The sequence below is a fragment of the Harpegnathos saltator genome, unplaced genomic scaffold (assembly GCF_003227715.2).
Source record: "Harpegnathos saltator strain DR-91 unplaced genomic scaffold, Hsal_v8.6 scaffold794, whole genome shotgun sequence".
In the NCBI taxonomy this organism is placed as follows: domain Eukaryota; kingdom Metazoa; phylum Arthropoda; class Insecta; order Hymenoptera; family Formicidae; genus Harpegnathos; species Harpegnathos saltator.
In genome coordinates, this window is record NW_020230642.1 from 341,326 (window position 1) to 413,414 (window position 72,089).

At 42.2% G+C, this 72,089-nt stretch overlaps 2 protein-coding genes across 4 annotated transcripts; both read right to left on the reverse strand.

Moving 5' to 3' along the window:
- Nucleotides 1-28,091: 28,091 nt before the first annotated feature.
- Nucleotides 28,092-33,240, reverse strand: LOC105191383 (esterase E4). Its single transcript, XM_011154741.3, has 8 exons — nt 32,858-33,240; nt 31,647-31,959; nt 31,220-31,405; nt 30,929-31,125; nt 29,888-30,041; nt 29,489-29,806; nt 29,208-29,337; nt 28,092-29,122 (listed from the first exon to the last, which is right to left on the reverse strand). The coding sequence occupies exons 1-8, from the start codon at nt 33,035-33,037 to the stop codon at nt 28,972-28,974; spliced, it is 1,629 nt and encodes a 542-aa protein (XP_011153043.1). The 5' UTR covers nt 33,038-33,240; the 3' UTR covers nt 28,092-28,971.
- A 548-nt stretch (nt 33,241-33,788) lies between these two features.
- On the reverse strand, nt 33,789-37,646 carry LOC105191384 (venom carboxylesterase-6). 3 transcript variants are annotated; one of them, XM_011154743.3, is made up of 9 exons: nt 37,234-37,646; nt 36,989-37,149; nt 36,533-36,833; nt 36,280-36,465; nt 35,984-36,180; nt 35,691-35,856; nt 34,436-34,735; nt 34,172-34,325; nt 33,789-34,093 (listed from the first exon to the last, which is right to left on the reverse strand). In XM_011154743.3, the coding sequence occupies exons 1-9, from the start codon at nt 37,250-37,252 to the stop codon at nt 33,946-33,948; spliced, it is 1,632 nt and encodes a 543-aa protein (XP_011153045.1). In that variant the 5' UTR covers nt 37,253-37,646; the 3' UTR covers nt 33,789-33,945. The 3 variants fall into 3 exon arrangements, with proteins under 3 accessions (XP_011153045.1, XP_011153044.1, XP_011153046.1); XM_011154742.3 differs by having other exon boundaries at nt 36,989-37,152; nt 37,234-37,645; XM_011154744.3 differs by having other exon boundaries at nt 36,989-37,172; nt 37,234-37,282.
- Nucleotides 37,647-72,089: the final 34,443 nt, after the last annotated feature.

The following is a 72,089-nucleotide window of genomic DNA, read 5'->3' on the forward strand; positions in this document are numbered from 1 at the left end:
ATATATTTAGTTGAGACAACTAAATATTTTGTTATATAAAACAAGATACTTGGTTGCTATTAAGAAATGCCTCGACTAAACAGTTTTGTCAGAGATACTAAATTTTTCCCCCAGAGGGACGTTGCTTATCGCGCGCATGTGCGCGCGCGGACCTTCGACGAATTCCCGGTGTATCGTAAAGATGAACACCGGCTCGAAGACGTTGAATAAAAGAGACCAAGCTCGAAGCGGACGCGCGACTTCGCGCGAATTAATTTCACGGGGATGAATCAATCGAAGACGCGCGCGTACGCACAGTGGCGGTTGGACTCGGCGTCGGCTTATCAGCCAAGTTCACGAGTGGCGAGCTCGCGATAAAGCGTGCTTTCGCGCGCGGTAATCAGGACGCTGCTGCTCGCGAGATGTTATTTCAGATGACTACAAAGATTGCCGCCGCGCCCCCCGGGGCCGTAAATCATGCGGCTCTTTCGCGCGATCAACCATGTTATTTGTCACGATGACTACACGGCGGCAGATAATTCGTGAAAAATTTGACGTCAAAAGCGAGGTAGCGCGCGCGCGCGGGGGCTCATTATGTTCGGCTTATCATTTAGTTGCGCCCGTACAATAAAATGTATTTGCCGATACACACGCGCGCGCGCGCGCTCTCTCGCGCAATGGACGTACGAATTTGCAAATAATCGCAAAATATGTCGTGCTTAAACGCCCTGCGATTTATTATGCCAAATCGCAACTTGCGTTTCACAAACAGCGTCATGAAATCCATTTTCGCAAAATATAAATTACTGTTTACAACAAACCCGCGTAATTCTGTCTCGTGAATAATTCAAGCGCGCGCGCGCGCGCGCACACTCTCTCTCTCTCGAGCATGACATCGGCTGTCTATAATTTCGATTACAGCGTGGCCGAGACAAAGGCGTGTTTTTCGCTGTCTTGCCCGCCGTCAAGCGAGCCGCGAGTATCTGCCGCGATTAAGGCTGCGCTCTCGCTATTCGTCCAAGCGCCGTCGCGAGCTGCTTTTATATATTTTCGACATTCGCAGTGTTCGTCTATCGGCACATTTAAAATCCCGAGACGAAGTGACGCCCTCCTGTCTGCCGGCGACCGTTTGTACGAGCCGTGAGAAGCCGGCCTAATTAGCGTAATCGTAGAAGGCACGTCCGTCGAGATGGGCTCTTCTTAGCGGCCGACGAGACGGCCGAATCAACGGCACGCGCGAATCGATCGGCGAGACTTGCAATTTGCGGCCGGACTTATTGAGCAGCGGCATTGTAAAAGTCTGAATAATGGAGTCGGCGAGGCGACGGAATGACGCGTTTATAAGCGTACGAATACGCGGCCGCGAACGTGCCGATGCCCTTCGCTGCGCGAGTGTATGTGTGTGTGCACGAGTATGAGACACACACACACACACACACACATGCACATATGCACACATACACACAGACGCGCGTGTGTCGGGTGCTCAGCGAGAGCGAGCGGCACTTTGTGGGGTCGTAAAACAGCGGCAGCCTTGTAAATCTGTGCCCGAGTGTGGCAGCCCTGACAGATTCTCGCTCCACCTCCCCCCCTCTCCCCCCGCCCATCCCGTCCGCCCGTTCGTCTCCCGTCCCCGGTATCCTCATCTCAACCCTCCTCCCCCCCCGGTCTCTTCGTAGCCGCGCGACACTTACCGCCCCCACCAGAGCAGGCTCCTCCGACGAACAGTCTCCGGTAATGAGGTCGTCGCGAACGCGGCGACCTTCGCGGTAAGATTGCACCAGTTTCGAGGTATCGCGCGACCTCTCGTCTCAGCGTCTCGCAGATTTATCGGCGCTACCGCGCGCCGGAGGGACCGGAGGGCGCGAGAGGAGGCGCGCCGGAAGAACCGCTTCGCTTTTCGGCTCTCGAATTTGTCGCGAAGCCGGCCGCGATGAGTCACACGACGCACGTACGCGGCCGGGTGTCTTCGCCAACTCTTGCCGCGTCGCCAACAAGCGGTGATTTGCATGTCGCTTCATTTGTCATCGCGACGACGCCTTTGTTTAATCCCTGTTCCCATTCCCTCCCTCCCTCCCTCTCTCTCTCTCTCTCTCTATCTCTCTCTCTCTCGCCCTCTCTCTCGCTCTTTCGCGTTTCGCGCCTCCGCGAGCCGTCGATCGCGCCAGCCCCGGATCCTCCGTTTCTCCGGAGATCGTCAGCGCGAGAGTCATCGATCGCGCCTCGCGACGAGAATCGAGACGCATTTATGGCGCGGCGGAGCCGCGCTGCACCGCGACGCGACGACGACGCCGTCTGCGGATCCAGTGCTCGCCCGGCCGGGAGATTTAGCGCGGCGCTTTAATAATTTCAGATCGGGTTTAAGGGGCTTTTCAGTCGCGCACCGTGTGAACCGTGCTTACGGTTCGCGAATACACCGGCCGTGGATTATAGCGCGGCAATTAACACCCGGCGAATTTTCATCGCGTATTTCCCGCCTCGCTCGGGCGACGTCGCTCTCCGCGACACTCGCATCTCGAGAGGTCAATCGGCGGACCGAAGTGACTTCGGAAGGCGGAAATTTGGCGGGAGAGAGAGAGAGAGAGAGAGAGAGGGAGAGAGAGAGAGAGAGAGAGAGAGAGAGAGAGAGAGAGAGAGACTCGCGAATTTCGAGCCTCCGAGAGCGCGCGGCGCAACTTTGTGGTCGACCGAGCGGCGTTTATTTTACCGCGTTTCTTCTCGGATTCGACACGGGGGAGGCGCGTCCGCGGGATGAATTCCGCGCCGCTGCCAACGCAAATGTTTAACGAAAGAGAGAAGTTGCGAGGTCGTCGCCGGGCTATTTATTTACAGCGATCCCGCCGCGATTATTCGATGGCCCGCGCGCAGCTCGCGCGCGCGCGCGCGGAATCGCGCAAAGTGCTCTCCTCCGCCGTGCGTCGTGGCTGTGCTTACGTCGCGGTGTTTTACGATGTTATGCTAACCCGAATATCTGACGAGGCGACGCACCGACAGGCGTAAAGCGCGAAGCGCCGTTAATCACTGCCCACGGAATCTTCCTTTTTCCTCCTTCCCTACCTTTCTCTCCTTTTCGCCGGCGCCGGTCGACGCGATCGTCGAGAAAACGATTTTATCGTTCGCCCCGGACAAAGGACTCCCCTCCGTCGCGGCTCGTGGCTTTTCTTTCCTCGCGCCTCGCTGTGATATCACGCTGTATTTCTCATCGCGACCGATCGTTATTTTTTATCGGTACCTGCCGCGCGCTCGCGCGCGTGTCGCCTCGGACAAATCGGACGCGCGTCCCGCCAAGCGTACACTTGCCGTGTGCGAGAAAGACAGAGGGAGGAAGGACACTCTTCCCGGAGCATTCGGAAATTTCGAAGCAGGATTTCGAGCCAGGATCGATCGTCCTGCCGCGTATGATAAAGAGGCACGCGAAGGGCGCGAGCGAGCGGACGAGCGAGCGCGAGCGTGCGGCTGCTCGCGGCGTAAAATTCGCTAATCTGAAATGCAAATGCCACGCACGATTCCGCGGCGTATGCGTCGTTGCGGAATTTTTATTATTGCCACGTGAACTTAAGCCTGTTGTTCACGGTACGCAGGGCCCGTGTAAAGTGAAGAACAAATGTAACGAGGCAGTCGCGTCTTACTCAGATAGTAGCTTACCTGATCAGGCGCGCCTTACCCTTAAGCGCAACTTCTTTTTGCGGGGGCCCCTCTTAGTATGCACGTGCGACCGTCGTAAAGTAGATGTACAGATCGCGCGTATCTTACGAAACTAAATTGGAACGAGACGAGGAGGCAACGAGAAGCAAAAAAGAGCCGGCGAGAGAGTCAGAACGAGAGAGAAAGAGAGAGAGAGAAGAGAGAGAGAGAGAGAGAGAGAGAGCCGAGAGATAGAAACGGTCGAGGGAAGAAGGACACGGAAGAGAGAGAAGAAAGAGAGAGAGAGAGAGAGAGAGGGAAAGAGATAGAGGAACGGCAGGGCGGAAGAGAGGACAAGGCAGGGGGCAGGCAGAAAGAGCGAGAAGAAGCGGGCAGAAACTTGGTTGCGCGCGCGAAACGCACGACGAGAGTGCGAACACCCACCGGCCGCCAGGCGCGCGGCATATCCAGCTGGCTCTCCCACGCGTTCCCTCGGCCAACTGACATCTTCATCATCCGCCGCCGGAGTCACGTAGTAACAGGATTAAAATCCTCGCGCGCAGCCACCTCGGAGGACGCAGCGCTCTGAAAAAAACACCTGAGTCCGCGCGCGCGCTCCGCGAAACCTCGGACTTCGTATCGCCAGCCGCGGAGGGGGAGAAGGAGAACAGGAGGGGAGAGGAGGCTTCCGACCCGAATTTTGCCGTATTGCCTTTGCGGCAATAAACGTTTGCCCGCGTATCGATATGCAGATGACCCGGCGAGACGGCTTCTGTGAGAAGAGGAGACGCAAATTTCGCCGTCGCGAAACGCGACGTGTTATTTCGTCACGCTGCGCAAGAATCGGGGCAGGGGGGAAGGAGGGAAGAGAGAGTTTCTCTCTCCCTAAAGCCCCCTGTCATGTGGGGTGCATCGCATTGTCTCTCCTTCTCTCTCTCTGTCTCTCTCTCTCTCTCTCTCTCTCTCTCTCTCTCTCTCTCTCTCTCTCTCTCTCTCTCTCTCTGTCTCTCTCTCTCTCTCTCTCTTTCTGACTCGCTCGCCGTATTTTCCTGGAGCGACATGCGCCCATTAACAGCACTCGCAAGGACGAGGTCGGGCCGGGCACCATGGGCCGCGGATGGTCGTCGATCCCCCTCCGACATAACTACGTATTATAGGATGACCACTAGGCGAGGATTAAGCCTCGATGTCATCGACGTGGCCGGGCATGAAGTGGGTATGGAATGAACGGTCCTTCGCACACGGGCAGCGCGCTGGTTATCGGCCGGCCACGACCGCTACAAATCTTGGGCTATCGTCGGATCTCTCTCTCCTGGTTTTTGGTGGCTCTCTAATGCCTCTGCTCTCGCTTTCGAACATCGCGAATGCTTAGGGAGAGAGCCGCTCGGCGGCCGCTGAAGCGAGAAGGAGAGAGAGAGAGAGAGAGAGACTAACGTGTGTGCGACGGTGAAGGAGCAGGGGTTCGGAGGGGGTCGTTGGACTCCGATGGATATCCGGTACCCATATATACCCATCGCTGGCGGAAAGGGACACGGGAATCGGCAAGGACGGTGGGGTACTTGTGAACACGGCGAAAGAGCAAGGGAAAGAGAGAGAAAGAGCGGAGAGTCACAGCGACGGTATAGATAGTAACTAGGGATCCCCATAGCTCTTGGCGTGGTGCACATAAAGAACAGAAACGTCGGGACGTGTTCAAGACGAACTGCGCTTACGCGGCTGCGGATTGCGCTACGAGGGCGGCGAGCGAAGGAGATCGCGGGACGGCTGAGAGGAGAGGAAGGACAAACAGCCAGCCAGCCGAGCCAGCCGAGGAGGAAAGGGCACCCTCTGAGCAGCAGCGCGCGGGTTCATCGGCGGGCCAATCGTCCCGGGGAATCACCGATTTCGATATCGTCAACGATCGCTCGATCCCCGCCAGTGGCTCTCACCGAGCTAATCTCGTCGGGCGTCGCGCGCGCGCGCGCGCGGAACGACAAGCTCGGCCCCGTTGTATTAACGAGCGACCGTTCACGGTGGTCGCTTAATTTATGCCGCGACGAGTATGCTCGCGACTGGAAGCCAGCACCATTCGTCGCAGCGCCGCCGCTGCCGCCGCCGCCGCGCGCGCGACTTGGTCCTTTTCCCTTCCCTTCAACGGGTTATGCACTTGGTTTATTCCCGAGGCGCAAAGAGTGCGCGCTCTAGTTGGGCCAAAGAGGAGAAAACAAGCGGACCTTGCGCATTCGACCACGATATTCCGCCGATACGCGCGCTTCCACTCGAGATTGCGCGCGCGCGCGCGCGCGCAACTCGTAGTCGCGCGGTAGTCGTCGGCGCGAGGATGTGTATCGACGGTAGCGTTTAAATACCGTCGGCGCAAGGATGAGGGGCGAGGGTTAGTTTAAGGGCCGTTCGAGAATCGGTAGCCTCACCGGCGATGTTTTATTTTATCCTCTCCGCTCCATAAGATCGCATTCTTTACGACCCATTAGACGAATTCATTACCGGCCCCGGGCAATAGGTAGGTGAGGTCCGTAAGCCCTCTTTTCTCCCTCCTCATCAGTTATCCTCCCCCCCCTTGCCCAGCCGCCTGTCGCCCCTCCTTACGTCTTCTGTCTTGCACACTTTTACTCCGTTTCCCGTCGCTTTTCGCTCCCCTTTGCTCGGCCGCTCACTTTATGCGCGCGCGCGCGCAGCACTTCTTCATCGTTTCGTCTCGAATCGGTGACTCGTCCTCTCCTCCTCCCCCCGGCGTCCCTTCGGAGTCCAGGTCGAGAAGAGGGAGAGAGGTCGGCGGGGCCGCTTCGTAATTATTATTCGAATGGTCGATCGAGCCGGAGCGCCGATCAGGCGTATATGTACGTTCTATGTTTACGATAACGTCGCCCAATTGATGCGCCGGCTGATGCACCCGGCGATTTAGATAGGGAAATCAGAGGCGATGCACCGCGATTCGAATTGAATGCACTGGCGATTACCAAGAGCGTGTACGCTCGATCGACGGTTTTTGTTACGGTATATATCGCAGGGGCTATCTTCGCGCGCAATTGCGCGCGCGCGACGATAACCGTCGTTCTTTCCGCCGTTGCGCATTATCGGGCGCGCTCCGCGGCGTTTTAGCGCTCGCGCAATCACTCGCCGTCGCCGCCGCCGCCGCTTTCTTTCGGATCGACGATCCGCGGTGATTATGCTTGAGTAATTATGCGCCGTTGACCGTGGTGCGCTAACGGGCGACTTCCGGCGAGATCGAGCGCCCGCGGCCGCTTTAATAGCCCGACTCTCGTGGAATCGAGAGCCTTATCGAGGATTTATTGGTCGCTCGCTAAGATAGAGCAAGATTTAAATTCTTTATCGTTACCGTTACCCATCCGTCTTGGCTCCCGCTCCGCTCCTACGTTCTTCCCCTACCTCCTCCCCCTCCACACCCGCTCTCTCTCTCTCTCTCTCTCTCTCTCATTCGTTCTCTCTCGGATTTCACTGGTCTCATCGCGACTCCCTCTGCGAAACCTTCACAAATCCTCCTTTACGGTTTTCTTCGCTAGCCGAAAAACTGGTAGCTGCGGCGCTCTCGGTCCGAAGGCTTTACCATCGAATTCCGACAAACATGGGGGCTCGCGAGCCCGTTTTTTCTTTCTTTTTCTTTTTTATTCTTTCTCTTTTAATTCAATGTGACTTCGCGAGCATCGGCGAACGTCACGGGAATTTTACTTGGCATTTACGGGCATGATACTTTGCGCGCGTCGAGCAAGAAGGTGAAAACACGAGAGAGACGCTTTTCCGACTCGCGAAATCGGCCGTTTAATCTCGCGAGCGGCAGTTACAGCGGCTGTTCCGTATTTTAAATCCCGCTGATGTAAACACACGAGTCGCGCGATCGTGCGTTCGAAATTTTCGTATTTTTCTGGGCAGCGGCGGAAAAAAGAGGAATCGAAATTACATCTCGGTGTCTCAAATTTCCGCCCTATCTCATGTTCTACCTTCTCCTCTGCGCACATTATGGTTTAATGTTATATCATATTTCGTTATATTAAATTATATAATTTTAAATTTATCTCGCAGCGTATCTGAAAGGCGAAACCAGGTCAGCGCCGGGCGGCGCGCATTCGGGAAATGTTCTCTGGAAATATATACGCGCGCGCGCGCGCGAGCAGATACACACACACACACACACATGCCCATTGTGCGCCGTTAGAAAAATCGCTTTATTCCGCAACTAATCGCTCGTAATTCGAACCGATGTTCCAGAATAGGTCGCTCTCGGAGGGATCGTTCCCGCGACGGCATCACCGCCGGCGAGCCACCCTTGCGGAATAAGCGAGCGGAGTAAAGCGAGGGATCGCGGAGGCGCGCGGGGCGCGAGGCAGCCGCTCGGCGCTGTATCAATTCATTAGCGCATTACGGTTAAAATAAAAGTATCCGCGTATCTGCGGCATGCGGCGTATCTCTTATGAAGAGGACGACTAGTGGCCGACCGGTTTCTCCGCGCGCAGCCCCCTCTCCTTCCCCCCGCCCAACCCCTCTCTGCCCGCCGTCCACACCGTGCTCTTCTTCCCTTGCCCGCCGTCTCCTCGCGATGTTCCCCTCTGTGTCGCCGTTGTCCCTTCGGCTACTTCAGCGGACCGACCTTCACCGTGATTTGCTGGCTGGCGACCACCATCCGGCGACTCCAAGTCGTCATTATGCACGGCAAATGGTGAAAAAGAGCAAAAAGTTCGGAAAAGAAGAGAGAAAAACGACGCGCGCGCGCGCGAATCCAGCTAGCGTGGGTGAGAGGGGGTGGGAAGGAGCGTAGTGGAAGAGGAGGAAGAGGTGATGGAGGTGGTGGAGCGAAGAGGAGAGGAGGCGGTCGGGACGGTCGGGGAATTCGTTGGATTCAACGGAGGGTCCGAAGGCGAGCGACGGCCTTGAGGGAGATGATATCTCGTTGAACCGTCTCCCGGCTGATAAGCGAAATCGTGCGCTCGTAATGTGGCGTACAGAGTCGCCGGTTTATCTAGTTTATCCGCCGGCCGTGTCTATTCTTTGCGGCTAACATACGCGGGGGTGAGTTTGATACCGATGCGGTACATTCGATGCGGTATTGTATGGCACCGAATTAGCGAGCGTATACACGCGTACCACTCTCGGCTACTCGCTATATTAAGGACCCCGTGGCTTTCTCTCTATCTCTCTCTTCCTCTCACTCTCTTTCTCTCTCTCTCTCTCTCTCTCTCTCTCTCCATCTCTCGCTCGTTCGCCCGCTCAGCCGCCGTCTCTCCGTCCGACGGGTTCGCGGGCGTAAATTTCGAGTGGCATCTCCGCGAAGAGGCAGGGAGATAAGGTGCGAAGCAGACGGATACCGGTATTTCTAATTAATGCAGGCATCCGTCGAAAGAAAGCGAAAAGTGCTCTCGCGCGCTCAACGATCGCGCGTCGATAGCGTAGAATTTGCGCTATCTATAGCCGGACGCTCCTAACGAGCGAGCGCGCCGCTCGTCGTCGTTTAAAGACGCATTCGGTGACAAATTGTTCCGAGTCGGTACTTACGTGGCGAGTATGCGCGCCCGGCGAATGCCACGGTGCTTTAGCTCGTTTGCTCGTCGACCGTCGCTCGGATTAATAAGAATTAACCGACGACGATGACTCCGCTCTCTCTCTGTCTCTCTCTCTCTCTCTCTCTCTCTCTCTCTCTCTCTCTCTCTCTCTCTCTCTCTCTCTCTCTCTCTCTCTCTCTCTCTCTCTCTTTCTCTCTCTCTTTCTCTGTCTCCCTCTTCGTTGCTCTCTCTCCTGAAATATGCAAAATGTGATGTCGTTCGCCGCGAGCGCGCCTCGCGTCGGTTGCTCTCCGGAGTAAGTCAGCCAGCAAGCTAAGCGAAGGATCGAAGAGAAGAGAGAGAGAGAGAGATTATCTCTCCTGCGGTCGAATCTCATTTTCGGATAAGGTGGAGAGGAAAAGAGCAAGAGGGCGTAAAAGAAAGAGCACACGCTGTTAGTTTATAACATATATATTTATTTGAGCTTTAATTGCATTTTAAAATACAACCGAAATAATTAAATAATGACAAATCTGGTAAAATGGTTTCAAGAGTTCGCGTATACATGATGCATATCTTTGTGGTTGCGTGTTTGTAAGTAGGTAGGTACGTTTCGAGCGTATCATTCGCACGGCTGGCTGTTCCTTTCCTCGAGTGTCACCGCGACAGTGTGTGCATGTTCCTTATGACGCGTGTATGTTTTGTGTGTGTTTGTTTGTTTGTGTGTGTGTGTGTGTGTGTGTGTATGTGTACGATGCGTGTGCGTGCGCATACGCGTACGTGTGGTACGTGTATGTATGTGTCGTCGTATCCGTCGCAGCCACGTAATCGTCTCGCGTTACGTTCGTCACACTCCCAGCAGTNTCCCGCAAATCTATACTCGTAACAAGGGACACAAATATAAACATATAATCGCGCCCCTAGTATCAGATGCGTCGAGCAATAAAGTGGGAGGAAAAGGTTTATTCGCATCGCAAGCTATGATGACCTTAAATGACAACAATATCGATTACATTGCATTGGGATGATTCCAACGAGCTGGTGAATCATCTGCGATTACTTGACGCTTCGCGCCAAGCTGGCAACTCGCACGAGCACGAAATTTTATCGATTATTGAAGAACTCCGTGAAGCTGGTCTCATTATAAATTAAGCAGCGTGGCATTGACACAAGTCAGTTAGTCGGTACAACTTGTTCCGAAATGTCGATGAATAAGTTTGGAATATCGCGAGAAAACAATGGTGCCAAAAACTGATCGAGCGCATCAATGGAATGAACATGTTGAAAATTACATACATGAAAATGCCCTTTGTCTAACGCTGCCAAAGTTTTTGACGCAAAATCGCGCAAGATAAAACATGTAGCGCAGCTTGAAGCCGACAGTGACGTTGTAACCAAACAATACGTGGAAGAATGTGTTGCAGGTGTGAGAAATCATTTGAACGATATTGCAACTAAACGATACGTACATGAAAATGCCCTTTGTCTAACCGCCGATGACAAAGGTTTTGACGCAACAAGGCACGCGATACATCATGTAACGCGGCCGAGAGCCTTCAATGATGTTGCGCACAAAAATTATGTGGATGAGAGTATGAAGTCTATAAAACTTCTGCTGCATGAGAGTAACGTTGAGAAGAAGCAGTATATAGATGAGAATATAAATTCTGTAAAGCTTCTACTGCATGAGAGTAACGTTGAGACGAAGCAGTATGTAGATGAGAATGTTAAAAAATTGAAGGATTGGCTGGAAGACTACCAGAAGAAAAACATACTGAGCATAAATAGCGTTCATGAGAACACAGAACGAATTTTAGACTGGACAGATTCAGAGATAAAGAAATCGTCGAAAATATAAAAGTAGAATATTGCAGTTGAATCGACATATAGTATCGACATAAGCAAGAGACGGATCATCACGAGCTGCAATGGTGAAGCAATCGTCAAAATTTAACAAAAAGAAGAAAAGTTCAGAGAAGCAACTCATCGGTACTATTTCAGCTGTTTCTGCAGGTGTAAAGCGACAAAGCTTCACGCATGATGGGAAAACGATTCGGCGAGTAACGGGGAAAAATAATGAGAAGAAACATTCCGAAAAAGAACAACTAGTGAAAGAATTACGCGCTCCAGCGAGACGAAATTTTCCTCGCAGACGCGTCATAGTGCGTGGATACGATGATCTTTGGCAGGCTGATGTAGTGGAAATGCGTCCTTACTCGCAATTCAATGGAGGCCATCACTACATACTCACCATTATCGATGTACTGAGCAAGCACGTATGGGCCGTGCCGTTAAAGAGCAAAAGCGGAAAGGAGATAGCTGAGATAGCTGAGACATTCGCAAAGATAATTCGAACGGATGGAAGATGTCCGAAGAACTTGCAAACTGATCAGGGAAAAGAGTTTTACAATACAGAGTTGCAGAGACTTGTGAAGAAACACGGTGTCAATCATTATTCGACTTATTCAGTAATGAAGGCATCTGTTGTGGAGCGATTCAACCGCACGTTAAAGAACAACATGTGGAAAATGTTTACGTTCAACGGAACTTACAAATGGATCGACTCATTACCGCGCTTCGTCGCTGAATACAACACGCGAAAACATCGAACTATCGGCATGCGTCCTATCGATGTGACTCCTACGATTGCTAATAAGCTCTTAAACACAGTTTATAGTAACATAAAGATTGCAGCGCCTGCGAAATTCAAAGTGGGTGATCTGGTACGCGTCAGCAAATTCAAAACTATCTTTGAAAAAGGCTATACACCGAATTGGACAACCGAAGTGTTTAAAATCGTCAAAGTGCAGACAACTAATCCTGCAACTTACCTACTCGCAGACTCGTGCGGAAAACCTATCGCCGGGGATTTCTACGAACACGAACTACATAGTGTCACCAATCCAGATGTATACTTAGTAGAAAAGGTGTTGCGCAGGCAAGGCGACAAAGTGTATATAAAATGGTTGGAATTCGACAATTCGTATAATTCATGGATACAAAAGGATAATGTATTGTAAAAAATGAATACAGTTTTATTAGGACATTTGATGATATATTTAATTGTAAAATAGCTAATAAAACAAATAAACGTTATAATAGTATACTATAATGTCCCCATGGTAATGTATTTATCGAATCAGGCATAATAAATCGCTTATCATTGTATGGACTGAGAGCAGTTTTCGTTTCGAATACCGTGTATACCTCATGCAACTTGGATCTTATGTACGATTGACGCCGACTCGTTTCAATTTCCTCTCTCAAACAATGCGTGTAATCGTCAAAATTGATCGTTAGTGCTATAATATTCCTCTTAACACCCTTCGCCCTTTTAGTATCCTTTTTACTTTCTACTTTCAGCGCATACATTTTTGCTCTGAGCCTGATGAATTCTGTCATTATAGCTTCGTTATTTTCGTCTTTCATAAGCCCTGGAACTTTTTTGTTCTTAAGCGGTATACCGTATATGTTATTTTGAGGATAATCGCTCGTATCAAACCTAGCAATGTCACGTTTCATTAACTCATATACATCGTCGGACATTACATGGTAAATTAAACTATCTGTGTCCGTATACAGTACTTTACATTTCTCGCGATATAGAGGTGACATGTACTCATGGTGAAATTCAAACAAGCAGGTCTTAGATATGTCGAGAATACACATACCCACATATATCGGCTTGTTGAACTTCACTTCGAGTCTTCGCAATTCAACTGCAACCAAATTTTCTGAAAAAATGCTCCTGTTATGAAAATTGGGCATTGCGACCATTATCTCTGTACCCCATCGTCCATCCCATTTTGTCAAAAGTTTTACATCGACATGATTGCGAACATTTTCTATTGTTTTGCCGAATACCGCGTTGTTCATCAATTTGTATACATTTTTCTCAAAATCGTTTGTTGCATGCGTTCGAAACTGCGTATTTAATTCTATGCAGTTGTGTAGCCATGAAGATTGTACGAATTGGAGTATGCGATGAATCTTTTCGATACGAAGACCATGGCGTATGCACTGCTGCAGGTTGCGATAATGAATAACATAACACTGCTTATTATATAAAGTCGCAAGGAGTTTTTCTTGCCGTTTGTTTGGAGGCTTCGTTTGCGTCGGACAGAATGGTAGATCTACTACATGGGCTGAAAAGTCTTTGGCCTGACATATAGATGGCGCCACAAACTAAAAATCCTTATATTTCCTATAGAGTACCAACCTTAACTTAGATGCTGTAAAAACTTCATGATATTTCGTTGACTCGTGTACAAGTTATAGCTTTCGAAGTGACGTTACCTCTGAATTTATTTTTACTGTGGAAAAAAGTGAATTTCGTGTTTTGATTAAACATTGCTTCCTGATAGGAAAAAACACTGTTGAAGCAAAGGCATGGCTTGATAAATGTTACGGCACATCTGCCCCACCAAATTCAACTATCAAATATTGGTTTGCTGAGTTTCGTCGTAACCGTACGAGCACAAATGATGCACCACGTTCAGGAAGGCCAAATGAGGCAGTTACTCCAGAAAACATCCAGAAAATCAGTGAAATCGTGTTGAATGACCGCAAAATGAAATTGAGTGAGCTAGCTAACATCATAGGCATCTCAAAGGAACGCGTTGGCCATATCATTCATGAATATTTACACATGAAAAAGCTTTGCGCACGTTGGGTGCCGCGTTTTTTGACAATTGAGTAAAAAGCGGAACGTGTTCGACTTTCAAAGCAAAATCTGGTTTAACCGCAATAAGAAGGAGTTTTTGCATTTGTCACAATGGATGAAACATGGATCCATCACTACACACCGGAGTCCAATCGGCAGTCAGCGGAGTGGTTATTGCCTGGTGAAAGCCGTCCGAAGCGCCCGAAGACACAACAATCAGCCGGCAAGGTTTTGGCCAGTATTTTTTGGGATGCGCATAACGTAATATTCATTGATTATCTTGAACATGGTAAAACTATCAATAAAGAATATTACTGTACATTACTGGATCGATTGGACGACGAGGTCAAGGTCAAACGGCCACATTTGGCAAAGAAAAAAATTTTGTTTCACCAAGACAATGCTCCAGCTCACTCGGCTCGCGATACGACCGATAAATTAAAGAAATTGCGCTTGAATTGGTCCTGCATCTCCCGTATTCTCCAGACTTGGCCCCCAGCGACTATTTCCTTTTTCCCCGACTGAGGCAGTGGCTCGCTGGTAAAAGATTTTACTCGAATGAAGAAGTCAAGTTGGAAACAAATGCCTATTTTGAGGGATTTGACACCGAGCACTATAAGACCGGCATCGAAATGTTAGCGGACCGTTACACTAAGTGCATTACTCTAAATGGAGATTATGTCGAGGAATAAAACACTTTTTTCATTAAAAAATCGTTTTTTCATTGTTAAGCCAAAGACTTTTCAGCCCATGTAGTACTTGTCAAACTTTTGCACCCACGCGTCGTAAGCCTCTCGCGAATTCAGACGAGTGGATTGCTCCAACAGTTCTCGTTCGGTTTGGGTGAAGTCTTCCATTTCTTTATTAACTACAGAGAATACTCGGCTCTTTGGAATCCTTTACTTTATATTCTCTCCGTTAGAAAACACGTTCGGATATGCGCGAGTCAAATGACGACCGTGAAAGAAGGAGGGCGTACTAGGCGATGGGACCTGCTTCTTATTTCGTCGCGAAGAGAGAAAAAATATCGCGTAAGTACGGTAGTAGCTAGACCGGGAATTGAACTCGGGTCTCTCGCTTGCAGGGCGACTGCTCTGAACCCACTGAGCTACCTGACGTTCCATGGTCAAGACACTCTCCTCTCCCCTGATATCGTTAAAAGATGTCGTTCGGAAGCGACATCTCTAATGCCATCCCGAGTCTAAACCAAAGATATCTACATCTCATTTACTTTCCTGTTTTGAGGAATATATCTGCGCATGCGCTACAACTCTGAAGAGTAAGAGGAGGGGATGCCCTAAAGTAGCTTTAATATTAGGCTTCGGAAAAAAAAACCTCTGTCTCTCAGTCGCTCTATGAACACGAGATTCATCGGTTGTGTGTCTACATAGTAAAGTTTGGGTGTGTCTACATAGTAAAAATGTATGCTGCCGGTGCTGAAGTGAACGCTAAACACGCAAATTATTACATGCCTGCTCAACATGAGGACGAGGCTCCACCGAGCAAGAAAATGTGCGAAAGGTGAGTGTCATAATGCTGTTTCTTTTAGTTTATCCGTAGTAATTTTTCCAAGATTCAGACATGTAAATTTTCTATATCTTTTCAGCGTTCCAGGACCTCCTGCTATGCATATCTTAGGACGCCGATACGCTTTGACTGCAACTGCTTATAAATATTTGAATATCGGAATTAGCGTAGGAGCTGAACCCGTCATAGACATAGTCATTGATGATAATCGTGGCAAACAACTGCTATTGCTGATCAAAACTTGGAATGCGCTAATGGGGCAACGTGCTGACATCCAAAGATTTCTGCAGGCCAATTTTTATAAGTCATCGTCTCCCCCGATGCGTATAGAAACTTTGACCGCGAGTCGCTCATTGATTGTGAATTGTTAGCATGCGCTGTAAAAAATATAATGTATGAAGCCGTGAACAAATAAATGATATTCTGGAAAACATAAAATTATGTATAAATTAATTCTATATGTCTCCCATTTTACTTCCCTTCCCCCTCCTCAACGTAGTGGAAGGCCGAAAGTGTACGAAGACACGGAATTGGAAGCATTATTGGAGGAAGATTTGTGCCAAACGCAAGAAAAACTTGCACTTACATTAGAAGTGACTCAACAAGCAATTTTACATCGTTTAAAATCGTTGGAAATGATTAGAAAACAAGGAAATTGGGTTCCATACACTGAAAAAAAATGCTGTTAAATTAAAAAAAATTACAGTTGCTTCAATTTAACGGTGACGTTACGGGCTGCCATCAACATAAATAGTTCATTTAATTGTATTTATCATTGATTTTAATTTTAAATGTGTATATTAAAAGAACAATATATAAATTTCAATTAATGACATAGGATATTGCATTAAACATATATTGAATTGTAAGAACACTACTAAATTATGAATTGAATTACATTGTAGTTATAAGATAATAATATTTGATTATTAGAATGACATATATTATCCTTTCATTATAAATTTTACTGGAATCAACTTATTTGAAAATAATATTTATTAATTTTAAAGTAATATACATTAAACGTTGTATTGGATCAATTCACAATGGAATAAATGCAATCATATTTTTAGTTAAATCTTATACAAGTTATATTTTATTTGATTGGACATATAATTTGTTGTTTGATATATACGATTGATTTAATCATCGATACTTGTCCTAAGAATAAAAAAGTGATTGTTCTAAAAATATTTTTATTTGGAATCTATCAATTTGTTTTAAAAATAAACACAAAATTATTTTAGAGAATTTTGTATACATTTGAAGGTACATTACGTATAATTATATTAAACTTAAAAATATTTTATTTGATTAAATATTTCATTCAATATATAACTTACACGTTTTGATCAATTATATTAACGATTAAATGAACCTTTGATACTTGCTCTAAAAATAAGAAAATAATTGTTTTAAAAGCATTGTTATTTGATATATATTAATTTGTTTAAAAATTAAATACAAAAATACTTAAATTAATTGCACATGTAAATAAAACTACAATACATATAATCATATTAATCTAATTATATTTTATTGGACTGAATATATTATTCAATAGACAAGTTATATGTTTACCTGGATTATATTTAGGATTGGCTGAACCACAGATACTTGCTCTAAGCTTAAGAAAACGGTTGTTTTAAAAGCAAGTGAATTTATTTAGATTATTTAATATTGTTGTCGAAATTATATATCGTGTTGTTTGTAACACAATTTCTAGTTGCAACTATTATTCATGTTGTCACATTGAAATAATGTGATGTTAAAACTGCTATCATATTCTATTGCTTTAATAATATATGTAATAAGCATTATTATTAATGTCAATTAATGTGATTACCAAATAACATAACAATATGCTTGAACCATATAATCGTTGCTGTTGTTTTAAATGGATGTAGAATTCATAGAAGCTGTTTATGTATTATTCTTTAAAAAAGAGGAAATTAGAATTTTCAATTCAATGTAAATAATTAACCTTTACATTAAACAGGTAAAGAATAATTGTTTATATTGAATCGAAAATTATGTGTAATTTCCTCTTTAAAAAAAAGAAATACATAAATAGCTTTTACAAAATCTATATCCATTAAAAACAACAACGATTTCAAATACTGTTTCAAATACTATCATACTGTCATGTTATTTGATAATCACATTAGTAGACATTAATAATTACGCAAATTACCCATGTAATTTAAGTAATAGAATATGATAGGAGTTTTAATATTACATTACTTTAATATGTTAATAAATAAATTTGACAACAATATTTATATATTTTACGAATTCTATCTATAACAATTACCTAAAATAACAGAAAAAATGGTATTTCAAGCACTTTATGATTAATATTGACAAATATCTTTACGTACTTGTGAAAGGTGAGAAAGTTTAAGAAATTATTAATGTTTTTCTATTACAAAGAAATTTATTATATCATAGAATAATCACAAAACATTTATATATACATGCTTATATAACAATACAGCATTATAAACTATGAACACTTTAAAGTACAAAGGAAAATAGCTTTTATCCTCAATAAAATGCTTACAAGCTTTATACGTAACAAAAATTTTCGTAAAATATAAAAAAATACTTATATACGTACTTCTAAATAAAGTATTTTTGTTCTTTTTATTTTGATTCTGTCATAAGTACATGTTTGGAAATTTGGTGAGCATATTCTTGGATGAAATAAAAATAATTAACACAAAACTCTGATTGAAAGATGTATGGCATCGTCATTTACAAAATGTTTACAAAAGATGCTCAATGTGTCCTCTAATGTCACTGGGTTATATGTTTGTAAACAAACACTGCTACAAAATCAAAACGAAAAGAACACATCTGAACGAATCTGATCAGATACTTATAAAATAAAGTCAGTATTTTAAACTTTTTTGTCCATTTTTCAGCAACACTAAACATTTCCCGTCAAATTTCCCTATAAGGAATTATTCTTGCTTTTTATCCAGAAGCATGCCTCACGCGTTTTCCAAACATACTTATGACTCACCTTGTATAATAAGGGTTTTGAAAATAATTAAACTGTAAACAGTTTTAAAGCATTGGAATATATCTTTTCCCCTCAATAAAATGTTTATTACAAGTTTTATACGTCTCAAGTTCTGATTGAGGCATAAATACCCAAGACTGTGTGTCTTCTATCTTATATGCGTAAAAATGAAAATCAAACTGAACTGTTTTTAGTTCCTTACATATAAAGAAAGTTTCATGTGAATCATTTTTTATAATATATTGAATATTGCCAAATTTGCTATTAGTTTTATCTATTACAATAACCATGTTCTGTTTATAAAGAGTTCCATTAACTTTTATCCAAGATATACATTTATAACTGTCGAAAGAAACAAATGGTAATATACACTTAAAATTATTGAAAAGGTCGATATCCATCAAATTATCATGTAAGATAACACCCCACTTTAAACGATTTTCTAAACCCTTGTTTGAGATAAATCTCCAATTTAATTGCAATTGATGTTTCATAGCTAACGAATATGCAGGATTTTTTCTGGATGTAATAGCATTTGCAGTCTGTTTAAGTTCTTTATGTTTTGCTTCAAATCGTATGGACGACATATATTTGAGAGGACCTATCTGTTTCTTTGCTGTTATCTGTTATCTGTTGCATAACTCTTGGATAATGAAGTAAAAGATGATGCTTCGGTTTTAATACATCATCAAATAAATTTATATATAATTTATGATGTTCACTTGTTAGCTTTTTCAATAAGCTACAATTTTCCTCAGTTACTTCTTCTGCCATTATAATAGACATCATTTTTCTAAGAAGTATGTATAATTTCCAAGTTTTATTTTTTTTGGTATAAGATCGCCAATTATCAAACCTAAATATTGCCAAAGACATGCCATTTCAGCCGCAGAATAAATAATATATTTATTTTTTAAAGCATTTATGTTAATTAAAGGCGGTTTGTTTATAGAATGATTATCGCCGTAATCAAAAGAGTAAATTCTATTATTTAATCTTTCAAGAGAAAATAATTTGTCCTTATTTATTAACCTATTTAACAATTGGCCTAAATCGTAGCGACAAATTCCCTCATATAAATCATGCATGACATCAACACTGAGATTTTTTGTGATGTGAAAATTGGTTATTGAATGAAAAGTACATTCCTCGGTAATACCATGATTTCTATCATTGACATCTATTGCATAATTTTCAACATTTCGAAGTAACTCAACATCTTCAAGAATCTGTTTTTGACGAGTTAATGTATCTACAAAGCATATTCTACAGGAATAATTAGAATTGAAACTTGTATTTAACCCGAAAATAGCATGAAGCCCTAAATTATCTCCAAGAATATTCATTAGTGCAAAATTTATCTTTTTTTCCGAGTTTCCGATATTTATTGTTATACCGTTAGTCTGAAGTTTATTAATCTCATTAATGAGAGGTGCAAAAATCTGCTTATTACCAACTTGTACGTAATCAGTAACGTTATGTAGTTGTATCAAAAAAATATTTTCGAGCATACTCGCGTATTGTTTCCCGATACCACCGATAGTGCAATATACTACTCCAACCTTATGTAAACCTCGATGAGTACCTAAAGGATTATTTATTTCCAATTCATCGTAATAAAGAATCAAAGGTAATAAATCGTTGTTATACTGTTGTTTAATAGAATGCCATATTTCATTTTGGAATATACTTGTTGTTATTTTGTTCTGTTCACTTTTTATAATGTTTGACATTATTTTGTTATATACATCTGGCAACTCTAAAAAGGTCTTTAACATTTTTTCAAGAGGTACAATGCATATTTTTCGATTTTTTACGAGCATTTGTTTAGCAGTATTCATAAGTTTAGAATCGATAAATGCGCCGATGCATATTTCTTGTGGTACTATTAAAGAATTTAATGATTTAAATAAAAGCATTGTTTGATATTCTGAGGAATGATCTGCAAATGCATTATTTAAAATATCAAACATAGTACTTAAATCTTCATTAGGATTCTGCTCAGTTGACTTGTATTTTTCCTTTAAAATTGTTACGCAATTAAGACAATTTTTTATTGATTCTATTATATCCTGACAAAGTTTACGCGGTAATGATGTTCGAGAGTATAAATTTGCAATAAATACAGATGAAATTTGTGCGATCTTTTCTGTGAATTCTACAACAGTTATGTCCTTAAAATTGTTATCGCTATTACTAATAGCACAAGAAGTAGAAGGCATTGATTGTGAGGATAAATTATTAAATGTGATCTCTTCCATGAAACTTTTATCAATATCTAAAACATTATTGTCATTGCAAAATGTCTTATTATTGGTTTCAATATTGTCTTTAATATTAGTTTCTAAATGAGTTCTGGATAAATGTTTAAGAAAACTATAAATATCACTAAAAGTGCGAGAACACAACATTTTTGTTGACACTTCTTGTTGACATCGAAAAAAAGAATGTAATTTTGTAGGATGTTTTAATTTACAATATGCTTTCAAACATCTAATAGAGCCGTACGATTCGAAGCAAAATGGGCAAGAATACATTATAAAAATTTTTAGTTATTAATTATTAATAGAATTGTAATTTTAATATAATTCTATTTGAATTAATATTATTAATTAAAATAGAAAGTAAAAAATAAAATTTTAAAATAAACTATATTTTTATTAATTACTTAAAATGTTTTTTTTTATACTTAATATCGCAGAAATGAAATAAACTTTATTAATAATTAAATATAAATTATAAGGAACTATGTGTTTTTAAATATCAAATAAAAGGAACTATATATGAGACCACGGTTATATGAATAATAATATTTGTAACTTTTATAATATTTTAAACTTTATCATAAATTTTAAAGAATATTTTTTAACGTACTCATTATTTGTAAAATATGTGACGGTATTTTATCGTATTTTGTTGTAAAGTTATACAACTCACGTTGGATCAGTACCCATATATGATGAGCTGCTGCCGGATATTCGATATTCAGCACATGAAAGATTTTGAAACAAGTATCGATTGTTCTAAACGCAGATGTTACGTTGTATAAGATCTTATCAACAGATATAAAAAACGATGATATTTCTGCCAAAGTAGGTCCTACGACAATAATATATGGTTGAAGTGTCAAATTTATTTGATACATTGCATCAATTCGTTTTTGTCGAATATCACTTATATCTCCAGCAGTCTGAAAAAATCATGATTATAAAGTACATGTATTATTTTTTGAAAAAATTAAATAAAACTTTTAATCATACCTTGACGTGTACAACAAGATTTTCTTCAGATTCAATCATTGAAGGTTTCCAATGACCCTTCTTTGTTGTTTTAACTCGTCCTCTTGGAGGAATCATGTATGACAGTGCACACAATTGCGCAATAGCTTTAGTTTCTATTTCCGAAAACATTATACAAATTATATTTTCAAGTTTATAACTGCATAAAAATTATTGTACAATAATATACAAATAACATACCATCGCTTTGATCATTTCCTATTATTTGTAATAATTCATTTACTCGAGCAATTTTCTTCTTCTCAAGAGGATAAGCTTTTAAAACGTTTTGGAAGAATTGAGGCCACTGACTAATAGCGTCTTCTGACGAACTTAATTCGAAATTTTCAAAATCCTGGACTATTAATAACCAGCCCATTGGATGAGTTAAAATCGGCCATTTTTCTAATATTTCGGATAGCGAGGTATTCCGATTGTTTCGATTATCTTGCAAACGAATAGTAGCAGTAGCCTTCCAGTGGCTTTCAACCACTTCCCACGGTTCTCGATTAGTTTCCAACAATTTGATGCTTATCTCCAACGCTTCACTTGTAACTAAAAGTAGAATTATAGATCATATTATAATTAAGAAAATATCATTTAAAATCTATGGAAATACTTACCGTCATTAGATGCTTCACTTTCTTGATCAGTAGAACTTGTAATATCAGAAATATCTGCTAGTATACGTTTGTTTTGTCGCAATTTATTTCGATATTTGTCTACAAGTTTACCGCGTACAGAAATCGATTTTTTATTTTGAGAGTCCTTTTTAGATATTGGTGCAACATAATATAAATTTATGTCCTCCGATGGGAATATTTCTATTATTCCACGAGCAAGATGCAAAAAATCATGTTTATTGACCGGGCTATTATAAAAAAAATTATTTAACGAAATTATATTTTATGTATTAATACTAAAAAATAAAACATTTAACTTACCCTTTAACAGTATTTAATAAATGTAAGGTTAATAATTCAATAAGAATATGTCTGGAATGTTTCGACAGTATCTTGGTTTGTAAATAACTTCGTAATATCAAGCGACCTTGTTCATTTTCTTTTAATATTTCACGGACAGTAGGCCGTTGAAGTCTTCTATACATCTGTGTTCCAACAAAACATTTTTGTTTTTTCAAAGGTGACGGCTCAATGTTTTCTTTTGATTCGCAAGAACTATTGCTCACTGTATCGGTATCTGTATGGTCTTGTTCCTATATTATTTATACAATTATTTACAAAATTAAAAAATCTTGTAATAATACGAAAAAAATATAATTACATCATTTGAAATCAGAAAATGTTCCTTCCATTTCGTTATGAAGCACATCCTTAAACCAATCGTTGGAATCAATTCTTTTATTAAATCGTGTGTTAGATTTTGTAATAGAGTGAAATCAATTGCATGTGCTGCAGATACCAAAAAGTAATTAATTGTCAAAAACATTTGTTTAATTAAAATAAATATAAAATAAATATATAATAATAACAATATATAAAAATAATTCATATAATACATAGGGTGATGGAAAAAAAGCTTCAAGGAAAAAGGCTTATTAGGTTAATAATATTTATAATACTAACAATCAATACATAAATAATGTATAAGAATTACATCAGAGAATCCAAGATGCAGTTGAAGTAATTCGAAAACCAATAATTTTTGAAAGTTTGCAATTCTGTAGTACAAAGAAATTTGGCATGTGCATAGAAATGAATGTAGAACATAAAACACTTTTTACAAATATCAAATTAATAACTAAATAATAATATAATAAATTATTCATTTATTCACCGTGCATGATCAAATATCTACCAATAAGTTTTGAGTAATCTTTTTTTAACACTCTGCATAATCAGGGTTGAGTAGTATACAGTTAAAAAGTTATAAGTTAAATAATAAAGTGAAAAAGTTAATAACTTTTGACTTAACTCAGTTAATTTTAAATGAAATCATTTTTAATTTTAATTAATTATTTTTAAAATATGCTCACCTAATAATAGTTAAAAATAACATTTTGATAATAATAATATTTACCTTTGAAATGTTGAATAAGGCTATCTTCGAAGCCCCAATCTTTCAGGAGATTGACTGTCTCTTTATCAGCCATTATAATGTTCTTACATATATAATCTTTTTATAATACGACAATATGACGGTATTTTTACTTTGACTCAAACACTAAAAACAAATTTGTGACACTTGATAGACCATAAGCACTGTAAAAGGGCCGAGCAAAGGCGACTGTTATAAAACGTGTTAAGACTGGTCACTGAAATAACAAAAGAAGAGCTCAGCAGAGACTCGTGCTTCTGACGATAACGCCGATTGCAGTGCTCTCAGCTCACCGTTTTTGAGGGACATTCGAATGCCCAAAATTATTTGTTTAGAGGATAAAGAAATGTATGTGTCTACTGGTCGCACGGATGGCGACATAAGAGTGCACATAGACTGTACGTACAATGTCCGCCGGTCGCGCAGAAGACGATGAGAGGCATATATGGTACAATGCACGTACAATGTCGACCAGAAGGCGCAGGCACAAACACAAATGTTCAATATATGCCGGTCGCAAGAATAGCGACGGCAAGAAAGCAGAGCGCACAACGACACAATTACACAATGTCCGCCGCTCGCATGGAAACGATGGCAAGAGAACAGACACGCATTAACTCGCGCGTGAACTATGCCCGCCGATCGCACGGATGATGAAAAAGAAGTTGGCACGCACTAACACGCGCGGACAGGAATGACCGATACCGCAATGGTCGTTCAGTGAGCTCAGGTCCCTTTCGTAAGAATGTTCGCGAAACTCGCGATCACGCGATCATGCGATTGGGTGATGCGTTAACTAATCGAGGAGCTTGGACGAATCGTGATTCGTCATCGACCCGCGATCGTATAATACGGGATGTCCCGATCAAACAATATCCAAATACTCATAAATCAATAATATTTCAGTGTAACATCTGACTAATAATTCATTTGTACCAACATACAAAATATATGTGAATGATATAAATTGTGTTTTAATCAACAAGAGAATGCATATGTATTGATCATAATGATATTAATTGTGTCGTTGATTTGCTTTAAGTATTTTATGTAGTTAAATTAACAGTATTGTGTGTGTTAGGTGTTATAGTTAAATATTATTGAATCGTACGCATTTTTTGTTTAAAAGAAACAAAAATAGTTTCATATTGATTATATGTCCGCTTGATACAATTAAAACACAAAAATATCAATGATTATATGTGTTGATTGCATCAAGCTGATGTATAATCAATGTACAAACATTTCTATTTTCTCTAAAAAGAACTATGTATGAATCAATAATATTTAAGTGTAACATCTAACAAATAATTCATTTGTACTAATATATATAAAATATATAGATAAAATTAATTGTATTTCAAACAACAAAATAATGTAAATCTATTAAGCACATTAACGTCAACTCTACCGTTAATTTACTTTAATTATTTCACAAGTTGAGCCGACAGCAGATATAGTTACATGGATTACATTATATTGAATTATATATCTAGCAAGTTATTTAATTTAAATGTAATTATAATAAAGAAAGATGTGTATAGAATGAGTAAATAGGTGATTGATACAACAAAATTTTTCAAATACAGTAATATTAGATCAAATATTGAATTATTAAAACAAGTATTAGATGTTTTTCGTTCATTAATATTGTTATCGCGTCAACCAAATTTATTTCAATTACACTGATGCTGTTGATACAACATCATTTTTTTTCCGTGTATAACCTATTAGGAACTGTAGAACTATTGTGGGTGCCAATAGAACTATCGTTAAAACTTGCGGTGCTAAAAAATGAGGTGCCAACTTCACACTGGCCTTCGCATTCGCGTTGGGCGGATTATTCGTCCGTTTCGCGTAGCGCTGCGTTGCGATTTTTGTCGACGATGAATTTTGAAATTCAAATGATGAAGCTATGCATAATAAAAAAAAAGTAATCTCAGAACAAGCGGAATTATCCAAATTTTATAAGATTTTATTCTTATATATCGCCTCAAGAGGATTCCCTTAAGATTAAGAGAAAAATATTATAAACATATTATTCTTAAAGTTAGAGGAATTATATGTTATTAAATTGCCTCCTATACACAGATGATTTAATCTTTTTTTAAAAGGATTATTATTTATTCTTACTGATTATACTGGTTAATTTGAAAAAATTATTATAATTTATAGCGAAAAGTAATATATATATATATATATATATATATATATATATATATATATATATATATATATATACTTCTCTGCTTCTAATTCTATAAGTAGGCATGAGTGAAATAAGATCATCATAACAAATAAATTTCCAATCGGTTTCGTTATGGACTTCATAGCTACAAAAATATTCATCATAACCAATTGTATGAAACATAGTTAAAAGAAAGAATATATTACTCAACTTCTTGCAATAGATTATAAACTGTACTTGACCAAATATGACTAAATTATCTTCATTATATGTTACAGCAACACGCATACCGTTTTTTTTTTAAAGCGTTCCAAATATTCTGACTCATGAGCACATGGTTATTTTTTTGTTCATGAAGGTAGAGCATGACTGAACAAGAGAAGCTGACATTCAAATCAACATATTCCTCTTCATATAAGAGGAAAATTAATTGATATAAGAGGAAGTCTTTTTGAAATAAGAGGAAAATAGAATAATATCTAATCAAATTTAGATGAATGATTCGCTTCAATCGTTTTATCGAAATAGGAATCTTTTTTCTGTAAAAGGCTTCGCTTAGAATATGAGACTGTGGGAAAATCACTTTACAAATAGACTACTTTTCTTTGGGTGTATGAACGCGCAATGCAGAGGTTTATCCTCGTATATCAGAAAGAAAGAACGTTGACTATTGCTGAAGAGAGAGAAAATACTTCGAGCAAGAAAATTGACACCGCGATAACGGAAGAGATCATTTTACCGGCGATTCTGTCAGTACTTTTATTGTTATTATTATTGGAACTCAGCAGTTACGCCCCTCGCGCTTATTTCCTGGTAGAAAGATGCGCGTAAAGTTTGCAGCAACTTTACCAGTTGATTCGCGCGGAGCTTGCATCCCTTGCTTTCACGCAGCCCTCTTCTCGTCCCTCGGAGACGGCTCGGTCTCACCTCCTCTTCTTCCGTTCGTGATTGCCACGCCGGCGGAGTAAAGTCACGGTGATTCACGAGAGAGTAAATGCCAGCGATCTCACCGTTTTCGTCATACGCGCGGCGCGACTCCTCCGCGCCGCGCCGCGCCGGGGAGGAGCCGGCTGACAATGCGCGATGTGTGCGCCGGATGTTAGAGTATAAACCTACGGCTTCCGGGCGGGCGAGCCGCGAGCGGGCTCTCGAAAGTATTCATAAATATAAATTGGACTTTGATTCGGCCCCCGTCGGCTCCCGGGAAACACGGAAGGTACGGGGAGCCGCCGGGCAGATCGAATTCTTCCGCCCTCCTAGAAGGAAGGGACTTCCCCTACAGGATGCCTCTGAAATATCCTTCTGAGCCAAGTTTCCCGTACCAAAATGTAAAGAGACAGAGAACAAGGAAGAGAAAGAGAGAGAGAGAAGAGAGAGAGAGAGAGAGAGAGAGAGAGAGAGAGAGAAACGTATATCAATGGACCGAAAAGAATCGCGCGCAGATCTCACAAGTTGCGATTAAGGGATCGCGTGGAATGAAGTTTCCAATGTCGATCGGTCCACTTGGACCGTACGTTAGCTCTCTTTATTCCTGTTTGTTTTCGATCCGGCAACCTCGAGTTTACCCGAGCATCTTGTGAGAAACAGCCTGTACATCGCGCTTTCGTTAACTCGAACGGAAGGGTGGTGGTATCGATTCTCTCGGAAGTTGCCCGTCTTGTACAAATAGCGAGCGAGCGGTATGTGCTTTTTGCTACTTAAGAAGCGAATGAGAAGAGGGGGCGGGGGAGGAGGGGAGCGGCGCGATTGCCCGCCGCCACGGATCGATTAATTCGTCTGGCTGGCTGGCGAGCAAATTTATGCAAATGCGAATGTCGCGTTCCCTTTTGAGAATATCCCGGGGTACTTAAGGTTGCGCTGCGCGAAACGAAAATTGCTGAGCCGATCGCCGACTCGCGAAGTAGCGGCGACAGCAGTCTCGATGAACTCGCGCTCGCTCGTTCGGCCAATCTAATTTCCACATCGTTTTCGCGTCGTCGACTCTTCCGCGGGAGACAACGCAAGCCTCCCGGGAGGCCGAGATAAGACAAATATTTGTCGCGCTTGGAAACGATTGTATCGTGCGGCATTAACGTGGAGCTTTTCCCCGACGAATTTATCCGGTCGAGTGTCTTCGTCGCGCCCAAACATTTTCCCGATGGTTTACGCGATCGTCTTCTCTCTCTCTCTCTCTCTCTCTCGCTCGCTCTCTCTCTCTCTCTCTCTCTCTCTCTCTCTCTCTCTCTCTCTCTCTATCTCTCTATCTCTCTCTCTCTCGACGCTGTTGCCTGCGAAAATACGGTAAATACGCGGGACGCGAGGAAGAGTAGAGCGAGAAGAGGAAGCAGAAGAGAGAGGAGGGGAGACAGAAAGACGCCGAGGCGATACGAGAGACTGCCCTCGGGAATTGAACTCTGGTTACCCGCACGACGAGACAAAAGTGACTCGGCCCCTTCTTTGTCCGAATATAACTGTATTTATCTCGATTCGCCCGACTGAATCATTGAAGAGAGCGAGAGAACGAGGAAACGCGCTTCTCCCGAACCCTCGATCGAGCGCGAGCTCAAACATTTCACTTGCCGCCCGTCCCGGAGAGTTTGCCCAACTTTCCGGCGACTCTGACTCTTTTGTTATCTGTCTTTCTTCCCCTTGTTTCCAGCGCACGCACTCCCTTTCTGTCTCGTCTTCTCTTTTCATTGGATCAAAGAATACGAAACGGGTTGTCACTTTGTCGTATCTTCGCGCTATATGTTCTTCCGGTGAAATTGACTGTCGAGATTTTATATTGTTTCCACGTGTATTTTTATAAAGTGCTCTGAAGGATACTTTTTTTTATATAATTATGAAAGTTGCGCGACGATCTGGGCAGTCGGTCACTCTGCTACCACTATATATGACTTGAAAAAAGGAAGAGGGACGAGGGAAATGTATGCGCGCGCGCGCGTGCGCAAAGATCGCGCATTGAAATATTTGCTCTCATATAATAATATTCATTACATCACGTGATACACAATCGTAAAATACATGCGTTAAATACATGCTGTGCGAGAGTTCGAGTACTTTGTCAAAATTTCTGTAACTTGATACATCCGAGAATTTTTCTTCGGAGAACAAGACGTGTGATCTTCAAGTAAAAATCGGCCGAAACGAATGCGTCAATACCAATCTTCCAGAAACGGGTAAAATTGGAAAGTACCGGTTTTATACTCGGTGGTAGGAAGATGATCAATAACCATAAACTGAAAGCTATCCTCTGTAGCTGGCCGCCAGATGGTCTTCATAAATTTAGTCTCGATATTCGGATTTCTATGAGTAAAGTGTTTGATTATAGTTGTTGTTTGATTATATGAATCTTGTATCTTAATGTGCGCTCTCAAGATTTTCCACTTACCCCGTCCTCGCAAAATTGCTCCACATGGTCGTGAGAGAATGCATCACTTGATAAGAATCAGTCATTTTGGGGCATTTTTTATTTTTGAAATTGTTAAATAAATATTTAACTTCATCGGAATGGGAAGGTCCTGAAACACAGCGATTACATAGAAAAGGAAACAGGAAACAATATTAATAGGTCCGAAAGTCGCAGCTAATTCCATTGGCCTGGGTTGAAATTTTAACCGAAGCCATTTTGCTTGTCGAAAATTTCACGAGCTACCAGTACTGCATAATTACCAGTTATAATGGTTCCAGGCCATTGCTTGAGTTCTGTTACTTTATCGGAGAAAGCAAATATGTAAAAATAAGTCGTCGCATTTCTCCGCATCCTTCGAATCTCCACAAAAGTGTGAATGGGAATATTAAAATAAATACTACTCATGCAGTCTATAACGCTAAGGGGGCTGCATCGCGAAAGTGGCTGCTCGTTGAAGAAAAACGAAGTAATCTTTTTATTCATTTTTTTCACAATTTTCGATTTATTAGAGCCCACAAGGTCGGTCACATGGCGCGAAAAATTTTTTTGTATCGTCCAGAAATTTAATAGTTTCTTATCTATCGACAGACAAATTCTGCATGAGTTATCATTTTCGTTTCCGTCAAACGCGAATCCGCTGATCATCGATCTGCCGATACCTCTTTTCATGAAGTGGAGGAATTCGTGAGAATTATGTCCAATAAGGACCGGTATGTCATTGTCGTAGTCAATCAAATCACGAATGGGGCAGGGAAGGAAAGGATTTTTCGCCGCTCTATCGATTGTAGGTCCAAATACCACCATCTTGAAATCCTGCAAAGTGCCTTTTGATTTTTTAACCACGTCGAACTCCGTATTGATTGACGCTGACATCGTGCAAAAGCTCAACCGATCATTCAATTATCAAAGTTACGATATATAGGATGTCCGGGATTTTTTGGAAAGGAAATATTGTGAAGATTAATCAGATGAAACTGAGAAGAAAGGTCAAGTACCCTTTTGCAAAAATCACAATAGTTATTAAGTTATTAATGATTGAAAATTACTACATCTATAATAGAAGCTCTTTTAATTGAGAACTTGAAAATTTGCGTACTTATTTGCAAAATGGTCAACAGGACCTTTTTGTTCAGAAGGACCTAATCTACAATTATATAACAGCTATTGCGTCTAGCCAAGGGTTCAAGATTCAGAGTTCATATTTCAATATACTCATGTTTATCGCTAGACACGATAGCCGTCATATAATTGTAGATTAGGTCATTCTGAGCAAAAAAGTCCTTTACCATTTGGCAAATAAGTACACAAATTTTCAAGTTATCAATTAAAAGAGTCTCTAAATGTAGTCATTTTCAATCATTAATGACTTAATTTCAATAATTGATAACTGTTGCAATTTTTGCAAAATGATACATGACCTTTCTTCTCAGATTTTCTCTTCGATCTGATTAATCTTCACAATTTTTCTTTTCCAGAAGATCCCGGACATCCTGTATTTTTTTCACTTTGTTTCACTGGCTGTCTGTTAGCTGCGTACATCGATTTTCTCACATACGTTTGATTATACTTTACATGTGATTGAACAAGACACATCTCATCGGTCAGCGGTGACAATCATGACACTGACCGTGTTAACACGAATAAGAAGGGCTAGACGAAGGACAGATTCAAAAGCAAAATAGAGAGAAAGGGAGACTCACTTTTACATTGGTAACCATAGCTGTCTTTATGACTAATTCATCATCGGATAATTCTCGGAAAAATGTAACAATTTTCACGGGATCCTTGAAATTGTAGCCCATTAAAGACGCGAGCTGAAAAGCTTCCGGTTGATTCTCTCGCACCGCCCAATTACACAGAGCGACGCCACTTTGGAGAATAGCCTTATGAAAGAGACCTGGAAACGCGAAAGTAGCGGTACACAGCAATATCGCGCGTCCTCTTGAACGCGATTATTGTCAATTCAGACATTATTACTTTCAAGAACGTGCCTTTCGACATCGGCGATATCATTAACAAATGCGCGCATATCGCGCCTGAGCCATGACCGAAAATGGTTATGTTGTTAGGATCTCCGGTGAAATTGGCGATATTTACATTGATCCATTTCAATGCTGCGACCAGATCCTTTAATCCTTGATTCCCACTGGCCTCCTCGTGGCCGATATTTAAGAAACCTTAAAAATCAGAGACACATAAAGTAACGCTTTCCATTTCAAGTTTACTCGGAAAATCTTAAAACGAATTAAATTTGAGTGACTCTCAACTTTGCGTCGACTTTTCGGCTGAGATTTCACTGGAAGAATCTTAGGGCATAGGACATTTTTTTAATCGTTAGAATAAGAATTTTTAGGGGATAACAAAGAAACTCGCACATTTTGACCTCGTATGTACATGAAATCTGATGAGAATCCTTACCGAGGATACCTAGCCTGTAGGTTATGCAAACTACAATGACGTCCTTATCCATAAAATAATCAGGTTGCAACCGCTGAAACATGCATGACCCCGAAATGAAATCGTCCCCATGGATCCAAACCATAACCGGTCTTCTTTCGATCTTTCGCTTCGAATTGTGCGGTACGTAAATATTAAGGTAAAGGCAATCCTCTCTACCGCATGCAGTCTTACAAAGATTACTGCTGTGCGTTTGTTGCAACTGTATGCATTTATTGTAGCTTTCTTCAGCTGCGTTTAGGATATCGTTCCAGGGTTGGGGAGGCTCAGGATCCTAATTTGACAATCGAAACGACAGTTAGACAATTATTGTTATCGGTAATCACATTGTCAGAATCTTTGCACCCGCATTTTTCGATTTGCTTTCTAATCTAGTTGGACTTATACAGAGTGAGGCACCTAAAACAGGCCACCTGAATAACTCTGAAGCATCACATAGCAACACTAGTATAATCTTGAACAGCGTCATCAAAGTTACTTTGAATTTTTTTAACGGAAACCTCCATTATTTACTACATCATCTTTTTCTAACAATTAATTTGAACAACTTTTGCCTGAAACATTTTCTAATATTTTTGGAGATATTTAAGGGAAACTTGGTAACTTTCAATATTTAGCTTACGATATCTCGCTAACTATTTGTCGAAAGAAAAAGTGATATTAGACTTTTTTATTCTATTTGTTTTGTTTATCTCAAGAATATGCTGATATAATAATGCCCCAACTTTTAACTTGATGATTTTGGAATTCTCCAAGATCATCAAGTTAACAAAAGTTGGACAAGTTAACAAAAATTGCAACAGTATTCTTGAGAGCAAATAAAGTAAAGAAGTCTAGTAGCACTTTTTTCCCGACAAATATTAGGTCTGGCAGTTAGTTCCTTCTTTTCGATGAAATTTACATAGTTCAGAGCAAAATTTGAAATTGAAATATTCTCCTGCTCTTTTGCGGTTTTAAAATATTGACATTTAACTTTTCGAAATAACATATCGTTTGGCATTTGATGCACATAACTTCAAATAAACAGTTGTAGTGTTCATGATGGATACCAACAAAAAGCATGTTCGATACGCGATGCATTTTGCGTTTCGAATATTTTCATATTTTCAAAGTTATTTAGGCTGTTTTAAGTGCCTCATTTTGTATATTTCTCAGCATTGAGATTACATTACCCTAAATCTTAATTCGCCGATTGGTGGTGTCGCGTACGGTATTCCTTGAAAAGCTGTGTAGCCAACATTATCAGAAGTAATTTTGTTAATTCCTAACAGACTACCTTGTTCCACCCTCACTATTAGTTTCTGTACTTCTAAAGTAACTAAAGAAGTGTCTTGACACTGTAAGGATTCCATTCTCTTAGACACAGCTAAATTGAAAACTAATAATTGCTTCTTACTTTTATCGTTCAGAATATCATACGATACGACGCAAACGATAGCGCCAAACTGAACTACATCAAATTTGGCAAGACGCACATAAAACTTCTGAAAAGTAAGACAATAACAAGAATAAGACGTAGAATAGCTCGTGCTTGTTTATTATTATGTTACGTCTAATTTAACAGATAACAGGGAAGCCGTAACTACGAAAGATTTCTCGTAAAATTGCGAATAATTTTGGAATATCCTAAAAGTTTTATCGCAATTTATATATGTGTGTATACATGTATTACTTATGATTTGTTTATAATATTACATAAGTATATGTAGGTAATTGCTCGATTACCGTTTCACAATTTTTATATCAGAATCCTGAGCTGCCTGTTTATTGACAGAGATTACTGAGGACGCGCCCCGGCGCACATTAGTGCGCAGATATCCAGCACAACACGTTTCTTTATTTATATTATTTACAAAGCTAAGCACTCGGCGTGTCCGCTATATGTACGAATCGGAGTCATACTAACGGCCAATCTTGCTAAAATCGATGCAGAGAAGATCAACAACGAAAATTGATAAAATTATATGAAGACAGTCGATAGCAAAATGGGCAGTCGAGGAATAAATATACAAGTTATGGGATAAGAAATTTATTATGATTTATTATGCAAGATTCATGTATGACATTGTAGATATAGTAATTGATGGAAAATTTATTGTCCAATGTTGTTTTTCAAGCGCTGCTATATCGAAGTCTTTAAAAATAATTACACTGCGTGGCGTACATTAGACGCATACATTGCAAATTAACAAAATTCCATTCCAAAGCAAGCTTTTTAATCTTATGTTTGACATATAATACTTATAATAACGTACAATATTTAATACCAGTTGTCCGATAGTACCAAATGTTTCTTCTCGATAAGCCATTTAGTAGAAGACCTGTTAATTTCGAAACACGTTAAGTCATTTTCCGTTTCGATGGGCTGCCATTCAGAATACGCACTCTTGAAATTAAAATTGGGATCGCTGCAAACCAAATGACATTGTTGCTGTACTCTAAAAATTTTCCAGCGCGATTCTAAACTTCCAACAATTCATGCTTACCTATTCTTTGCAAAATTGCTCCAAATGCTCGTAATCATATTTATCATATCGTAATCCGACCACATCGTTTGCAGCGTAATTTTATTATCTTTAGAATGAGGTGTGTAGAATATATATACTAATTCGTCACCGTGGGAAGTTCCTGTTTGTTTGACTGTCGTCACGCGAAAATAAAAAGAAAAAGCACAGAGTTGAAAGACGTGAAACCACCGAATCTCAACTTGAGCCGCTAGTCGTTACGCGTTTCGCAAAATATAAAATTACCAGATGATCTAGAAACCTTCATTGATTTCCCTTCGTCGCCATTGTAAGAAAATACATAATAATAAGTCTTGGCACTTTTCTGTTTCACTCGATTTATCATGACGCTTCTAATAGGGAGATTGTAGTACAGGTCGCTCAAGCAGCGTATTTTAAGATCATAATGCCACGTATGAAAAGGCGCGTCGTACTCGTAAAACTGTTCAATCTGCTTCGTATATTCTGGTACTTTGTCCAAGTTGTGCGGACCCGCGAACTGCTCCACGTAAATGCTGAGTTTCTTGTATTGCAGTATTTCGTCGTCTATCAGCAGATAAATGCAGGCATATTGCTAATACATTCGACACAATGTAAAGGGCAGCGCGCAATAAAGGAGAAATAACACCCAAAAGAAAGTATTCTATTTGTAAAGTGATTTCTCCCATAGTCTCATATTCTAAGCGAAGCTTTTTACAGAAAAAAGATTCCTCTTTCCATAAAGCGATTAAAGTGAACCATTCATCTAAAATTGATTAGATATTATTCTAACTGTTTGTCTCTTATATTTCAAGATTTCCTCTTATATCAATTAATTTCCCTTTTACATGAAGAGGAATATGTTAATTTGAATGTCGGCTTCTTTTGTTCAGTCATGCTCTGTCTCCAAACATGAACGAAAAAATAGCCATATGTTCATGGGTCATAATATTTGGAACATTTTCGTAAAAAAGGTATGTGCTGTAACATATAACGAAGATAATCTACCCATATTTGGTCAAATATAGTTTTGCATCTATTGCAAGAAGTTGAATAATATATTCTTTCTTTTAACTATGTTTCATACAATTGGTTATGATGAATGTTTTTGCAGCTATGAAGTCTATAACAAAACGGATTGGAAATTTATTTGTTATGATGATCTTATTTCATGTTTTCAAATTAACTAGTATAACCAGTAAGAATAAAATACAGTAAGAATAAATAATAGTCCTCTTAAAAAAAAGTTAAATAATCTCTGTATAAGAGGGAATTTATATTAAAATCAATAAGATTTGCATCATATATATAACACATAATCCCCCTCTAACTTTAAGAATAATGTGTTTATAATATTTTCCTGTTAATCTTAGAGGAATCCTCGTGAGGCCATAAGAATAAAATTTTCTAAAATTTAGATGATTCCGCTTGTTCTGAAATTACTTTTTTTGGGTGTAATATTAGAGGATTAAAGGGATTAGAGATTCGAGATAGATCACATAGTCTTCGATTTCTGCGATACCTGTGATTTTCGAGAAAGACCCAAAGAACTCTTGAGTATTATGACCAATCAGGATTGGTATATCATTACCGTTGTTGAGCAGTTCACGAACGGGACACGGGAGAAAAGGATTCGACGATTCCTTGTCGATCGTAGGCCCAAATATGACCTTTTTTATAAACCGGTCCTGCAAAAATCGTTTCTTCACTCTCCGCTCGGTCGTATTATTTTGGTCACGTTTGCCATTTAAAAAATGGATCGAATGCGTTACTGAACAATAAGACCAAGTACGACCAAGGAAAGAACAGGCTCACCTTCTTTTTAATGATATTATATTCCGCCATCACGAGCACGCGATACGGAATTCTCTTAAGAAAATCGAGTATACTTTTGGGATCGGTGGAAAGGCAGCCCATTTCAGAGGCGAGTGTGAAACCTTCCTTCTGCTGCTTCTTCACCGCCCAATTACACAGAGCGACGCCGCTCTGAAGAATAGCTTTCTGAAAGAAACCTGGAGACCGCGAGGATAAGTACCGTATTTATTAATGTCGCGCGAAATTGCCAATTCGCTCGTTATCACTGTCGCGAGCTGCGCCTTGTTGTTTTGTACCTCGGGATAACGGCGACAACATTAACAAATGCGCAGACACCGCGCCCGTGCCGTTGCCGAAGACCGTGATGTTGCCCGGGTCTCCCCCGAAATAGAAGATGTTCTCCTGGATCCATCGTAATGCGGCGACCTGGTCCTTTAGCCCTTGGTTCCCATAGGCACCATTGATGCTGAGATTTAAGAAACCTTGAAAACGACGAATGGTATAGTATGCGCGTTATCACGCAACTCGATTGAGTGATTTTTCCCTTACCGAGAACCCCCAGTCTATAGGTAACTGTGACCAAAATGACATTCTTCTTCATCAAGTAATCGGGCCGTATCTCGGAGTACTCGCTATTCCCGGTGAAGAAATCTCCGTCGTGAATCCAAACCATAACCGGTATGCATGAGAGGCCCGATGGCCACTCGCACGGTACGTAGATGTTGAGATATAGGCAGTCCTCGTTGCCGATGATATTCCTGTCCGAGGACTGATTGATCTGCGCGCTCATGTTGCAAAAGTCGTCCGTAGCGGTTCGTACGCCCTCCCAGTTCGCGACTGGTTTGGGGTCCTGATGCCGGCGAGACAACGTGTTAGCTACTGATAACTTGACTGGTTAACTTTTAAGTTTGATCGGTTAATTTTCAAATTTAGAGGAATGTGCTCCCTGTACGTGAGGTGTGATGTATGTCGCATGCTGCTTGCTTTCAGCAGCGGGTGAGCTACCTGGAACCGCAGGTTGCCAATCGGTGGTGTCGCGTAAGGAACGCCCAGGAAAGCCTTATACTTGATACCGCATACGCCTTCTTTAAGCACCCCCGCCAGTTTTCCTTGTTTCAGTCGCACGAATATCAGAGACATGGATGTGTGAGTTGACGTGTTACTCGCTGCTATAACTCGCACTTGCTCGCTGTATTTTGTGCGCGTAAACGCGCCTATGTAGAAATCGACGAAGGAATCGTTATACTTACCGCAGAGATTACTCGACATCGTGAAGGCCCGGATGCTGCCGGCTTAGACCATCAGAGGGATACTGACGTCTTGCAAACGAGCGCGAGACGTCTGGAAGACGTATCTCGACAACACTGCGTGTAGAATGTAATGCCCAGCTTGAGCCGCGTCGCGTCGAAGTATTTTTGATACGGACGTTTCGCTCAATAATATTTACATCGAGACGATAAGTCAGAGTCGGTTGGTCCCAGAGGTCCTCTCCAGAGTTTATTGATCTCGCTCCTCGGGAGAATTTTCACACATTAAATTTTTCGATTTGATTTAAAAGAGCGAAACACAGGGGGGCAGTTGCCCGACGGCAGATTGAAATTGAAAACTGCTAAAGTCACGCGACTCAATTTTGTCGTTAAGGGGAGAATTACATGCGGAGCAGGCTAGTTTTTAAGGCTAGTTTTACGAATTTTTTTAACAGAAACGGTAGGATCAATAGATTTGAAATGTCCACGGTGTATTCATTAATGTTCAAAGTATGAAATAAATTTGTTACTGTCTATATGGAAAGTACACATAAAATTTTAAACGCGTTTATCTGGAAACACCATTTTCTTAAACACGATTACGCAGAAATTACTGAACCGAATACTTGAAATTTTTACACAATATACAGTAGACATGTAGTTTTACCTCGAACCCCTACCTCGAACATAGTTATATTTTATTTTATTCATTTTCTTAAACATGATTACAAGTTGAAAAAAGTTTCATTTTCGATACTTCTTTTTGTACAGTCATTATTTTTCCAAACTTGGCTTCATTGTCTTCATTTTGGTACGAGCTGTAATGGCAACCGTACATTTTGAAAATCTTTCATTTTTTGGTTTCAGAGTAGTGAGAGGCCCAGGATTATGTCGACAGCGAACATAGAGCTCGCAAACGGATGACTGCATTTTTATCTATAATTACAAATTGGATCGGCTCTTATGATTCAATAAAATTTATTTTATACTTTGAACATTAATGAATACACTGTGAAAAATCAAGTTCATTCATCTTACCGTTTCTGTTAAAAAAATTCGTAAAAATAGCCTTGGAAACGGCTTTCCGCATGTCATTTCGCCCTTAATCCTTTGAGATACATATTTTTCAGAAAATCCGAATCACATGAAAATTGATACACGGGGGTTTCTGGGTTTCGCTGATGACGAATTCGTTATCAGATATTCGAAATTCAAGATGGTGGATTCAAGATAGCGGACGCAAAAATGAAAAGTCGCGATATTTCCGGTGACAATGAGTTTTGGACCTCGGATTCGTAATCCGCGACCTTGAAAGCCAACCAAAGTACAATTTCAGCTAATCATACAAAAATTTTATGATCCGCCATCATGGAAAATAAATGTTAGAATTTGGACCTCAGATTCGTAATCAATGAGCTCAAAAACTAACCAGAGTACAATTTTAGCTAATTTTATGTACATTCTATGATCCGCCATCTGGAATCCGCCATCATGGAAAATGAATTTTAGAATGTGGACCTCAGATTCGTAATGAGCGACCTCAAAAACTAACTAGGGTACAATTTTAGCTAATTTAATAAAAATTCTATGATCCGCCATCTTGATTCCGCCATCTTGGAAAATTAATTTTGGTATTTGGACTTCAGATTCGTAATCAGCGACTTAAAAAACCCCCAAATATTGATTTTGAGCAAAAAATTCACTCATAGTTCGTGGAAAATGATTTTTTTCTGTAAAATTGTGTATTTTTCACACTTTGTTTATTTATAATAAATGGACAACTTATGCAAAACACTTTTCAACACTTTTCAATGTATGTTCCCATATCGTATAAGAAGCTAAAAAACGCAAAACAACCCTCAACAAGAATCCCTCAAATATGAAATATTTCATGAAAATGTGAGAATAAATAGGTGGTAAGTATACTTACCACTGTGCCTCAAAGGGTTAAGACAATCGATTGTTTCTTTGTTTGTCTTTCGGAATTCCGAATTGTTAACTCCCGTAGCCTCGGCGGTTCTCATCGGAGGACAATCCACACGTTATGATACCAAGAAAAAATTTCAACAACTTTACTTGCGCATCTATAATTTATCGTAGACTTTAGACTCGCGCGTACCTGACCCCTCGACTATTCTTAATACGAGCTCCGTCTAATGACTCGTCTCGCCCCGGACATTTCATCTCGTAGCTGCTCTCGGGGAGAAATACATTTGTCCAGTTGCTCGTAAAGTTTCCCGTCGAGATTGCGGCGTCCGCGTCTGAAAAAGCAAACGATAATATCGCCGTAAAAGCGCGATGGAGTTTCACTGGTCGAGCCCTCCGCGCACACTTTCAGGGGTGCGAGGCCGGCTAATATTAATAATGCAAAGTGCTCTCTCGCCCGTTACGCTTGGCGCGCACGGAAGCGTCCATTTCAATTCACCGTAAGCGTGGCATCCGAATTCATCGTCGATGCGACGCTACAGATTTATAGTTGCGAGGGGAAAATACCTCTCGCGAGCAACGAAAACGATCGATTGATGTCGCGAGGTGGGAAATTAGTCGTATCATAAAACGTGTCGCGAAATCTTCGAACGCGAGCTCTGGCTGACAGTGACTAAATGCTGAAATGAAAAATTTATTCTCGTCTCAAGATGCAAATTAGTTGCGGAGGATTGAACGCTCGTCTTTTTATTGCGCGATGTGCAGAGTTGGATTGGAATTCTTTTCTGAGAAGATACATTAGGAAGACAATGGCGAAGGCGGACGCAAAGCATGTAGACAACTTAAACATACAACGTAGTTTGAACCGTTTTATGTATGTTTATGTCACATTACACTGCGTAATGTTTAAATTGGCACGTGCTTGCCGAGCGCCTCTTTTTATCTCGTCTAAACTCGCAGATTCCGTCCGAGAAAATCCGCGAGTATTAAAGGTCTATTGTCTTTCTCTTGTAATATTTCTTTCACCGGGGTTGTTCTGAGGGAACAAAACGCTGGAGTCGACCACAATTGCATTTTCCGAGATTGCAAATGGAGATTAAGAGCGCAATTACACGATGAATTCAGTAGAATTTATTGCCTCGGCATGGCATTTTCTTGATTTGCGTATCGTTCGCTCAACTTCGCATTTCCCTTGGTATTATTTGTTTTACATTTAGACATTCTAAGGCGCACGCACACATACATACATCAATATCAATTCACGCGTGTACGTGGGAAAACAATGTTGAAAAGCTGAGCTTTACACAATTCTATCCTATGAAGAAACAACATCGACGAAAGGAGGATAAATTGTCACAAATTCCTGTAATAAAGTAAAGCGCAATATCGATCGAGAGCACTCGCGCTGACAGACAGATCGACTACCCACATCAATTACACGTGAAATTAATTGCTCGTTCCGCGTTATTAACCGTATACCCGCAGATGTGAAAGCGAAGGTTCTCATCAGCGAGTCTGGCCAACTATCGTCTTTATTTATCGGCTCGATAACTCTATTCCGCGTTTAATTGCGTCGTCGGGATAGCAAATTGTCAGCGAGCTGCGTCACCGATTATTGCGTCGCTCTCTAACGTGACCGTCCGTCATTTTTATTAGACGTCCGGCGTTATCCCTCGGCGAGAAACGATAGGGGATAACTCCGACTGTTGCGAGTTATCGGCCGATTAATGACCTCGTCCCGGAGACGCTTGAACTTTCCGTCCGAACGAGTCTAATCTCATTCTGCGCCGTCTCCGCGGTTCATTCTCGTGCGAATCGATCGTCGTCGCGAGCCGCAATCTCTCAACTCTCGACACGCGTCTTAAAAATGATAAGGCACACGCGATAGCGTTTGTCTGGCTGAAATTTATGTGAAATTACGATTGTGTCTGTGCGGGTTGATAAGAAAGTATCGCGCGGCGCCTAGTTCCGCTCGATTGACAAAGTCAGTCGATCATGACGAGGAGACGGATTCGTCTTTCCGCTTTTATGCCCCAGTCGCGATATCTTAGCAGTGCCGTTAATAGTGCGCATTCCGTCGACTTTAATGGATCAATGAAGGAATCTATAACACGAGCATAAAGAAAGAAAGAGAAAGAAGAGCTTGCCTAAGTATTATGGATTATTTGTTTATCTCGATATTTTACTCGCATAAAATGTTTGTTCTTCGCTTCTCTTAACGGCGTGTTGATTATGTATTAGGGGTACGCAAAAATTTTCATCATTTTTAAGACTATTTTTTATTAATATGTTTATTAATATAGTGTTGTGTCCGAGCCACAAGGTTTGTGGCAGCGTCCGTTGTCCGTGAGCCTTAGGCATCTGATATTGATTTTGACAACTGAACGAAGATTGTCTGGACGACGGAAAATCGATGAGAAGAAAACAACAACAGCTGACGGAGAGTTTCCGGCAAGCTGTCATCGTAGACAGATGCGAGAATTACGTCTATTAAGCTGGCACAGCCCTTTCAGCACAATCGCATGGGACTAGCACAGAAATTTAGTGCTCTTTTGTTGCTAATTTGTTGCTCTATTCCCGATTTTGTTGCTCCAGCCATTTCGAAGAAAACTGGGGCTGTGTTAGCTTAATATTAAAGTTAGCACAGCCCCTCGAAAAAAAAATGAAAAACGAACACATATGTTTAAACTACGATTTTGTTGCTAATTTATTGCTCTATTCCCGATTTTGTTGCTCCAGACATTTCGAAAAAAAACAGGGGCTGTGCTAGCTTAACATTAAAGTTAGCACAGCCCCTCGGAAAAAAAATAAAAGACGAAAAACGAACACATGTTTTTAAACTACGATTTTGTTGCTAATTTGTTGCTCTATTCCCGATTTCGTTGCTCCAGCCATTTCGACAAAAATAGTGCCGGGGACCTATAGACGTGTGCTAGCTACAAGAGTAAATTACTCGGAAAAATTTTGTTGCTCGCCCAATTTCGGTCTCAGTATGCTGCCAGATTTTGTTGCTCTTAAGATATCCCAGTTTCAAATTTGTTGCTCGCGGTATATGTTTAAACAATAGCCGAGAACCTATAGGTGTGTGCTGGCTACAAGAGTAAACTACTCGAAGAAAATTTGTTGCTCGCCCAATTTCGGTCTCAGTATGTTGCCTGATTTTGTTGCTCTTAAGATATCCCAGTTTCAAATTTGTTGCTCGCGGTATATGTTTAAACAATATCCGAAAACCTATATAGGTGTGTGCTGGTTACAAGAGCAAACTACTCGAGAAAAATTTGTTGCTTGCCCAATTCCCAATTCCCAGCACACACCTATAGGTTCTCGGCTACTGTTTAAACATATACCGCGAACAACAAATTTGAAACTGGGATATCTTAGGAGTAACAAAATCAGAGAACATATTAAGACCGGAATTGGGCGAGCAACAAATTTTTTCCGAGTAGTTTACTCTTGTAGCTAGCACACGTCTATAGGTCCTGTTTTTTTTTCGGCATGGCTGGAGCAACAAAATCGGGAATAGAGCAACAAATTAGCAAAATCATAGTTTAAAAACATGTGTTCGTTTTTCGTTTTTTATTTTTTTTTCCGAGGGGTTGTGCTAACTTTAATGTTAAACTAGCACAGCCCCTGTTTTTTTTCAAAATGACTAGAGCAACAAAATCGGAAATAGAGCAACAAATTAATAACAAAATCGTAGTTTAAAAATATGTGTTCGTTTTTCATTTTTTATTTTTTTTTCGAGGGGCTGTGCTAACTTTAATGTTAAGCTAGCACAGCCACTGTTTTCTTCGAAATGGCTGTAGCAACAAAATCGGGAATGGAGCAACAAATTAGCAACAAAAGAGCACTAAATTTCTGTGCTAGTCCCATGCGATTGTGCTGAAAGGGCTGTGCCAGCTTAATAGACGTGCGAGAATTGTAGATCAGAATATTATTTATGTAAAGGCTTGAGTGAGCTGTGCTGTGAGTAGTAAAGCTTCGTTTATTACGCGAGTGTTTTCATTTACCTGAGTGCAAGAGAGTGCGAGTGCGAGAGTGAGCGTAACAATATTATTATGAATGACATAATATTTCTGATCAAAATATTTTCCGGCGTTATCTACTACTTTCTGCCATCTTTCAGACGAAAAATGAATACCACGACAAAAGAAGTCTTTGCTCTTAGAATGAATGAAGTTCGATCGATGGATTGTTGCGCTTCCTCAATTAAGACGTAAAATCTAACAAAATGCGTCGCAACTTTCATGTAAATAATCCACAATGTTATCTATACGCGAACGATGGAAACTTTCTGCATACCCCTAATAACTGAATGCAAACAAAATACACGCGATGGGAAACACGGCAACAATAAATGAGCGATAATAAATATCAGCGGACATATAAAGCAACAAACTTTCACCTTTCACAATCGGCCGAATGTTACATCTTATTCGCGTTGAAAGTTTCAACGAAACTCGGAGGCTCAAAAGAGCAAGGAAGAAGGTGCTGCAAACTTCACCGCCGTTGCATTCTGCGTCCTGCGTTCTATCCTGAAATCGTCAGACTTCGAGGTCGGCATCGTAGCTGAGCGCTCATCCCAAATAATTATAAACCGATCGGAAACGAAACGACCAATCAATAATCGCACGTTGATTGGCGTTTATTATTATACGTCTCGCGCGAGATCTTTAATATGCACCGCCTTGATGGCCTCGAAAATCACAAAAACCCGATATATTTCGAAATCGACAAATGTTGATATTTCTCGGTCGCTGGATGTTCGCGTTGTTCATAATGCGATGGGAGGGGAGTTATTTACCACATCGCTCCATTTGTGAGTGATTCTCACGCGTCGCGTATCTGTCTGTGCGTGCGTGTGTGACGTGCCGACGATTCGCCGCGACCTACGTGCGTCGGTGAATTAATCATGCCCGTGGACTTTGGAAATATTTAATCAGGTTCCCGCGTCGGCATCGCGTTAATTAACGCGTATTTCGTGTGTACGGTGCCATCATGAGGTGAGCGTCCAAAGTGTCACGACGGAGCAGCCAGGATCAGGATAGATCGGAGAGCCAAGACGGGGAACGCAGGACGCCGGAGGGTGAATGGACGACGATCGAATATTCTCGGATATATTGAATCTTCCGTGAAACGCGACGTTTCCGTTTTTAATGATCGTTCGATGAAATGACACCCCTGTCGAAACTATTATAAGAATTTGGCAGTCCCCCATTATTCTCGTCAATGTATAATTGCGTTTATATTTCAATAACAAACAGGAAATGGCAAGAACCGTATGTAGCACTAGAACACGATAGGCTGACATTATTATATCTCAAGGCTCTCCTCACTGCTGTCTGAAACTCGACGGACAATTTGTCGGGGATTTTAGAATTTGTCGAAGTTTCGACGCGGCTTTTCACGGCGCGGCGTTTGCGCGATCATCATCATTTTTACTCGTCATTGAAGAGCATTATTTCATATCTGCACTCCCCGAGTCGCCGATGTTCCCAGGAAGACATGAATATTCTCGGAGATACGGCAAAGTGGCATTACAGTCAGAAATATATTTGATGTTCTATGGAGAGATATTTTAAGCAACTTATAGAGAATCTATATATTTTCGATAACTGCAGGTGTCCGTCGCGAAGCGCGACTTACGTCGTTCTCGCAAGGACGATGACGTCACGACGAATATCTGTCGCACGAGCACCGAACGCTTTTCGGAAGTGCCCCGCGATAAGAAGGCGAACCGAAAAACGAAACATGAAAAACGAGGCACACAGTCGTCGCCGCGGCGCATCGATGACCGGGTTTCTCGCCTTATCTGAGCGCCGCCAAACGTGGCGCGCGCGCGCCCGCGTAGAAGCGTAGAAGCGGCCACTAGACGCTCCTAAATGTCTTTCGGAAATTCCTATCTGCATATCCGTATCTTCATGCGCGCGCGTGCGCGTGTGTCGCTTTAGGTGGAACGATCGAATAAAATAAATAGCGCGAGCACCGTGTGCTAACGCGCACGTGTGCGCGGCTATTTATGTACCTACCCACTCGAGCCCGGGCTCTCGGGTCCGAGATAGGGGATGAAATATTAACACCCCGGGACCGTATTGGTCCGCTAAAACTCATTCTCGAACTTTGCACGCGGACACACGCGCGTTAACGCGAAACTCTGATTTATACGCGTTATCTAATAAATCATGAGTTTTTCGGATGAATAGAAGCAGACGCTCGTTCGTTCGCGCGCGCGCACATGTCATGAATATGGTATTGCCTCGCTGTGCTGTGCCGAAACGTCGCTGTTCCGGAAGAGCTGATTGATTAAAAAGAAGTTCATTTCGTCGGATATTAAGTCGTAAATTTGTGCGAGGCCACCAGAGCAAAAAATTGTTAGAGCCATCCTCATGAAACATAAGGCCCCGATAAGGCCTGAAAGTAGGATGCTCTAAAAAGGCATGCCTCATTATTACCATATCAGGCCCTGAGGTGGATCTTTTAGGGATACGTTAGGTTTTACGAAATAAGGCTTTGATAAGGAAAAGGTGAGAAGGGCCTTAAAGGAATTTATTAGGGATGCCTTAGATTTTACGAAATAACATGGAAAACTGCAGATGTGGATCTTGGAAGGATCTTCTAAAAATGCTTTAGATATATAAAATCAAGTTTTGCTATAAAAAATTAATAAGATCTGAAGCGTGTAATGAAATCGTCACAGTTTAGTATTGTTTTAATAGGTACGCTCTATCTGGTTTTTTTTAAAGATTTTTTAACCGCAATTAAAAACAAAATTTATTAGTTTTATTAATTGCCAGATTCATTAGTCTCTTCCAAGGATTTTTCTAGTATTGCCTTCGTTTTGAAATGCAGCAAACTTTAATAAAAACAATAGCAGGATTTTTATGTGTAAAGAATGCTATATTTTATTGCAAAGTATGCTATATTTTTAAAATAAGAAATTCTTACACTAACGACTAACGTTCGTATACTAACAAAGTCATAAAGAAATAAAGAAATTACAGACTAAATTTCTTGGAATGAAAGGAACAAATATTTTTACTCCAGCAATAATAAAAATATTTCTTTAGAAGACTCTATTGGTATAATTTATACAAGGCCCTGTTGATATTGCCTTATAAGGACTCGTTAAATCATTTGTTACATATTTTGTCGGGCCCTTGTCTTTCTATCTCTACTAGGGCCCGATTAATCTTAGGGAAAAATAATCAGGCCCTTACCAGAGCCCTATTAATTTTTCTACTTGGGCAGGGTAAATCGAGCCGCATCTCGATCGACTCGACGCGCTTCTCTTGTCTCGCTTTGTCACTTTCGTCAGATTATGCACGGACTGTCGGGCAAACGGGCGGCGGTGAGATTTACGAGCGAATTCGCTCCTTTCATAGAACCTCTTCTCGGATCATCCTCGCGGAGGAAGAAAGTGGAAAGAGAAAGAGGGAGAGAAAAAGAGAGCGAGACACACAGGCCACTCTCGCCCGATTAGAAAATAACCAGCGTATTGCTTTCCGCTACATTTCCGCGCGTGCGGCGCGAACATTTTTATGTAATTAACCCTCGTCTTATCCAGGCACAATAATTAGTTCCCCCGGTGGGATATTAACTTTTAATTAAACTCGGAAAGAAAGAGAGAGAGAGAGAGAGAGAGAGAGAGAGAGAGAGAGAGAGAGAGAGAGAGAGAGAGAGAGAAAGAGCGCCACGGTAGGGAATTCTTTTTGCCAAAAGTTAGATACCAAAGAAGAGAGAAAAGACGGTGATGGCGTGGCGCGACGGAGATCTAATTCAACGTGAAAGCTTCCTGCCGTATATATTTCACGGTTTCCATCGGAACGCGGTTATTATTTCAGCGATGAGACGAGTCGTTTTTTCTTCCGCTTTCGTTTTCTCGTGCAACGGTCGGCCGCGTGCTGTCGACGTTATCGAGCATCACCGCCGACTGATTTGCTGCGTCTCGCGAACTCCACATACAGCTACGGCCGCGTCGGCGCGTAAGAGAGAAGCGGAGTCTAATCTATTTATGATGAAAAATTGACGACTCCTGATCGAGCGCTGTTATTTTGTGCGTTCGTACGTAATATTTGAACATTTTCTCCCCCTCTCCCCTCTCCCCGCGCGTAGTGTGTAATATTTAACGTCCCTCCATACGTAATATTTGCCCCGTGCCATCGCGCGCGCGCGCGCGCGTGGGTGCTTTTATTACCGGCTATTAACGACATGCTATATGAATATAAACACGCTGAATAATACAACGAGATCGGGAATCGTAAATAACAATCCCGAGTCTCCCGTGATTCCACCCCGTATTAGCCGCCGGGATTTTTTTCTCTCGCGTTTCCACGTGTTACGCTTAATTAGCAACGCGCGTACAGGGTGAGTCGTCTGACGTTTCGAAACATCTTCGCGGTTTTTCCTCTTTGTGCATATCGAAAATGTACGAAGAATAAATTGCGCGCGGTTGGGGGGGGGGGCAAGTATCTGTCGCCCTAGTTCACTTCCCTGTGTATCAGGTCGACAACAGATGTCGTTTTTCACGGATAAACGGTTTTACTCGTCGTTTATATTAAACGCAACTAATTTCATTTCAAATTCTATAATCTTCATATCATTTGGCAACTAACATTTCAAGCATATTATATATTGCAATAGCTTTCTTAAAAAAAGAAAATTGCGTCTTTCGGTAAAGAATTGTTTGTTTGGTATTGAATTAAAAATGGAAAATCAAAACGAGCGTTTCCGTCATATTTTACTTTTTCATTTTTAAAAAGGAAAGAACGCTGTGCAAGCTTGTCAAAAGTTATGTGCTATATATGATGAGGAATTTTTAACAGAACAGTGTCAGCGTTGGTTTGCTCGTTTTCGTTCAGCAGAGTTTTCTGCAAAAAATGCAGCACGGTCTGTCCGGCCAATTGAGGTCGATGGCGACAAAATGAAAGCATTGTTTTGAATCCAACCGCCATTATACGACACGGAAGATTGCTGAGAAGCTAAATGTATCATATATGAGCATTGAAAATCATTTAAAACAACTTGGATACGTCAAGAAACTCGATATTTGGGTTCCACACAAGCTCAAAGAAATTCATCTCACCAAACATATCAATATTAACGATCTTCTCCTGAAACGTGCGCAAAATGATCCGTTTTTGAAACGAATGTTAAGTGGCGATGAAAAATGGATTGTTTACGACAATGTGGAACGAGAAAGATCGTGGAGCAAACGTGATGAGCTGTCACGAAGCACTTCAAAATATATTTACCAAAGGAAGATTTTGCTATCTACTCGGTGGGATTATGTTTTTTGGATTTGGGTTTGGGATTATGTATTATGTTTTTTAAACTGCTTAAACGTAATCAAACGATTGATTCGGAATTGTACTGCCCTCAATTGGACAAATTGCACGAAGCAATCAAACAGAAATGCCTAGAACTGGTGAATCGTAAAGATGTTGTTTTTCACCATGACAACACTAGATTACATATATCGTTGGTCATCCGCTAGAGATTGTTGCAGCTTGGGTGGGATGTGTTACCACACTCATCATATTCGCCTTGCACCATCAGATTACCATTTATTTCATTCCTTGCAAAATTTCTTGAAGGGAAAAGAATTCGATTCTAACAAGGCTATCAAACGGTACTTGAATCAGTTTTTTGCCAATGAGGACCAGAACACCCAAAAAAAGTATTCTATTTGTAAAGTGATTTTTCCTATAGTCTCATATTCTAAGCAAAGCCTCTTACAACAAGAGGATTCCTCTTTTGATAAAGCGATTAAAATAAACCATTCATCTAAAATTTATTAGATATTATTCTATTTTCCTCTTATTACAATAGCGCCCTCACTTTTGTTAATTTGATGATTTTGAAATTTCGAAAGATCGAAAAAATCGAAAAAACAAGAAATAGAACATTATTGTACCAATATATTCTTGAGATCAAATAGAATAGAAAAGTCTAGTATCATTTTTTTATCCCAACAAATAGTTAGCGAGATATCGTAAGTTAAATATTGAAAAAGTTACCAAGTTATTCTTAAATATCTTAAAAATATTAGGCAAATAAAAAAATGTTTCAGACAAAAGTTGTTCAAATTAATTGATGGAAAATGACGGTGTAATAAAAAATTGGAGTTTCCATTTAAGATTTCTATGTCGACCTTGATAACGTTTCTCAAGGTCATTCTAAGGTCAAACAATTATCAATGTCTGATAGCTTTTTTTAAGCCCTACAACTTTTGTTTCAAACATTGTTTTAAACAATCATTATTTTTTGAAATAATTAGCCGTTCTGGAACTTTTGGCAGACCCTGTATAAGAATAAAATCCTCTAAAATTTAGATGATTCCGCTTGTTCTGAAGTTATTTTTTTTTTTAGTGAAGTTCTATGAGGCCGGAATCATGAAGTTGCCAAGCAGATGGCAAAAGGTCTTTAAACTAAATGAACAATATACAGAATAAAGTTTTCGCTTTGTGTGAAAAAACTGCTTTTCATTTACATAGAAAAAGAACGATATAACTTTCTTGCCAGCTTGATACAAAAACGCCACAGAGGTGTTTCAGAATCTAACGCACAGACCGACACATCCTGCATGTGCGTGTACGCGGCAATCCCACCGAAAGATGGAAAGTAGCGCGGCCTCCCCCGCGGCGGAAAGAGCATCCGGCGACTCCGCGACATCCTGTGTATCATTATCGGCATGCGAGCGTAAGAAAACCCGGCCCGCTGTGGTCGGTGCGTGTCCACGACAGACAGACAGACAGACAGACAGACAGACAGACAGACAGACAGACAGACAGACAGACAGACAGACAGACAGACAGACAGACAGACAGACAGACAGACAGACAGACAGACAGACAGACAGACAGACAGACAGACAGACGGATAGGCCGACGTGTCCGCGAGTGGACGTGTCGCCAGGCGGATTCAGCATGGTGTGGACACGACGAGCGGAATAGATGCGATCTCTCGCGGATGGCAGCGCCGGCCGTTTCCGGAAGCATTTCATGCGCGATTTAACCGCGCGATCCGCACCTCGCGCTTACTCCCTTCCTCGTGGCAGGGCGAGGTCGCCGGTGGCGAGAGCTCGCGATGACGACGACGACGTCGTCGTCGTCCTCGTCGTCGTTTGGTCACTCAACCGGAACATGCTCCGCCGGAAATCGAGACGTAACGCACGTCGCTGCCAGCCTTCGGCTGGCGTCGACGTGCTTTCAATCGCGCACCTCGTAACGAGACTCGTAACGGACGCGGAGCCGAGTTACGGTAAAATCGCAATCCCGTGAAAAAAGCGCTCGCGACGGTTTTGCATTTACACAAACGCGCGTGTTCCACATACGTCGGAGTATAGCCTTCCGCTCGCGAGCCGGACTCGCTGGGACGGAAATTACGGGGGGCGCGGGATGTGCACGCGTGTGGAAAGAGAACGGACCTTGCGCGTCGCACAGTGGGGCCAGATGACATTCTTTGGTTGAAAATTCTCTAGAGACCTGAATTTCCAACCGACACCAATGTTGAGGTTGATTCTGAATAAATTCCGAAGAAATATGTCTTGCCAAAATTAAAACAAGATTTGTTTCTCGAATTACTGCCCCAAAAGAAGAAGAATTATCGTTAAACGCGAGAAACTTGTGAAATGCCCATTATTCGACACTTATTTCTATCTAATAGCGTATTCAACGGATTGAAACTATGAAAGATACTTTCTATCTCTGTATGATGGCTGAGGTTTATAAGCTTTGGGCTCATGGACCATTAGATTAAGGTTGAATGTTTTGTACAATGTTCTTCATGTTTTTACTTATTGGGTCCATATGGCTTAATTCTTTCTTAATGTGGGCTGAAATGATGAGTTTTGAGAAATTCTGAGTTTTCTAAAAGATGATTCTATATGTTCTGGGGTCTCGCATTTAGTATCCATAGACTCGAGCCCATTGAGGTCGAACCCAAGACACTGTACTTTAAACGATAAACTTTTAAGACAAACCCTAAACCCTGAACCGATAATTTTTTTCAAAATATCGGCTAGACAGATCTCTTTGGAATTTATTCAGGATCAACCTTATCCATTGGTGTCGATGATCGGTTGGAAATTCAGGTTTCTAGAGAATTTTGAACCAAAAAATGTCATCTGGCCCCACTATGCGTCGGCCGGGTCTCCTCGAAATTACGCAGAGCGCGAAACAATGCATTCCTCTGGTCGGCCGCCGTTTTCCGTTCTCGCGCCGATGATTGGACCGTCCGTTTTCCGTTAGACGTGAGAAACTCGAGATCGGGATATAATGCGGTCGCATTAGGGGAACAGAGACGGGGGGGAGCTTCGCGCGCGTTATCACGCATCCCCGATGAAACTCAAAACGTTGAGATTAAACGAACCGACGACACGGAACCGCCTGGCGAGTTCTATAATTAGAATACTATCGATGAGAGCGCGCTGTATAAACGAACGAAGCGACGAAGCGGGGCCACGTGGTTATGACCCCTGGATTACACGCTCGGCCTTTTGTCGCCGCTTGTCGTTAGACTGCGCGTGACACCGCCAATACATGAATATCTGAACGCGCGGGCGCCCCAAATGCAGAAATAAATAATAGAATCGGCCGTGCGCCAACAATGCCGTATTATTGCGGCCAGCGATAAATCCCGGCAGATTGAATTCACGAAGCGCGACAAAGGACACCTCCCGGTTTCAGTTGCCAGTTGACGTCCTACGAAATACTCTGACGCGTGCAATTTCCACGAATCCTGACAAAGCGGCTTCATATTAATTGGATGGAAAAGAGCTCCCGTTTATGCGTCCTGTGAAGAAAGAAATATATTTAATTCTCTCTCTATTCTCCCTCCGAAATTCTCTCCCTCTTAACCCTGCTTCGTCCTTTAACACATTAAGTGCTGCGCTGGTTCCTGAGGATTTTTCATTTCGGCGGCATCGGTCCTTGAGGATCGACATCAAATTTAAAAAATAATATCTTATCGTTCATTAACGGGTTTTATTAAAACAGTCTAAACAATACGGTTTTGCCGTAATATTTGGTTGCCTTTTGGGTCGAACCATTCTAAATTTTGATAATCGCCGCTATTATTGTTTTTATCTACACTGTCTAACGAACTATCGTCCTCAGATAATCGCAATGCTCGACGACGTCGATTTTTAGGTGGCAAAAATAACTCACTCGACGTGTCACTCTGATTTTGACAGCATTATTAAGTTTTACGGGCAATGGATACTTTATAAAATAATCGATAGATTGACATGCTTTATAGAATGTAACTTTACTGTGGCTTTTGTCTAACTGACGGTTCGTTAGACGAGCCGGCATCACGTTATCTTTTGTTTATACTTTGTATGCTCACGCACCTGATCAAAATCGACGTGGCGCTTAAGGAGGGAGGAACTTCCCATATGGGAAAAGCCGATTTCAAGGCTACTTTTACGAACTTTTTTAACAGAAACGGTAAAATAAAATGGACTTAACTCTTAAGACTTAATGGATAAAATAAATGGACTTAAAATTTTTACAGTATATATTCCTTAATGTTCAAAGTATAAAATAAATTTTATTGAATCACAAGAATTGATCCAATTTGTAATTATAGATAAAAATGCAGTCGTTCGTTTGCGAGTTTTATGTTTGCTGTCGACATGTAGTAATTCCGAACCTCTCACTACTCTGAAACGAAAAAATGAGAAAGATTTTCAAAATATACGGTTGTCATTACAACTTGTACCAAAATGAAGGTGAAGTGAAGCCAAGTTTGGAAAAATAATGACTGTATAAAAAAAGTATTGAAAATGAAACTTTTTTCAACTTTGTAATCATGTTTAATCCTTTCATTGCTGAATTAACTTCCTTTGAGAAAATTATTAAAAAATTATTAAAAAATGGTAATCCCACGGTTTTTGGGTCCCTGATTACGAATCTAAAGTCAGATTTGCAAAATTCAAAATGGCGTACTCAATATAGCGATCATGATGTACAAAATTAATGAAAATTCCAATTATTATTAAATAATGACCAGGTCGTAATAAGAACATATGATTCTAGACGATGGAATTCGATCGAGCTGGAAAACATTTATGTGGGAAAATGTTTAATACTGCATATTTATGCTTACTAGAAATTAAATATTCATTTTTGAGTAAAATAATATTAATAATATGGATAAGAGATGGAGATACAGAATGGAAAAACTAGGAAAATAGAGCTAAAAAGTGCAAAATATCTAATTTCGGCCGTTTTCGTAGAAATATTTGTTTATAATAAAAAAATCCAACCTGCAAAAATATATTGAAAAAAAATATATGTTTTTGTACAACATCAGAAAAATATTAATTTGGTGAAAATTTCAGACCTCTACATTCAATACTCTCCGAGGAATCGAATTTTCCCTAAAAAAAGCATCTTTTTTCAACTTTGATTTGTTATAAATAATCAGAAATGAGTAATTGAGTATAAAAATCTATTGGTGTATGTTGAACAACTATTCAGTTATTTAGAAAACTCAAATTCCCGTAGATTAGTTCTTCAAAATTATGTGATTTACAACGCAAAATTGAATCAAGAATAGGTGGGAAGTATACTTCCCACTAAGTGAAAGGGTTAAAAAATGAATAAAATAAAATATAACTGTGTCCGAGGTAGAGACGAAAATTACATGTCTACTGTATATTGTGTAAAAGCTTCAAGTTACTCAGTTTAGTAGTTTTTACATAATCATGTCGACAGTTTAAGAAAATGGTGTTTCCATGCCATAAACGCGTTTACAGTTTTATGTGTACTTTCCATACAGCTAGTAACAAATTTATTTTATATTTTGAACATTAATGAATACACTGTAAAAATTTCATTGATCAAGTCCATTGGTCCTGCCGTTTCTGTTAAGAAAATTCGTAGAAATAGCCTTGAAAACGGCCTGCTGCGCGTAATTCTCCCCTTAACTTATTAATTATCTTTCTTCTTATCATCTTGGGAGCCTTACAGGCTCCCTCGCGAAGGCCAGCCTCGGGAGCCGATCCCGAGTTTTCGAGCGCCTCCTCGTCGCGCTTCTTCCTCCGAAGGGGGCGAGAAGGAAAACGAAGTCATCGCCGAGGCGTCGAGCTCCTCCGCTCGACTTTTCGCGTGCGCTCGCGAGGGTTCAGCGACCACGTGTTTCGCCTATGTTTAGAAAACGTGCCGGACGTGTTGTTGTCCCGTGGCCCCGGTACACCCACGTCGAACGGACGCCGATCTAAACTCGGCACGATAAACAACGGGCCCCGGTACTCTCCGCTTTGTGAACCGCCGGCCCACGTGGGCGAGCGAGCGCGAGCGCGAGCTCCACGACGGAGGTGCCTTTTATTTCAGTCGTGGGCGGCGATGCTGATCGCGATCCTGCCGGGCCATTGTTCCGAGAGGTCGCGGAGTCGTCGTCGTCGTCGTCGTGTCGGCGCTCCCGCCGACGCGTCGGGACGGCGCGATACGGTGTCGGGCCGCTTCTCTAATTGCGTCACCCCCCTCGCGAACTAGATCGTCGCGGAGGGCGTGGGTGGTAACGTCGTAATGAGCCGGGTCGGAGGTCGAGTCTGGTTGACTGTCGAAAGCGCTTCCATTCGACGCGATTAATTTTTCATGGGGCTCCGCCTGCTTTTCATTTCACCCGCTGTGGCACGTGGAAAAACTTTCTGGGGCAAAAATTACCGTGCGATTTCGTCAGCGCGCTGATTCATCGGCTCTCCTCTTCAACCTCCCCCCCTCCTCTTCCTTGTTTCATACGTGCTGCTTACATTTTCGGAACCGTGCTTTTTGGAATATTTATTGTGCGAAATTTTTCCTGACGGAATTTACTGTGTCGCTTAGAGCAGGATGTGAGCTCTACCGAATACGGTGGAGAATAAAAGCGATAAAAGCGCGAGGAGAGTTTGGGCGAAGAATTAGTTGTATCTCCCCGGTGTATGTCACGCTTTGCTGAGGACCGAGCCAACTCAAGCGAGAGAGAAAGAGGGGCAGTAGCCGTTAGCGCAAATTTCCTATTACACACCGGCTCTTTTAATCCCGATCCAATCCAATTTCGCCGGCCGCGATTACAAGCGCGCCAGGCACGCGTGCGAAAGGAGAGACCCTCGTAAAATCCCGCGTATCGTTCCATCACGCGAGTGTCGAGCCGCTGTTTTCCCGGTCCTGACGATCGAAATCTCATTTCGCGCGCGCGATCATGTCGCCACGCGCGAACCTTGATAATAATCACGGGCGGGGGGCGAGGCGGGAGGCGATAAAATCCCCGCGCAATAAATAATAAGCCAACCTCGCGCGCGGCTCCGCGCGCCGCAAATACTCGGGCATTAGCGCGACACGGTCGTTTCGTTACATCGGCCCGCTGCACAATCAATTATCCAAAAGAGCGTCGTTTGTCTCTGATAATGAGAGGAACGGCCGATGCGCGCGGCACCGGGCGGCGGCCGGCGGCGCCGCGCTGTCGTGCGTGCACGAAATGCAAATGCACGCGCCGCTGCATCTCGTGACGCGCCGCATTGTCGCAACGGGAAAATCGCTCGTAAAACCGACGGTTTCTCGCATTAGCATTCCGATTCCCCGACGATTGCGCGATTTGGCCTGTTCGTGGCGAGCCAGTAGCGTAGAGAGAGAGAGAGAGAGAGAGAGAGAGAGAGAGAGAGAGAGAGAGAGAGAGAGAGAGAGAGAGAGAGAGAGAGCCGCCGTTAAATGCCTAAAGCAGCACAAGCGGTTAAATTATGATCGCTCCCGAATGCTTCCCTCGATTATTTTCCATTCCCGAAATACGCGATGCAAACGCTCATTTCTTTTCTGTTGGCTCGCTCTGCAAGTTGATTCTCGCCGTCGACGTGTTTATTTTGTTAATTATTTCTAACTCTTCTTTTCATCTCGGCGAATAGATAAAATTTTACAATGCAAGAGCGCATTAATTTGAAGCGACGTAGAAGTCTGAGATAATTTCTAATTATTGCTTATTTTGCTCATCACTCGCGACGAAATTTGCAAAGTTGCAGGTTTCTAGAAATTTTGCTTTACGAGCCTTTGATATCTACCACACTCGCGCAGTTTTATGTTGATTATTCATAAATTCGAAGGCAAGACACGCGTTTGATATGCAAGTGGGAAGATGGCTGGGATCGAAGACGCGTACTTCACCTCGTCGCGCGCACTGCGCGAGTTTACGTGCGCTCGTCGGTGAGAGATAATCCGCGACTCGCTTTCCTCTCTTTATTCCCACTTTCCTCGTTCGTTCGAACGGAACCGCGGAGGCGTCGTCCGCCTCCACCCTCGGCAACGCGACGCGACGCGGCGTTGGCGCGCATTCGTATGCGACGCGGCAGGTGAGGAGATATACAAGGTTCGGTCATGAGGGAATTAAGGGCGGTAAGTGGGATTCCCGAGTCGACGGGGTGGCGACGAGAATGGAGCTGAAATTTTTCACTCGCTATCAATTGCTTTTGTAGTCGCCGCCGCCGTTGCCGCCGCCCAAGGGCCGAGTTCTGACTCGCGCGTCGATCATAACGCGAGTTCCATCGTCATCGAGGCCCCTGAAATTAAAAATCTTTCAAAATTAGGAAAATATGTGACTAAGAAAAATTTTTCAAAATTAGGAGAGAATGTAGAAAGCAATTATTACCCTCCTTTAAGGGAGGAATTACATGCGGAAAGCCGTTTTCAAGGCTATTTTTACGAATTTTTTTAATAGAAACGATAAGATCGATGGACTTGAAATTTTCACAGTGTATTCATTAATGTTTAAAGTATAAAATAAATTTTATTGAATCACAAGAACCGATCCAATTTGTAATTATATTGTAATTATATACAATAGATAAAAACGTAGTCATCCATTTGCGAGCTCTATGTTTGCTGTCGATATAATTCCGGGCCTCTCTCTCACTACTCTGAAACCAAAAACTGAGAAAGATTTGTAAAATATATGTATTGCCGTAGTTTGTATCAAAATGAAGGCAGTGAAGCCAAGCTCGGAAAAATAATGACTGTACGAAAAAAGTATCGAAAATGAAACTTTTTTCTACCTGTAATCATGCTTAAAAAATGAATAGAATAAAATATAATTGTGTTCGAGGTAGGGGTGAAAACTATATACATGTGTACTATATTGTAAAAATGTCAGGTTATTCGGTCCAGTAGTTTTGCATAATTGTGTCGACAGTTTAAGAAAATGGTATATTTCCAGATAAACACGGTTCAAGTTTTATATGTACTTTCCATATAGATAGTGACAAATTTATTTTATACTTTGAACATTAATGAATACAGATATGAAAATTTCAAGTCCATTGATCCTACCGTTTTTATTAAAAAAAATTCGTAAAAATAGCCTTAAAAACGACTTGCTCCGCATCTAATCCTCTCCTTAAGAACCACATTTCGCTCGAAAGCGTGCGACGTCTCTTGTTTGTCCGACTTCCACTTGAGACTTCCAACATAAAAAAATTAAAAGTCTTCTCATCTGTTATCCTTTCAAAAGTTTCAAACGCAAACAGGCGGCTTCAGAAATGCCGTCGCCGCGACTTACGCAAGATCCGTACGTGACACTTCGGCGCTGACGAGATCAGATCGGAATGATCTTTGTGTTTTCCCGCTTAGAGACGACCGACATGTTCTCTTGACTTGAGGCAAGTCGACACGTACGAACACGCGCGGCCTCGTCGTGCGGCGTTGCGTGAAGTAAAGCTGCGGGGGACCATCTTGCGTACACGAGGCTCGCGGTGAATTCATGAGCGGACTTCCTAACGACTAGCTGCCGAGCGGCACAACGCGCACGTGTGCGTCTGTGAAACGTACGCGTTTGTGCATCTAACAAAATTATAATGATCCGGTCGGCCGCGGGTCCCGCCAAACCGATTTGAATCTTAAACACAAAATCTAAATGTCTAACCGGTCCCGAGCAAATGCATGCGCGATGAATAACGAATGAACGTTGCTGCGCGTCTTTTCTCTCTCTCTCTCTCTCTCTCTCTCTCTCTTTTTTCTTTCTTTTTCTCATTCGCCTTTCGGACGGATTTACGAGTGTCTCGTGTACGCGGCGTACACGCCATTAAAATTTTAAGACTCTCCGAATCTACGTAATCCTTCAAGTACAACCGTTAATGTTAGTACTATTTCTCTTTTTTTTTCTTTACAACAGTCGTCTTCTCGCGCGTTCTTTATGCGCGAAACGACGCGGTCGATACTCTCTCGATCGTCGTCGAGCTACTTTGATGTTAAATTCGACTCAGCAGGGCGCTAAAAATAGGGTGCGTTGTGCGCGAAGGGTGCGAGAACGGAGTCGCGAACCAGAGAGAGAGAGAGAGAGAGAGAGAGAGAGAGAGAGAGAGAGAGAGAGAGAGAAAGCCCGAGCTCCGCGCGATGAAAGAAGAAACTTGGCCGATCGTAATTAGCGCAGATGCGCGCGAAAACTTGCTCCTCGCCGAATGGCTCGGCTCACGCGAAACTTATTCGACGGTTTGCTTATTTTATGGGCCACCTGTTAGAACAGGGCGCTCCTCCTTGCCGTCTCGCCGTCGCTTTGTCGCCGACGATTCTCGCTCGAGGATCATTTATACGCGGACTCAAATGGGCTTGGCGGGGGCGAGACGCGTCTAGACCGAATTTAGAAAGCTATCAGATCGCACGCGACGCCAAATGATATAAATATCCTGCAGGCTCGGGACATGACCTTCGACCTAAGAAAGACGTGAGAAAGTAAAGGGTGGCTCGAAAGCGCGTCGAGCCGCAGACTCCTCGTCGCGTTTGAAATCGAATTTTTCCAGTCGGCGCGTCCCTTTTCCTTCCGAGCGGCTTCCGAAGATCGATAATGAATCGTGCCCGTCGGTTGAAATTTGGACAAGACTTGCTATGCTGTTCCTGATTATCACAATTTAACTGCACGGTCGAATAAAATGAGACAGACCCGGTCCTGATAAAATTCCGCGACCCGCGAGGCGGGAGAATGCAGCTTGCGGAAAGTCAGAAGGATGCAACAAGCGACGATCCTGCGGGAGAGAGCCCGTCGCATCCGAGACGCTCGAAGGAACCGCGCGCATCCGGCGGTGCCGCGCCCAGCCGGGCGGCGGGCGAACGATGATCCTCGCAGGATTCTCGCTCCCCTAGCGTTCGCGCGGTCCGCGCGTCATGAGGTCCCGGAAAGGTCACGAATCTTCCGACAGCGAAGATTAACGACGTCCGCGGACGGCGCTTATCTTCCAGGTGGAGAAGGTCAGGAAGCTCGCGTCGCGCGCGCGTGTCCTGCACGCGAGGACCGCGTCGCATTTTCCTTCCTCTGCCTAGACGACGACGGCGACAACGACGACGAGCGCGGCGGGAACCGGCGACAATATCCTCGTGCAACCAATTCGATGTGTCCCCCTACAAGTCGCATAGGGTAATGCAATATAACACGTGGAGAAGAGGGTGTTTCCTAGCAACCCTGTGTCTTCTCACCCCGCCTGCGGTATCTCGCTCTCCCCCCTCTCTCTCTCTCTCTCTCTCTCTCTCTCCCTATCAATCTCTCTATATCTTCTCGTCCCCTCTTTCTCTTGGTCGCTCTGTCAGACTAGCCCGCCCTCCTCCCGCCCCCCGCCCGTCTCGCGCCGTCCCCCGAGCCTTCGCCCCCTAAAACACCCTAAATCCTGCGCACGCCGCGACGTGCAGGATGCACGAAACTTTCGCTCGCCGTGTTGTCGCAGGTGCGTACGTACGCGACGAGGCCGATTTCATCAGACTTTCGCAGTTCGGAACTAGTGAAAAAGTATCCGCCGCGCGCGCAGCCCCGGCGGGAATTGCATACTTTCGCGGGATCCGCGGTGCACTGGTTCGGTTTGTCGAAGCCCCGCTCGCGACTCCCCGTAGATTTCTCTCCAGAGGCGCGGCGCGGCGCGCTGGTATTGCCGAGTAAATGAATTTTACGGGAAACGACGCGTCACTCATGCGACGTGTGCGCAGCGATACTTTTCGTTTCTGCCGTTTGCCCTGACGAGAATCGTTCTCGCCGACCGAGGCAATCCGCCGAGGAGGATCGCGGCTGCCCTCGCCGGCCGCTTCGGGCTGATATTCCCCGCGGACTCGCGACTGCAATCATTTCTCAGATCCGCCTGGTAGCTTTTAAAGTCTCACGGGCGACTGAGCCTCCTCGATGACGAGATCCGAGTAGACACTGGCGTGCACACTCGCCGGCGGCGTAATCTTTGGTCGGGCTGATCGATTAGTCGCCGAATTAAAACGGAGAGACCGAATTCGGGCGCCTTGATTGAAATCAAATCGCTGGAAGCGAGAGAGAGAAAGAGAGAGAGAGAGAGAGAGAGAGAGAGAGAGAGAGAGAGAGAGTTAGAGTTAGAGTTATATACACAGGTTGCGTGAAAAGTTCGCGGAGCGGCATGTATAAGTAAACGTGAGCGGCATCTATAAGTAAACGCACAGTATATTTGTTTGCAATGGAAAATTTGGAACAGCGTGCAGTGATTGAGTTCTTTGTTAAAAAAGGTTTAAAGGCAATGGAAATTCATTCCGAGATGGTAAATGTGTTAGGGGAATCTGCTCCTTCAAAAACAATGGTTTATAAATGGGCACTTGAGTTTCAACGTGGTCATACAAGCATTGAAGATAATCCACGCAGTGGACGTCCAAAAAGCGCATCAACACTAGAAATCGTTGAGCAAATACATGTTATTGTTTCTGAAGATCCAAATGTGACTACGCGTGAAATTGCTCATACCATAGGCATTTCAGATGAACGGGTACGGCATATTTTGCATAAAGAATTACAAATGGAAAAGATGTTTGGAAAAGTGGTGTCGCATACGTTAACAATTCAACAAAAACTCGCTCGAAAGCAAATTTCTCAGCGTCATTTGGATCGTTTTAAGAAGAATCAAACCGATTTTGTGCGTCGTTTTATAACTATGGATGAGACTTGGATCTATCACCATGATCCTAAATTGAAACAGGAACGTTTACAGTGGACTGAAGCCGGATGTTCAGCTACAAAGCAAACAAAGCATGAAAGATCGGCAAAAAAGGTTTTGGCATCAGTTTTTTGGGATGCTAAAGGGATTTTGTTAATTGATTATTTGGAAAAAGGTAAAACAATTAACTCTGAATATTATTGTAACCTGTTGGATCAATTGAACGCAAAAATTCGTGAGAAAAAACCTGGTTTGCAGCACAAACAAATCATTTTTCACCAAGACAACGCACCTGCTCACACAAGTGTTTTGTCAATGTCTAAATTCAATGAATTGAAGTACACATTGCTTGATCATCCACCGCCAGATTTGGCACCCAGCGACGTCTATCCGTTTCAAAACCTGAAACAATTCCTCCGTGGAAAGCATTTTTTGTCGAATGAAGAAGCTATAGCAGCCGTAGAGCTGCATATTTCGCAGACCTTCCAGAAATACACTTTCGCGATGGAATAAAATTATTGGAGAGCCATTAGGCCAAGTGTATTGAAGTTAATGGAGACTATATTGAAGAATAAAATCATTTTTAGAATTAGGTATTCTTTATTTCAGTTTCGCTCCGCGAACTTTTCACGCAACCTGTATTTACACTCCGGGGTCGAACCCCATAGAGAATATAGTGTTTGACAGAAATTATGACTCAACCTTAAAGCAGTGAACTATATAATAATTCAGCAATCCATGGCTACGCAGTCATACAAGTATGGAGCAAAAATTTGTGTGAGCATGGATGATATATCGATTTAGCAGAGCAGCCTGCAAACATGCAAATAGCAACCTGGCCCAGCAGGAAGCAGACTGAATAATGAGTTACATATGAGTTACATCGATGAATGCTCTCTTAACACACGGCTGGTGTCCGCGCAATCAAGTTTTATATTTTACTAAACCCATCCACCATAGAGCAGTGAAAAACTTAATTTGTCTACGCTCAATGTTACAAACTCGTACAATCAAGATTTTCACGATATGGAAGCAAATCCATGTACATATGCAAAACTAAATATTTAAGCAAACAATCGATGACGCGATAATCGAAGCAAATAATCGAAAATTTTTCACAACATAGCAGAACCATGTTCATATACGAGCAGATAATCAATAATACAAAAGGGTTGAAGAATACGCAGCGAATGCAGTAGATAGTTGCAAGAAAAATAAAAATTCAAAATATAGCAAAAATAAATTAAAACAGCAAAAATAAGTAAAAAATACTAGAGTACACTTTATTTACATTAGTATACACCCACACTCGCGGCGTCTATAATTAAGATAATATTTAGTAGAGATGATTCAACACTGACATTGAGTGAAGCTAAGTAATCCCACCAGTTTCAGATGTTCTTTCGATGCTTAGCAATCGATCATATATTAGGCGTCGAAACTCAGAAAGCGAGTCGCTACTCACCACCTCATTAGGCAGCGAGTTCCAGAGATATGCCGTCTGTACTGAGAAAAAGCGCTTATAGATTTCTCTGCGACATGTCGGTACCAGCAATCGGCCCCTAGTAACCTGTGTGGTCCTGAGAGAGAGAGAGAGAGAGAGAGAGAGAGAGAGAGAGAGAGAGAGAGAGAGAGAGAGAGAGAGAGAGAGAGAGAGAGAGGAAGGGAGAAGAGAGCTGCATGAAAATTCTCTAATTAATTAAAAGTCCCGCCGATCGATTCGCCTGCGCCGCTCCGAGTCGCGAAACTGGATTTAACCCCGGATATTTAACCCTGGCCGCGAGCCGTCGTGTCGTCTCTGTCGTGCGCGCGCGCGCGCGTGCGACCTCCGCCGTGAAGTACAATTTTTATCGCTGCCCGTATTTCTCTCCGGTCGCGTACACACACACACACACATACTGTGGGTCCGCAACGACGGCACCACCCGGTAGCCGCCGCTCGGATATGGACTGTGGATCGATCGATGGCCATCCAGACGGTTTGAATATTTCAATTCGCGTGCGGTTGCACTTACGAACGCGGTAAGAGCGAAGTTTCTCCGACGTCCGCCGCCGAGACCGAATGATATAGTTGTCCCGTGAAGCAGATCACTGCAATGACGAGCCGGAGACATGGCGAACCTGTCGGCTACGGGTGCGCTACGTGTGCGGCTATGCACGTGACGATGTCCCGTTGAATATTGCTACGCCGAGGGGGGTGACTCGAGACGAGAGCGTACAGCGTGATATATTTAGAATACAGTTAGACTCGAGTACAGAATTACAGTTACGTTGTGTTGTTACGCAATCGCGCCTGCTCCCTCTTACGTCTCACGCGAGTGAACAAGCGTGATCAGCCGTAGTAAGTTGAATGACTTGAGCAATTTCGCCAAGTGGATCCAAAGACCAAAAGATCTTGCAGGACAGCTCGCTCGTTCGTGATTCAGCGATCGATTTCATAATTCGCGTGATAAAATGTCGCGGGTAAAAGCTCCACAGGCGGCTGCGAGGGGATCCGTTGAAGGTCGAGATCGAGATCGATAGAAGAGATCGAGAATTTGGCCGTGATTTCTCCACGACGTGGATAAAATATTACGCTTGAGTTTTGTTTCCACGTCTCGTGTAACGTCGCCGGTCGCCTCTGCGACAAGCCGCTTGCAGGATCATCCGCTCGAGCCGCTCGGGGCGGTCCTTATCTCAACAACTTATCTCGTGAATCATGGAAAAATCCCGCGCGGATTCTCCCAACGTGGAAAGCACATCTCGCGCGCGCTCGCTTGAAACATCGACCAGCCGACTCGGAAACACTTTCCCGTCGACCTCGCGCAATCGAAGTTGACCCTCACGCACGAGCCACCCCGTTGATGGCATCGACCCTGAACGCTTGTAGCGCGCATCTATTTCCGCATGTGCGTGCGTGTGCGTGGCCGTACACGCTGTTCGGTTCGCACGCGGCCGGGCCTGCCTTCGATTATCGAACGCAAACGAGTTTCGATTTTCAACCGCGGGGGGGAGGGTGCCCCACGTGAAACTTCACAGCCGCGCCTTTCTTTCGCGCGAGCGCGAGGGTGAGTCGAGTGTGTGTGTGTGTGTGTGTGTGTGCGTGCGTGCGTGTGTCCGGCTCAAGTCTCTCTGTCTGCCTCCCCTCCTCTTGCCCGCCCCCGTGTCGCCCACGTGTTCTCGCAATTACCGCGAGGTCGTTAGCTACGTTTGTCGGCCACGCTTCCGTTTGTGTGAATCGCGGAACGCTTTGGCGAGCGGCCGACCAGCTGCGGGGCCCGGAATTCTCAGGGCGCTTCCGCGCGTCCTGCTGCGCGACGACGAGGGCGAACTTTCACCCTTGCCTCTCCGTTGAATTGTCTGTGTGCGCTTCTGCGTGTGAAACATCAACCGTGTCAATAGTTCCCGATGCCCTGTCTGCCGTTCGCCATTGTGTGCGATTCACGTATGAGGGTGAGAGGGAGGAGCGAGGTCAACGGCGGGGTGTCTCGGGTGTAACGAGCGCGCGCGAGATGTGGGACTGGCCGATCCGCTCGGCGAATCGATCTCCCCGTGGCCGAAATAAGCGCGTCCGGGTCGTTTGAATTTTCCGAGCGTCTGCTCGGTAATCGATGGAATATTTAATACCGAGCCGCTCGTTAAAAGTCGTCCGGGCAAAATCTATTGCGAGTTTAACGAAGATCAAAGTTTCATTGTCCCGTGACTTAATTTTCGCGCGCGTGTCTTACGCTCGAGCTTTTTTCGATCGCGCGTCCCAAATTCGAGGATTATCGACCGCTCGGCATTTTATTGGGTCTATGCATAATTCCGTAGCGAAAATCGAATAAGTTTCAAACGCAAGATATTTAGCAAAAAAAGCGATTTTAATCAATTAAATATGTTCCATTCTATTCAATGACTTTCTGTCATCTCTCCACGAGCTTCATTATCCCTCTTTCATAGAAGTCCTGAGATCTTTGGGCAAAGAAGTCATCCAAGTGGTTTTGGAGGACGTCCAGGGAACTGAAGGTTTTATTATTCAAATTGTTCTGTAGCGCCCGGACCAAGTGATCGTCTGAAGGTGCAAGGTCCGGACTATACGGTGGGTGCACCAAAACATCCCACCCAAGCCGCTGTAACTTTTGCCGGGTCATCAGAGAAACTCTGTGGTCTAGCGTTGTCCTGGTGGAACACAACGCCCTTTCTGTTCACTAATTCAGGCCGCTTCTGATCGATTGCTCGCTTTAATTTGGCCAGTTGTGAGCAGTACTTGGTCGAATCAATCGTTTTGTTGGGTGGCAGCAGCTCATAATAGACGATTCCTTTCCAATCCCACCAGATACAGAGTATGACCTTCTTCGGGTGTAATCCAGCCTTTGCGACCGTCTGAGCAGCCTCCCCGTGCTTCGACCATGATCTTTTTCGGCTGACATTTTTGTAGACAATCCACTTTTCATCGCCAGTGATCATCCGTTTTAAAAATGTTTCGTTTTGATGGCGTTTGAGCAGCAAATCGTAAGCTGAAATTCGGTCCATTAAATCCTTTTCGCTCAGTTTGTACGGCACTCAAACAGCTTGTTTACCATCCCAAATTTCCATAAATGTCTCGAAACAGTTGATTGGTCAATGTTGAGGTCAATGTCCGATCTCTGCAGTCGTCAAATGCCGGTCGGAGTCGATTAAAGTCTTGATTTGATCGACATCAGTAGTGAGTGACTGGCCGACCAGAGCGAGGAGCATCTTGGAGATCAAAATCTCCGCAACGAAATTTCGCAAACCACTTCCGACACACACTTTCGCTTACAGCATTCTCTCCGTACACGGCGCATATCTTTTTGTAAGTTTGCGACGCGTTTTTGCCTTTTCGGAAATAAAAAAGCGAAATGCACCGAAAATACATTTTTCCTTCCATGTTCAAAATATAATTAAACTTCGTATACGTCACGGATCTCGATGAATACTTTCTTAAAATGTCTGCACAAATTTCAGCTTTCACTTAATGTACGACACTTTATATGTTTGACACATGTACGAGCGGAAAAACAACTGCGGACGGCATCTGTCGGAATTTCGCTACGGAATTATGCATAGACCCAATACATCAGGGAGAAACCGTATCCAAATTCACCCGGCGAAGGCGCGGGGGAAAGCTGTATCAGTTCTCGTGCGTTCGAGTTTCGAATCGGCTGTTCACGTGTCGAACTGTTTGGACTCGCGCGTGCGCGCGCGAACCAAGGACCACGCACCCTCCTGCATTAGTAGAGCGAGACGGGGTGGATTCAGCGACTGTGCCAGTAAATATTTAACGGGGGATACGAGACGTGGGAGAGTGTATAATGGCGGATGCTCAGAAACGCGACCCATCATAACGGCAAGAGGATCCCCCGGGGACGGGGCCGTTTTGTCGGTGTGCTGCGCCAAACGATTCGCGTTTGTCGCGCGGGAGTCAATCTTGCGGTGCGACACGCGATGATATTAGCGTCGCTCCTTTGAGCTCCTCGAATCCGTGCAATCTCGCGTTCAGTTGGATTCGCATTATACGCGTCTGTACAGCTGCGAGCGGAGCTCCATAGAAGCCATTTTGCGAATAGGGTAAGTCCGGGATAGATGGGCATTTTTTTAATTGGAAATAACACATCTGTGTTATTGCAATAAATAATCAACAACGTATTAACACATTCAGTAGAGGATAATGTTTAAGGTACAGAAGAAGTTTTGTGAAGAAGAAAATTCATGGGACGCCAATAATAATGAAATATTAAAAATATTCTGTGAGGAATAGATGGTCACATACAGTCTGTAAAGTAAGAGCGTATACGGTATAAATGGCAGTTGACTTCAAATATCGTCCTAGTTTTTTTTAGCCGTATTGTGAGGCATATCTCAAGCACAAGCTTCGAGGAAAAAGAGTGTGCACTTTGAAGCAGCTGACACGATAAATTCATCTCATTTGGAGGTCTTTACCGAACGAATACGCAGTCAACTTACAAGTAACACTACCCAACTGATACTCACCGATTTGAATGAAACTTAACATACTTATTAAACACCGAAAAATATTAAATACGTTTTTTGTTTCGGCTAAATACGCTTTTTAGGGGTAGAAAGCCACCCCTCAACTCCTGGAGGTAGAAACAGTTATGACCAATTATTTCTGAAACGATACATTTTCTGAAAAAAGTGCTTAGAACCAAAGTTGTAGAGTTCAAAGTGATGCACTTGATGGCGACCTTGAGGTTGATTTTCAAGGTCAATTAAATTTGGAAATAATTACTCTCTTATAATCAATGTCTAGAATTTCTGTGAATTTTGTATCGTCTTGCACAACTTCCGAAACATCTTCTGAATTGTCTTCAACTAAAACAGCATCAGTACAAAGTATCATACAGTTCAAAGTATCATAAGTCTCTTTAAATATATCAAAATTGATAGCGTCTTTTATCAAATCTGCAAGTTGAGAAGCGATTGATCTTTCTTCATCTGTTATTCTAGATTCCATATTGTACACTACGTCCTCGAAAGTGAGGCATAATAACTTTAAAATATTTTTTGGGTTTAATGACATTATGAAATTTTACAGATTAATAATGCTTTAATAATATTATAACAGAGATTCAAAGTAAATTCATAGAAAGCAGAGTTTATGATTGTATAAGCCTAAATGAAATTAACACAAAAAATAGTCGTAGGAACAAATGATGGAAAAGTACTTGCAGTAAATACTTTCCGAAAGAATTTTGAAAACATTCACAAAAAACAGCAGTCGTAAGAACAATTGACGTAAAACTATAAACAATGAACACTCACCCAAGTACAGATGTGAAAATGATGGTTGATGGTATATTCGAACGAAATTCACGAGCAAGATAGCTCATAGCAAATAAGTGATCAAGAAGTAATTTTGGAAAATGCTTGCTCGACGACAGTCGGGAAAATAATAATTGATCATGTCCGAATGAAATCCTAATACAAAATAAAGAGTAAAAGGTATTGTGGATAACTCCAGAGTGGCAATAAAAATTTTAAAAAATTTGAAAATTTCTAATATAGCATGAAGGTAATGTTTAACTTACAATTAGAGTGACATTTTATGTTTTCTTATCTTTACTTCTATTCTGAAGTTACTTACAAAACCTCCTTCTTATTTTTTCTCCTTCTTTTCTCCTCCTTTTCTTCTTCTTTTCTGCTTCTTATTTTTTCTATAAATTTGCGCCTAATACATTTCCTCACGTTTCTTATAGAAATCAAGGACAACATTGGGGAGAAGGTTAAAAAGTGGCAACACAGAAAAAGTCCCTATGGGAAAACATTGTTTATTAAAAAGAGAAAAGAGAAAGAGATCTATTCGGCATCTTTAAACGAAATAAGAAGCTGTTTAAAATGTACTGAAGTTTTTAATGTTAGGTACCCAGGGAAAAATGATAGTCGAATAGATATCGAATCGACGTTTTTATATGTCTAAAGCATTTAGAAAACATCGATCCGATGTCCATTGCTTGCTATTTCTCGTTGAGTAGGCTGCCCATCTGACCCTGATAAAAATGAACCATCTGTCCCATTTGGAGAGTTCGCATAAAGATGCGCGAAACGTAGTCTTGGTGACGAATTTTGAGGTTAAGTACGCAAATACGATATTCTTTTGGTCGTTTAAGTCCAGGTCTAATGTTGTAACTCAAAATAAACCGTGTTCGCAAGATATTTTTTCGACGTGTGAAACATATCTTGGAAGTTAATAGAAACATAAAACATTTATTTACTCAAAGAGCAACGAGGACCTCTGCGAGGCGAGGGAGGCTGCGTGCCGCGATCGCGTGTCGTGCATTCGCCGTTCGGGCGATATCCTTCGCTTATCTCTCTTTTTTTCGCACTGGGGATGGAGCTGAGGAGAGCAAACATCTCCATGGATCCATGGCTGTCTGCCGATCGAACTCCGAAGAAACACGACGAAAAAGCCCGGAGGCAGTCAAACAGAACCGTTTGGCATCCGCGACTGTTCCGCCATGTTCCGATCGTATTCCCCGACTTCCTGTCGGAAATTCCAGTTTTCCCGAAGGAAGTGATTTAAGGGACCGCCACCCCTGTCGAAATCGACGGGACGAGAGACGGCAACGGCGGCGGCGACGTTGGCGGCTGGTAGGGGGCGAAGGGGTGGATTTCACAGGGGCTCCATGGAGATTCCTGTCGAGTCGGTTGCCACGCAAATATTTGGCATCCGCGAGACCGAGCCTCCATTAATTTCCGCCCTATTTTCAATTTCAGCCAAGACGCTTTACCTCGCCACGCGAAACAGCCATCGCCGCCAATCTCGTCGTTGTCATGCTCTTCCCCCCTGCCTCTCCCTTTGTCGCGCTCTTCCTCCTCGTCATCCCCGTTCTTTGAAAGTCCGCAAACATTTAGGGGAAGGCTTGGAGGAAAGTCGGGGTAAGTTCTCCCCAAAGCCCCTTCTCCACGGTGGGTGGCTCGCGACGAGGCTTTCTCGCTCTCGATGTTGTCGCCATTTGTATCCGGCGACGGCGGATGTCGGAAGGGCGAGCGCTGTATGTAGGCTGCCTTTTCATCGGTCGATTTTTTTACCGCCCGATTCCGCGAGTCGTTTCAAGACGAGAACGTCGAGACACGCCACCGGGTGGTGGTGGTCTTGGGGTTAAAATGGAGCCGGAAAGTTGACCGGGGAACTTGAGCGGGTTGAAGTCGAGGGCTGGCTGATGAACGACGGCTTCGTGTTCTCCGATTGATTTCAAGTCGGGCTCGTTTAACTTCTTGAGTGCACGTATACGTCCTCAGAATTTCTTCGGCTTGTGCTGTCGACGTGGGCAACATGGGCTATCAACTGTTACGATGGGTACTTATACCCAGGTGCGCGGAAAAACAAGTCCGTTGGTGTAACTGAATTTTCCGTAGCCTGGGGAGCAGACGAAAACTCGGTCGTGGGTACGCGAAGATGCCTGCAGGAGCTTTCCATTCGGTGAATTGTTCTCAATTATCTCAGCCGAGATTTAATACAGCCGAATGCTCGGTTGAGTATTTTCAGTAGCAAAGATGTCGTCTCTCGTTACTGAGCCCTCGTCTGCTTGCCATTTCGTTACGCGAACCGAAAACTTTTTCCCGTGTATATTCAAGCACGGGAGAAAGCAGGTCGGTGTAACGGAATTTTTTGTTGTCTCGATTTTAAGCAAAAATTCGGTTGTAGGAACAGAAAAATTCCTGTCGAAGTTCCTCATCGGTCAAACATTCTCTAAAAGTGGTCTCAACCGAGTTTTAATACAGCTAAATATTCAGATGAATATTAGGTCCAGTGGTTAATTCTTTCCGTTGAAATTTACATAACTCAGAGCGAAATTTGAAATTGAAATATTCTTCCGCTCTTTCGCGGTTTTAAAGTGTTGACATTTAACTTTTCGAAATGACATATGGTTTGCCATTTGATGCACATAACCTCAAATAATCAACAGCGTTCACGATTGCTTCCAATAAAGAGCATATTCGATACGTGATGCATTTTGCGTTGCATTTAAACAAAAACGCTTCTGATGCAGCCAAAATGATTTGTGCTGTTTATAGTGAAAATGCTGTGACCGATCATATATGGCGAAACTACTTTGAACGTTTTCGAAGTGGTGATTTTTATCTTCACGACCAGCTTTGGTCAGCCAAAAAAATTTGAAGGCGAGGAGTTGCAAAATCTATCGAATGAAAATATGGCACAAACACCACAAAAACTTGCAGAAAATCTAGTAGCCAGTAAGCCAGAAAAGAAATAATTTGCAAAATTCAGGGCAGATCGGAATTGTATAGATCGGAATAAAACAAAATCGATTTGTTTGAATAAAGGATATAAAGGGACCGAAAATACAACGTTTAGTAAGTAATTCTTTCCCATTTTCGATCATTTTCAATCTTTATTTAAAAATCGATAGAACAAGACTAATCAACAAAATATTCTCTGTTGTTATTGATGACTTTACGCCACTTATTGGACAGTTGCCGAATCTCATCACGATAGAAATTTGGTGGCTTTGAGCTATTTGCGATTATTTACATTATATGGGAAAGATATAAAAAGAAGGGAAATAAGTTCCACACGAGCTAACTATTGACAACAAAAATCACCGATTAACCATATGCATTACCTTGCTCGCCAGACAGTAAAAAACAATTTTTTGCACAAAATCGTAACTGGTGGCGAAAAATGGATTATATATGAAAATCCTAAACGTAAAAAATCATGGATAGATTCTGGTCAACCGACAACATCGACAGCAAAACACAAACTTTCAGAAAAAAAGTTCTTCTCTATATATGATGAGACCAGAAGGGTGTGCTGAGCATTTGGAACCAAGTAAGACCATTAGCAGAAATTTACCAAGAGCAATTGATATGTTTGAACGATGCAATTGAGAAAAAAGGCCATTTACTGGACAAAGCAGCCGTAAAGTCATGCTGCACGATGCTAAACTGCATACAGCAGGAGCCATAAAGGAAACCATTTTATATTTGGCTTGGCAAGTTCTCCCACACGCCGCGTATTCAGACTTGGCTCCATCAGATTCTCACTTGTTTCAGTCGATGCAACACGCACCGTCTAATACACATTTTTCGACAATTGACGACGTACGAAATTTCATCGATGACTTTGTAGCCTCAAAGCCACCAAATTTCTATCGTGATGAGATTCGGCAACTGTCCAATAAGTGGCGTAAAGTCATCAATAACAACAGAGAATATTTTGTTGATTAGTCTTGTTCTATCGATTTTTAAATAAAGATTGAAAATGATCGAAAATGGGAAAGAATTACTTACTAAACGTTGTATTTTCGGTCCCTTTATATCCTTTATTCAAACAAATCGATTTTGTTTTATTCCGATCTATACAATTCCGATCTGCCCTGAATTTTGCAAATTATTTCTTTTCAACCACAATAGTCCAGGAATAGTCCTACCGTCAGTGACCGTTCAGCTCCAAAATGCACCGCTCTTAAGAGGCCGAACGGGATTCAAATTGGAAGCGTAGGGATTACTCCAGAAATAACTGTTACTGAAATATTGAATTGACAAATGCACGAGGCGCGAAAAGATAATCGCGA

What these genes read in the sequence shown, in the direction of transcription:
- LOC105191383 (XM_011154741.3), bottom strand. Translation starts at nt 33,037, where the DNA reads ATGGAATCCTTACAGTGTCAAGACACTTCTTTAGTTACTTTAGAAGTA. An exon ending in TCGGCGAATTAAGATTTAGG is followed by an intron (nt 31,960 to 32,857) that starts GTAATGTAATCT and finishes TTGTCAAATTAG; the next exon opens with GATCCTGAGCCTCCCCAACC. An exon ending in AGCAATTTTGCGAGGACGGG is followed by an intron (nt 29,123 to 29,207) that starts GTAAGTGGAAAA and finishes CTTTACTCATAG; the next exon opens with AAATCCGAATATCGAGACTA.
- LOC105191384 (XM_011154742.3), bottom strand. An exon ending in TTGGCAACCTGCGGTTCCAG is followed by an intron (nt 36,834 to 36,988) that starts GTAGCTCACCCG and finishes CGCCGGCATCAG; the next exon opens with GACCCCAAACCAGTCGCGAA. An exon ending in CTATAGACTGGGGGTTCTCG is followed by an intron (nt 36,466 to 36,532) that starts GTAAGGGAAAAA and finishes GTCGTTTTCAAG; the next exon opens with GTTTCTTAAATCTCAGCATC.